Source organism: Homarus americanus, unplaced genomic scaffold, assembly GCF_018991925.1.
Source record: "Homarus americanus isolate GMGI-L3 unplaced genomic scaffold, GMGI_Hamer_2.0 scaffold19117, whole genome shotgun sequence".
Classification (NCBI taxonomy): domain Eukaryota; kingdom Metazoa; phylum Arthropoda; class Malacostraca; order Decapoda; family Nephropidae; genus Homarus; species Homarus americanus.
The window spans coordinates 2,945,259-3,017,347 of record NW_024754704.1 but is presented as its reverse complement, the minus strand read 5'-3'; the positions used below and the strand labels follow the sequence as shown (position 1 = coordinate 3,017,347).

The 72,089-nt window shown below is 37.6% G+C and overlaps 2 protein-coding genes across 3 annotated transcripts in view; both read left to right on the top strand.

Moving 5' to 3' along the window:
- Positions 1-6,541, top strand: part of LOC121856051 (uridine-cytidine kinase 2-like) — a 30,268-nt gene extending 23,727 nt beyond the window's left edge. Inside the window, exon 7 of the mRNA XM_042351328.1 lies at positions 3,798-6,541. Coding sequence (XP_042207262.1) covers positions 3,798-3,928 — 131 coding nt within the window. The 3' untranslated portion in view covers positions 3,929-6,541. The remainder of the gene's footprint in view (positions 1-3,797) is intronic.
- A 10,665-nt stretch (positions 6,542-17,206) lies between these two features.
- On the top strand, positions 17,207-63,254 carry LOC121856049 (S-adenosylmethionine decarboxylase proenzyme-like). 2 transcript variants are annotated; one of them, XM_042351326.1, is made up of 10 exons: positions 17,207-17,404; positions 30,748-30,834; positions 41,651-41,777; positions 52,394-52,496; positions 54,353-54,473; positions 57,511-57,631; positions 59,161-59,259; positions 59,485-59,502; positions 62,191-62,346; positions 62,841-63,254. In XM_042351326.1, the coding sequence occupies exons 1-10, from the start codon at positions 17,271-17,273 to the stop codon at positions 62,979-62,981; spliced, it is 1,107 nt and encodes a 368-aa protein (XP_042207260.1). In that variant the 5' UTR covers positions 17,207-17,270; the 3' UTR covers positions 62,982-63,254. The 2 variants fall into 2 exon arrangements, with proteins under 2 accessions (XP_042207260.1, XP_042207261.1); XM_042351327.1 differs by lacking the exon at positions 59,485-59,502.
- The last annotated feature ends 8,835 nt before the right edge of the window (positions 63,255-72,089 follow it).

The window sequence follows — 72,089 nt, the reverse complement described above, 5'->3', positions numbered from 1 at the left end:
ACAAGTCATCATAATTTAAAGAATTTATGCTTCTTATTTTATGGGATAATTAGATTTGTATGTTGTATTTCACTTACACTGTACAGTCAGGAAAATAATCATTACAATAATAAAGTGATACAGTACAGTATATGAATCATGATATTGTAGTCTGGAAGTTGTATCTTCATTGGACGTTGCTGTTTTTGTCGTACAGTATTTAGTATATGCAGGTACTGTATTGATACCTTACAGTAATGGTATTTTTCCAAATAATTTTTTTTTTCTTGAATTGATACTTTGGGAAATTTATTTCAAAATATTTTTCTCCTGGTTCAATTCTAAAATTACTATTGTGGTAAACATACTGTGCAGTTAATTATACTTCAAGGTAATTCATATGCCTTCCATTGTACAGTACAGGACATGTTGACTTGTATAGTCACAAGATTTTTTGATCTTTCATTCTTGTGCTGTATATCTTTTGATAATATACCTTGGGTTTTATTAATACATTTTCTATATTTCATATTTATTAGATTTGGTTATTCAGAGCAGACTAAAAACTTTTGTGTCATGTTGATTTTGTATTATTATTACTTTGCAGTTTCTGTGAGGGGCAAAGTACAGTACGTTATATTATATTTATGCCATTCTAGAATTTTCTTCACAATAAGTAAAGTGAATGTGTAGGAATTTTTTATTTATTATCTTATGGAGAGTGGATCCACATTCTCTTGGAGCTAAACTGATTTACTTGTGCCATATACTGGAGTTAAGTTCCTTCACTTTTGTTTTTGGTTCAGATACATTCCTTACTCGAAGAGAAAAGTTGTTGGTATAAATGCTGGTGTACAAAGTACAATTTCATAAGATTTAAAAAAAATGGTTTTGAAATATTAAGGCATCTTACAATCACTCACTTTTACTGACATTGTCATCACTATCATCAGCACCATCATTATCAAGTGTTTCTTTACCAACACAGAGAGAGAGAGAGAGTGTGTGACACATGAAATCTTCCAGTTTGGTCACTGTTTATTTTGACGTGTTAAGGGTAGACTTAGACGGCAGCAACACACACAATATTTGCACAAGGATCATACATGTTATATTGACTGTCTCAGTGAAGCTGTTGTCTACTAAGTATTTGATTGTCACATTAGTGCAACAGTTACCTCCAATATGTTTTGAAGTAGTGAGGGCTGCTATACCAAGTTATGCAGAGGGACACATGTAGGAAGGAAAATTTATTGAGAAAATAAAAACAAAAGGATATTAGAAGGATGCTCAAGAATGTATGGGTGAGTGTTGCTGCAGAATGAATGTGGAAGATGACTCCTCAGTAGTAAAGAGAACAATCCTCTATCTATGTCTCCCATGACAATGCTTCCTTCGGTCACCAAGCCTGACTGATCCATCTCCAGAAAAACAATTTACCGTAGATATTTTTTGTATTATTATAGTTATAAGTAATTAAAGTTTTTAATTGATCTGAGTGCATAAACTTATTTACAAGTACAGCCAGATTTTCTAACTACGTGCCTCATAGCTCATGCACAAATTATTTAAAAAAATCTTAAATTGTTGAATAATTTCTGCTTGGTCTTCCCATATACAGGGTATAGACATTTTAATATACACAGTACAGTATATATATATATATATATATATACATATATCCTTAAGAAGCAGTTTTATGGGAATGACTCGATGTGTGTCGGAATCGCTGTTCTGGCTATCCAATTACCACATTTTGTGATTTTGTGCATTATCAATATACTGTACCAATAATGGTATACTACATGGATTACAGTAATTGCTCTACAATTCGGTATTTTTTAAATCAAAACATCTTGATGGTCTTGAAATTTTTAGTAATTCATGGTGGTGTAGTTTATTCCAATTTAGAAGAAATATTCTGAAAAGTGACTGGCTATTTCTGCTCAATTCATAATCTATCCAAGTGTTGATTTTGCAATTCATGACATCAGCCATAAGTAGTTTTTATTATAGTGCAGTTATCACACTATAGAAATGAATCGGGTAACAAAACATTGCATTGTTAAGTATATACACTGTACTATGCACCCTTGTTTCTGGCTGAAGACTGTACATGTGTGTGCCTTCATATGACTCGCTTCCTACAGTTATAGTATTTGAATCTCAACCAGTATGCACTCTTGCTATTCACTGTACAAACACTTCTCTTCAAATACAGTACTCCATCATTTTGTGTTACAGTACTGTACATAAAAGTCATTTATTATTAAATTTTATTAATTAATTCAAACGTATGTACTGTACATGCAATTTAGTAAAATTTATCACAAATTACATATTGGAATCTTTATGAATTGTGTACAATTGCAATTTTTCAGAATGGAGAGTTTAAATAGGAATATTTTAAGATACTACATAATGCTCACAGTTCCAGCTAATAATTCAGTTCTCCTAAAATCCGAATTGTGGAGGTATTGCTTGAGTGAAAAAGTTCAAATTCTTTCCAATGCTTGTATATACTGTATTTGGTATATAATTCAATATAGTATATCTAAATTAATTTACTTTGTTGTATTTTGACTTCAATGCAGTATTTAGAAAATCTCAAGTCAGGGCACATCTCAGTGTAACCTAGATATGCAGTATGTAGTAAGATAATGTATTAACAGTGTAGAAAACCCTGGTGGAAGTAAACAATATTGTAGAATGGTAGTTTCATTGGCCTCTAAGAAGTTAATCTTAGATGGTTACCATTGGTGGACAAAGGTGTTTCATTCAAGTAATTTGTGTAATGCTATTGTTCATGGGTCACAGTTTGAAAAGATGAAAATTTTCTTTAATCTGGCCTTTCTGCTGTTTTAAGGTTTATCAGTAGTTTTTATATTAAAACTTAATGTTACAAATTGTACAGGTATTTTGGATTCCTGTTAAGACTGGCTAATTCAAAGTGCAATGTGAGTACAGACTGAAGACAGAACCAGTTTCCAGGATATGGACTTTTTTATGCTTAAGAAGTGAAAATATTGATTTGATAGTTACTTAAACATTTTGTGGTCTTGCATATTGATCTTAGTCTCCAGTTCTCTAGAAGGATTAGTTACTTAACACCTTTGTCTAAGTCTTGGTAGGTTGGTGGAAAGCAAAGTTATCCCACACATATTTCAAATATAATTGTAAAGGTTGAATAATGAAGTAAAATGTATTATTATATAATCACAAAAAATTCTAAGCTTATAAATAAGAGAGAATTATTGTTCTTAATCATTTATTTTGGCTACAATGCTTATGTAAAAATGGTCAGTAGAAGGAGGTGCACATTGAGTGTGAAGGTTTCTCTAATAGTGACTTGAAAGCACTAGTGTGGGATTTTTGCTTTCTGTCAGCTTGGTACAGTATAATATGTGTGGGTGACAGAAGCCTTCACAATCTGAGGTGAGTGATTTTCCTCTGCAGTGTTCCTTCTTTTAGCTGATTTAATTTTTAGTTCATACATGTCCTTCATTGTTTGCCCCTTTTTATGATAATTCTGAAAACATTCATTTTGTAACTGACATGTGGGACTTAGTTGATGCTTGATATATATATGAAATGTCTGATCTCCTTGGATTATCATACATTAGTACTGGCTTTATACAAAAACAATTACTTGCTGACATCATGGTTGTCATAGTGTGCATGAAATTATAGAAAACATTGACTTCTTTGAGCACGAACATCATGCAAAATACAAATTGGGTCTTAATCACAGGAAAAACAACTTGATACAGTTTTCATATTGTTATAACTTTATTAAATTTTCTCATCCCATTTTTCAGTTGCAATTGATCTCATAGTTCAACACATTCGAGACATACTTCGCCCAGGCCAGGCTGCTGAAGAAGATCAACGTCAACAATTTAAGCGAACCCGACACAACTCTGATAATTTCTTCAAGCGGCCACATTAAGAAACTTGAAAAATTTAGATATGCGGTTTATTATGGATGGTGGTATGTCTTGTGATTTCCTACATCTGTTTATTAGTACGGTATGTTGACCTTGTTTAGTGGATGATAGGTTGCAAGAAAATCACAAAATTTTAAGAATTTTTTCATTAAACTTTAGGGAAGACTGCATCAAATCAAATTTTTAGCAAAAAAAAATAGGTTTACAAGTACAGTACTGTATTTCTACTTCAGTACAGATTTAATAATAACAAAATTTTGAAAGATATGTACTATGTTCTTTTCTTTCTCTCCCCCATGTCTTAGGGTGCAGACCAGATGATTAACAAAACAATATTCACCCTGTACATATAATTTGGTTTAATTTTTCAAATATGTTTATGTATTACTTATATGTAAGGTTTAATGTGTGCGTGTCCTCAAGTACAGTAATCAGTACCATTATTAGTGATACCAATGGCTAAAGTTCTTGATGTCAGTACAGGCTCTGGTCACTATATTTATATCTATATCTATTAACAAAATGCTTTTAGACTAATGGGACAAATTTAATTAGAATCTTACATACAGGAGTGTAACACCCTTGGGCACAATATATAAATTTTAAATGCAGTTTGACCAAGGTGAGTGTCAAGTGCATGATTTATTGGAAGGTTGAGAGAGCTGCCTTGGTGTGGATCTGGTTCCTGGATTATTTTAAAGCTCTAGGGATTCCAGTTGTGGACATTTGGGATAAGATAGATATTTCTTCTGTTATGGAGAAAGAAAATATATATTCTTTTCAGAAGCAGCAATTAAAAGATACTGTATTAGGAAGTTTTAACAAAGCTTGATGTAGATGTGTTAAGATTTCCTGCAGTTATTAAATACTGTAATGATAATCTGCATTTGCTGAGAAAAATAGATTTGCATTTTCAAAGTTGGATTATCTAGAAAAGCTTTTTGTTTTAACGATCCACCTGTTTCCTTGTGTGTGCCTGTGATGGAGTCACATTCTCTCCAAACCATTACAGTATTGTATTACTGTATTTTGCACACTCAAGAAATACTATATCACCTGAAGAATCTCCACCCCAGTTTATTTCACCTAAGATTAGCCACCTTAATGCTAAACCAACCTAACCTCATCCCCCTAATTAGTTTTAGGATAGTTAACCTCTAGGTTAAATATGCTGGGGTGGAGATTCTTCAGGTGATCTGGAATATTTGTTAACTACCTGTTTAGTAGTAAAATAAATTAACATGCCACTGAGGCAAGTCACACATTATGACATTAAGTCATTTACGGAGTAGCAAAATAAATAGGACTTTACTGTATTCAGTGTGGTTAACGTATTTGATGCCTGACGTATGTTTACAGTTAGGAAGTTTTGTTGTAGGTGAAAATTTAAGATATCCCAAACAACATGAAATACAGTATATTATAAGAAGACTTTCATAAAACAGTAGCAAAGGTGCTTTGACCACAAGAAAAGGCAATCCTGCAATTGCATTTGGAAAAAAATTGTTGAGGTACAAATTAGACCCTCTTAAATTATAAAAGATAGAGAATAGAATTGTTGGCTAATTTTAATATTTGCATTATATACTTAATGTTTGTATGAAATTATTTTTCATTAAGATTTAATTAAATTAACAACAATAGGAGTGATGCCAGGCAATGTGAAAAACAGGTAGTCTCTTGATTTTGATAGTACAGTACTGTATGAAGTGTTATTCAAATAGAAAATTCTGATTTTGATATAACTGGGTTATGGAATTATTGACAGTTAATTGTGTGTAAATTCTAATCATATCCATTGAAGACTGTAGGTGAATCAGAGGATACAATGCATATGGTTTAATGGAGAGAGTTTTGGTTAGTACGGTATGGTGTATGGACTTAGTTGTGCATGAGCTACTCTGCTTTATAGTGACAAATGTCATACAGGATAAAAGTAGCCACATAGAAAGACATCTTTCAGCGACGGTAACTATAACAACCAAAATAAGTATAAAAAATTTCAGGGATTTTTTAGAACTTATAGAGGAGATAGCAGTTGCCATTTTTTATAACATGCCTTTTTAAATCTTTTGAGTGTGGTGGATTGTTTGTGGATAGAAACATGTTGACAAGTTCGTGGCTCACTATGAGACAAGTTTACAAGGGAGTCAGCAGAGTGTGAAAGTTATTGAGGAGTCTTCTCCTGATTAAAGAAGGTAGTTTACTCAGTAAACTTGTGGCACTTGTTCCTTGTGTTGGGTCCTGTCCCAAAATTTTGTATTTTCAGAGTAAATGGGAAGACATTGTTAAGAAGTTACCCACTTTGTGTAGTACCTCTATTTAAAAGTCTTGGTTTGATTCCAGAGTGCTGGGCCAAGTTGAAAGTGATCTTAATATATTAAGAACTGATTGTTAATTCACTCAAGTTTCTTACTTGAAACTGTTTCCAACATGGGAATATGTTGTCCCATTGTTGGAAAGTGAGGAAAATTTCATTTTTATCTTAAAAAGTATATTGACTGAATATATATATACATGTATACAGTGGTCCCTCGGTTAACAGCACAATCCGTTCCAGCATGTTGCTCGTTAACCGAAAAACTCGTTAGCCGAAACCATTGTTTCAATGGGTTTTTGGGTAATTGGTTCCAGCGCACAGAAAATTGCCTAAATTCAACAAAAAATGTAGAAAAGCACACTTACTTTGAGGTGTGTATGTAGAAGGCTCCTGGATGATGATGATGATGATGGGAATTAGAATGGGGATGGAGGAGAAGGGAGAAGAGAAGGCATTGGGGTGGAAGAGAAGTCACCCCATGGCGCCATTTCACCCATAAAATTTTAGTTCTCTTGGTATAATTCAAGATTATTTTCTTTATATCAACACTGCACTGCATTATATATTGTCAATATGTAAAATATATTTCAAAATGACCAATAATTTGCTTGGAAACAGAAAAAAAGCATTTAGTTGAAGAGAGTCTCAAGCAAAATGTTACCTCCAGTGAAAACAGAGAGAGACTAACGCCTGTTTGCTGTGTTAAGAGGCTGGATGCCGCGCATTAAACTAGCCACTTTACCTTCAATTATGTTCAGTAATTGTTAAAATGACTAAAAAATTGAATATTAAACTTTTAAAATTATTGAATAGAATAAACTTCTTGATATTTACTAAAATAGTAAGGAATTTAAGCCCTAGAACTGATTAATGTATTGGCGGACTAATACTAAAGCTGGTTGACCGGCCAGTGCAAGTGAAAACATGTTGAGGTCGGTTCGTAAGAAATTCGTTAACCGAATTTAAGAATCTTATGGGAGGCAGTTCGTTAACCGAAATTTCGTTAACCGAGGCGTTCGTTAACCGAGGGACCACTGTGTGTATGTATGTATATATATATATATATATATATATATATATATATATATATATATATATATGTATGTATATATATATATATATATATATATATATATATATATATATATTTTTTTTTTTTATAATGAAAAATATATTAATTTTTAATTCTGAGTTATGAAAATTCTCTGGGAAAATTCTGAACTCTTTAAAATTATTAAAATTCAAATAATTCTGCAAACAATTTATCATATTTTCAGCAATTCATAGATCACCAATTTAGCTTTTTGCAATGGCCACACCCTAGAGTAGATTATCACCTTAATTCTGCTCACACCATAGGTACCAACTGGTCACATACTGTTTTACCTTAACTGTTAAGTCTCAATTAGTTCTATTTCTAACCCTTCCAATAAGCCAAGACTGCCCTGCTACATAACCATTCTCTCTAAATCATCACCATTATGTACTCATACAGCTAAGTCACTATCCCTACATCACCAAGCTTCACTCACTTGTTAAGCCAATGTTGTCAAGTAAGATATTACTTAACTCAGAATGAACCATTTAGCTATGCTTGGACATAAAGAGTGGCCCACTCCAGACAAGAACGTTTTATAATGGTTCCATAGGCCATGTTCGGCAATGGAGGGGCTTGCAGGTTCACCGAGTCGGGTAAGCACCTAGGATGGGTTTGGGTGAGGGCTGAGTGTGGGATTGCTTACATGGCCAGCAGTTATAATAGGTTTTTGAGAATTATTCTACCCCACTCTTTAACTAATGCTTGGTATTGATTCAAGGATTGCACTTATATTTGACCCCCAGAGGGCATCACACAGACAAGGCCCCGAGTCCCCAAGCGTTTTGTCTTGTTGAGGCCGTATTCAAGAAATAAGTGACCCTCGGGCCCCAACCACGGGTTTCAATCTTCTGTGAAGCAGTGATGAGCCCTCATTTGACTTTGTCAGATACAGTACTGTATTCCTATTTCTATCTCAGTTTCTTGGGGTAATTAATGGCTCTTAGGTGAAACTTAATTTTTATTTATTTTTTGTTAGGGACAAGAAAATGTCAGTTTATCATTTAGTTGTAGCTATCTGTGCATGCACTTTTGAGCCTATGACATCATGAATTTATAGGCAGGGCTTCCCAAATCCTAATACCGTACTGTATTCTCATTTGGCTATTACAATATCAGTTTTTAGTACTATAATGAACTTTTATAATATTATTTTCTCATAATTTTGACTCGTCTTACATATTATTTTCACTTTAAAGTTTGATAGTTATAAAACTGTTTGTGACTACAGTATTACTGTATTCTCAAAACATGTTACAGGCAGGCCTATGTGAAGTGTAGGTAGTGTGCGGTCAAGTTACGCTCTCGTAATGGTTCGTTGTGTTATCTACATTTTTCATGTGCTTTTCAATTTTCAGGAATTACCCTGGATAATTGACTAATTTTGTGTTTTAATACTACATGAGTAAATCCTCAAAACAATCATATGCAATCTGTATATTTTTCTCAAACTATAGGTATTTTCAAATACGAGAAGTTCAAAAGGGTGACGGTAATTCTTGCTAAATTTACATTAATCCTACATGATTAAATTCTTGACGTGATTTTGGAGCAATATCTGTATTTTCCTCAATCTATGTATAGATATGTTTGCTACACAGTTATTTATAATGTTAAATAGGACATACAGTACCAGTTTTTGGTCACTTGTTTAACCAAATAGTCATTTAAAAAATAGAGTACAGTAGTTGATGTTGTAAGTTGACCCCAAGACACATTTTTCTGTACAGTATTCCTTCATTAGACGAGGAGGATATTGTAAACTAAACCTCTATGAGAAAACAGGAGAGTATAATATGCTTCAAAAAGCTATAATACAGTACAGTGTAACTAAAATCAAACCATTGATCTCTAAGTTCAGTTTGATACAAGGGTTAGACCATTCTCTTACTCATTTGTTTATTATCCATTTTGATTTTTATATTTTTACCAGAGATAATTTAACAGTACAGTGGTCCCTCGGTTAACAAGCACAATCCGTTCTAGAAGGTTGCTCGTTAACCGAAACCATTGTTTCAATGGGTTTTTGGGTAATTGGTTCCAGCTCACCGAAAATTGCCTAAATTCAACAAAAAAGGTAGAAAAGTACACTTACTTTGAGGTGTGTATGTAGAAGGCTCCTGGATGATGATGATGATGATGGGAATTAGAATGGGGGTGGAGAAGGGAGAAGAGAAGGCATTGGGGTGGAAGAGAAGTCACCCCATGGTGCCATTTCACCCATGAAATTTTAGTTCTCTTGGTGCAATTCAAGATTATTTTCTTTAAATCAACACTGCACTGCATTATATATTGTCAATATGTAAAATAAATTTCAAAATTACCAATAGTTTGCTTGCAAAAACAGAAAAAAGGCATTTACTTGAAGAGAGTCTCAAGCAAGATGTTACCTCCACTGAAAAGATACAAAGACTGACGCCTGTATGGTGTGTTGAGAGGCTGGATGGCACGCATAAAACTAGTTTCATTACCTTCAATATGTTCAATAATTGTTAAAATGAGTAAAAAATTTAATATTAAACTTTAAAATTATTGAATAGTATAAACTTCTTGATATTTGCTAAAATGGTAAGGAATTTAAGCCCTAGAACCGATTACTGTATTGGCGGACTAATACTACAGCTGGTGGACCGCTAAATGCAATGCAAGCGAAATCATGTTCAGGTTGGCTCGTAAGAAACTCATTAATCGAGGGATTGCTCGTTAACCGAAGTTAAGAATCTTATGGAAAGCAACTCGTTAACCGAAATCTCGTTAACCGAGGGACCACTGTATTGCATAAATTTGCTAACTAAATACAGTGGTCCCTCGATTAACGAACACAATTGGTTCCACAGAGTCGTTCGTTAACTGAATCCATTATTTCAATGGGTTATTGGGTAATTGGTTCCAACTCACAGAAAAAGTACATACAAAGTACTGTATACCGGTAATAGAATTAACAAAACATTAAATATAAACTAAATACAATACTGTACTGTACTGTACAGTATACTGCATAATATATAATAAATAAAAAAACAATAGAATATTATATTTTAACTTACTTTGAGGTGTGTATGTCGTATTCCCGGCAGCTTTGTTCACATATCCAACAGCTGATTGTAGAGGCAGTCAATGATGACATGCCATATTCTTTACAGAGTGCATTGGTTCTAATGCCTTCTTCATGTTTCATAATAATTTCTGCACTGTATATTATCAATATGTTAACTAAATTTCAGAATGACCAATAATTTTAATGTAAAAATGCAAAAATATTCAAGAGACCAACAAACTGGATGTTCACTCCACTGTAAACAAAGCTAAACTGAGAAGCGTTGGTGGGTGATTCGATCAGCTGATTGGCACACAAAAACTGTTCCCTGTACTGTATATACAGTATTATCAATATGTTAACTAAATTAGAATGACCAATAATTTTAATAAAAAATGCACAAATATTCAAGAGCACAACTTTCTTGATATTTACTCCACTGGAAACGAATGTAAACAAAGAACCAATTACTGTATTGGCAGACTAGCCGATCAGCTGATGCCCACAACAAAGAGTGTTTCCCGTAAGGTTTTCATTATTCGAAGTTTTGTACGTTAATGGAATTGAAAATCCATATGGGAGCTAATTTGTTAACCGAAATTTCGTTAGTTGGACCGTTCGTTAATCGAGGGACCACTGTATAGTACTGTATGTTGTGGCAGCTGAGAAGACTTCCATGAGATTTAGCCAGAGGTACATACAGTATATCTTTTTGCATTTTAATAATGTGCTCCAGTTGACTTGGGGGAAGAAGCAGTGAAGCATATGTACAATAATAAATAGCTGTGGCAGTTTTCCTACACAGTTGTTACAAAAATAATTTTAGTCAACGGCTGACATTGGGAACACAGAGCGATTGTGAAGTCAGCGGTGGACTCTTCTTGTGCACCCTAGTGTTTGTAGAATTCCAGGTAGTATAATACTAATGATTACCAAGTACTGTGTATTGTGATTGTACATGTGTTTTAGCTTACATGTTATTTAGATGGTCTAGTTAGTCACACACATTGTAAATTAAGAATGTCAGTTAATTGTCTCCTGTTTTTATGTTTAAAGGTGCTTATGTCAATTGAAATTACTGTAGTACTCAAACATTTTCAAGTTTGCCAGTGACATAATATTCCAACAAAACAAACTGCTATTGAAGAATCAAACTTACTATGCATTACTCAACTTGCTTGTATATGTGATCAAATTTTGTGACCAGATGTCTATATTTTGTAAGAGCAAGTTGTAATACATAACATGATACAAACAACCTTTGTCACTTACACTTACAGTAAAACAAGGGAGCTTTCTTTTGTGTTTTATCTCAATATTACTGTCAAGATTTGTCTTGTGATGCTCGGTGATTATTGAATGGTAATTGTATGGGAGCAATATCTTTGTAAAGGATATTAAGAATTACTTTACAGTACATACAATACTTCATTACTGAAATTTGAAAAAGAAATTCAGAGAGTATACAATGATGTGCTGAAATGGTGTGAGAGGTTGAGAAATGAAAGGTTGATAAGGAATGTATAAATCAGAAATGCATGGAAGGAGGGATATGAAAGGCTGCTGCAGAAGTACAGTGATGGGGGGAGGGATGGAGATCAAGGAAGCAGTAATGCGTATGAATAAAAAGTTAGTGCATGAATGAACAACAGTAAACTAAGGGAAAGTGTATGTGTGTGTGTTAGAGAGAGTGGGGCTGGAACTCCCATTCTGTTCTTTTGTATGTTATGCTGAGTAACTTTAGTTTTTGTGTCTGATTCCAGAACTCTTCCTCTTCATCAGTCCGAGTTACAGAGAAATACTCAACTTTCACATCAGTTTCAAACTTAGGTCACAGCTACCTCATTTCCATCATGTTCTTTGGCAGCAAGGCCATAGGGGTTGGGTGTAAACGGGGCTGCCTAGTCAGGACCAATAAGCCCGCTGCAGTTTCCTCCATTCTCAAGTTCTTAAATGTGCATCTAGGCCCACATCCAAAGTAAGATTGCAGCATTTTGTTTCTGCAAAACATTGCATGCACTCTTCCATATATAATGCTGATTTTGGGATGGCATCCTGTAGTGCTAAAGCATTTACTCTTTTATTGATGTGTATTTTGACCTCCAAATTAGGGCAGAGTGTTTACAAAAGTTTATGTGGTCTACTTTTTCCACATTGTTGGACGAGAAAGTATGTGGTGTTGTGTATGAATGAGAGGTTGGTAGTTTCAGTGAATGTAAGGATGTATGCATTGGCTACAATCTTTGGAGAAAGATCTTGTCATCCACCTAGTCTTAAGCAAACTGGAAGTGAGTTGGACTTACACATTTTGGTAAAAAACGAATTGTTACTCATTATTTTATTGGCATAATTATTTGATATGCATGAAGTTTCTTAAGCTCACATTTGTACAATTATTTTTCATTGCTTCTTTATGTAAAATTAATAAGCGTAGTCTTCACCTATTACTTATCTCTCTTGTTCTTCTCATATACTTTTTTGCTGCTACTTTGAACTTTTGTAATTAACAGTCAACTTGATTGTTCAAAGATACAGAAGTGATCACACACTATCTATGCATGGGCCCAAAATAGGGTAGTGATTTTATATGTCAGGGTGGGGATTCTGTGTTGGTGTCATATCCTGACTGTTGCATGCTTCCCTATGATTTGCAAGGGGCCACATTGTGATAATTATTATGGAAACAGAAACACTTGGTATCTTAAAATGTATCAGCAAGAAGTGCACCAGTGTATCTCTACTATTTAGAATTATTGGAACTGTCAGACGTAAGCCAAAACCTAGATATGTAGCCTTTTTGTGCAGTTGAAAAAACATATTTTAGGGGTTTTATTTAGTTGGTGTAGTGACATGAAAAGGAAATATCTTGTGGGTGTAGAAAATATCGCTTCAAATCCAAAATAAGATTATGATCTTATATTCCCAGACAGTTGTACTCAATAAACATTTTACTAGTCAAGGTAAGTGAGTAATTCAGTGAAAATGGTCAGTACTGTCAAGATTACTTATACAATTATTTCTAAAGATTTGTACAGGTAGTTTATTGTAAGTCAAGTAATGTAATGTATAATTTTTTTAATTCAAGTTTAATAACGTGTCTACAGAATTTAGGATTATTGAATAAATTTATGAAGACAGTTTTGAAAAAATGTGCCCACAGAACTGAGCATATCTTTTGTTGTGATAAATAGGTGACCTTTGTGTTGTTTACAAATTTGTGATAGATGAATGATGAATAATACTGTAATTGCTTTTTGTACTGATGAAGGGTTTTATTACATCCTTAATAATTTTTTACTTTATTTTTTACTCTCTTTCCAACAAGTGACCTACAAGATCTACCTTCACTAAACACCTTGGCAGAATGTCATTGTCAGTGGTCATGTACACTCACTACAGAAAGTATCTGCAAGGTAGGGTCCGGTGGATGTCAAAATGAACACTGCGACTCCTGTTGTATCGGTAGGGTTGTCAAATTCCTTCGTCCGTTGTGTCATTGTCTAGCAAAATATTTTGTAGATACTTTTTATAGCGAGTGTACCTCATTATTTTGCACCATAATACGTTACCCATTTGGATAATGTTTTGATGCAAGCAGCTCATAACCTTATTGAATCAGGGTTTTGAAAATGATCCAGTGGTTGTCTCAAACACCCTGTGAGGCTTCAGATGGAGATGCCAATTTCACACTTGTACGGATTACTGTGCAAGTAATAATTTAAGATTTAAGCTCCAATTCTTAATTGTAATTGAAAGGCCAAGATTATGAGTAAACATTAAACATATTAACATTCAGTGCACTATTTCAATACCTTTTATAAAATTGTATTTTTCTGTAATAACAGTACTGTAGTGATAAAACATATTACTGTACTGTACTGAATAGTACCAATAACGGTACTGTACCACTACAGGTACTAGTAATGCAGTAGTGACAACAGTAGCTACTAGCTACTGTACTACTAGTAGTAATAACATTACTACATACTAGTAATAGCAACAATACAGTAGTGTATCTGTACTACTGTAGCAATATAGTAGAAGTGTAAACAGTAGTACAGGACCGGTGATAATAAGTCAGTACACTAGTAGCAATGATCAATGTTTAAAACCTGTAAAGTTCAAGAATTGTATGGTTTCCGATCTAAAGAGCAAGATTAGCGCATGATTTTGGAGATTACTCTATATTTTGTGCATTCTCACAACCCACATATTCTTTATCTTTAAACTTATTGTATCATGTTATCTGCCAAACAACACAATGAAACTTTTTTCCATGATAGTGTGGCAAAATTATAAAATTTGTGCAGAAAGTTAAATAAAGGCAGGGCAAAGCATATCAATACAGGTACATGAGCAAGGATAGTGGTGTGTGAGTGGCTTAAGCAACAGAAATAAGTACCATTTGACTGTACAGTACAATCAGCCAGGGAGGGGAGAAAAATCCTTTGTGTTCATTGACTCATGGCAAGGGAAGGTTACCTTATGTACCCTGGATAGGAGAGGACCCATAGCCACTGTAAGGAACTTAGGTTTCTGACATTTTTTGTTTCTTAGAATTATCTGCCTGATGGATGAAAATCGTCAGAACAGTGTTCTGTTACCTCCATCTCCAACGAACTGGATAAAGTAAAGGATATTTGTTGCTGTTGAGAATTGGAACTAACTGAGCAGGGGCAGTACAGTATGGTTAGGGATGGTAGATAGCCAGGGCCAATGCTATAAGTTTTACTGGAAAAAATGGTTAGTGCCACCATCACCTAACACCGCCTCACACCTACCAGTCCAGTATGACTTTATAGATGGCTGCAACAACTGATTAAAAAGTGAAATTGGTTATCTAATTGTTGATGTCTGTTTTCTATACCCTCTACTTCTACGTTTCATACTGATAATATGAAGCTCATTTTTTATAAATCGCACTCAATGTCATTGAGTCTCTTTTTAAAAATCGCTGTTGTGCCCAGATTCACCGGAGACAAACACAGAGGACACAAGAGAAATAAAATGTCCAGTGGCCACATACAGTATTCAAGAAATACAGTATGTACTAAAGTTTATTTTTTGCTAAGCTTTCACTTTGAGAAGTCAAAGTGGATCCCATAGAAATCATACCGGGTGTAATGTGTCCCAAAGAACACTTACAGGGTGTAATGTATCCCAAAGAACACTTACAGGGTGTAATGTGTCCCAAAGAATACTTACAGGATGTAATGTGTCCTAAAGAACACTTACAGGGTGTAATGTGTCCCAAAGAACACTTACAGGGTGTAATGTATCCCAAAGAACACTTACAGGGTGTAATGTGTCCTAAAGAACACTTACAGGGTGTAATGTGTCCCAAAGAATACTTACAGGATGTAATGTCTCCTAAAGAACACTTATTGGGTGTAATGTGTCCCAAAGAACACTTACAGGGTGTAATGTATCCCAAAGAACACTTACAGGGTGTAATGTGTCCTAAAGAACACTTACAGGGTGTAATGTGTCCCAAAGAATACTTACAGGATGTAATGTCTCCTAAAGAACACTTATTGGGTGTAATGTGTCCCAAAGAACACTTACAGGGTGTAATGTATCCCAAAGAACACTTACAGGGTGTAATGTGTCCTAAAGAACACTTATTGGGTGTAATGTGTCCCAAAGAACACTTACAGGGTGTAATGTGTCCCAAAGAATACTTACAGGATGTAATGTGTCCTAAAGAACACTTACAGGGTGTAATGTGTCCTAAAGAACACTTATTGGGTGTAATGTGTCCCAAAGAACACTTACAGGGTGTAATGTGTCCCAAAGAACACTTACAGGATGTAATGTGTCCTAAAGAACACTTACAGGGTGTAATGTGTCCCAAAGAATACTTACAGGATGTAATGTGTCCTAAAGAACACTTACAGGGTGTAATGTGTCCCAAAGAATACTTACAGGATGTAATGTCTCCTAAAGAACACTTATTGGGTGTAATGTGTCCCAAAGAACACTTACAGGGTGTAATGTGTCCTAAAGAACACTTATTGGGTGTAATGTGTCCCAAAGAATACTTAGAGTGTAATGTGTTCCAAAGAACTCCTTAGATGCAGAGTGCTGATTGTGTCCTGGGTTCAATTCCTGGCCCAGGATAGATGTGAGAAGTGTGTTATCCAGTGTGACACTACCAAACATCACACGGTGTTATAGTTTCTTGTACTATCACTGTACAATAAAGCCCGGCCATATAAAGGTAATAATAAAAACCAGCCCAACCTTCCGAGCGGCTAGTAATCTGAGAAGTGATATAATTAATAAAAAATAAATCAAGCTTTTTTACTTTATTAACTAGGCTTATTGTGGCCTTCTTAGACTATCTTCGGTTATGCAGACTTATTGTTTATAACTTTGTATACCTGAATATAGATACAGGTATTTCTATCATAATTATTAACTCTAGATGGGTTAGTTTAATTGCTAATCTTGTTACTCGCTTAAAAACCTTTGTCGTTGAAACTCGGTAATTAATATAACATCAACGTAAATATCTGTATGCGTACATTGTGCAATACATAAATACCTGCGCTGTCTGTGTACATTGTTCACCTGCACCGCCTGATTACATAATAAACCAATAAACCTTCCAAAGAATCATATCATCTGTTTTACTCGCTTAATCATCAAATATTACACCGATTCTTTATTTCCTTATTGTATACAGGTATGTTTTAAAATTGAGACTGCACTAAAATTGTGTTATGTTTACTGTGTTGTCAATTCATTCACAAAACACCATCCAATATATAGGAAAATTTCTAACTGGCATCCCGTTCCCCAGCTGCTGAGGCTCGGGGTGGCAGGAGAATCGTCAGAACGCTCTCAGCCAGTGAACAGTGAGGAGAAACTTTAATACAAGTGTGCGCTATGTCTCAATCCCTTGCTAATATGATTGCCGAGAATAATACTCATTTCTTTGAAGGAGTGGAGAAACTCATGGAAGTGTGGTTTACTAGGAAGGATGGAATGACTTCAAATTGTGATCTGAGGAAAATCCCAAGGTAGGAAGAACCGGATAAATGTTTGCTGCTCAAGTCACAGGCTGGTCCTGCTTGTATTGAGCTGCGGTGTTGCCACTTACCATGTTAACGGGAGTGATAAGTGGTTGTTTAGAGGTTTTCTGTGGTGTTTGTATGGAATTTACTATAGTTGGTGCCCTTTTTTTTTATCTTCAGTGATTTCTTGGTGGCAGTAAATGTGTATATTGGTGAAACATTTGTAAAAGATAAATGGTGCGTTGTTTGGTATTTGGTGAACCTGCTGGACGATGAACTGAACACGTATGGCTACCCGGCAAATACTGTAATCTTTGTGAATGCTGAAGTATGTGAAAAACAGTGAATTATGCCCCTTAGTTAACTTGACATTGTGTATATACATTAATAGTGCGTTGTAAAGGTTTTTATCGCACGGAAATGAACCTTCAGGTCACTTTGTATTGTTTATCTTGTATTGGTTAGTGAAAATATTAAGCGTATTAATTCTGAATTCTTATAATACTTGTGAGAGCAGATGTAGTCTTCCCATAGATGTTCCTGCTCTCTTGTTTGGTAGCTTCAATGACCTAGAACATAATTTGGTGTATTGATGTGATTTGTTTTCCACGATGAGGTGTACAGTATATTGTCACTTTTTTACCACAAATGTAGCCCAACAATTAAATTTACTTGTAACAAAGCGCCTGTGTGAATTTAACTGAATTATTTCTTGTAGGTGGAGACTATTTAGTATACAATATGCACCTTTAGATGTGACACAGTACAGCAGCTGAAATTAACTATTCGCTAGGTATATATGTGTATAAATAACTCAAGGTAGACACAACTTAACAGTTTGTTCATGCAACATCAGAACGCAAGAGTGGACGAAACAATAGCGGGCCTATTACACCATACTGGCAATCCTGTTTACACAACCCCTGTCACTCATATATTCGTCCAACTTATATTTGAAGCCACCCAGCGTGTTTGATAACTTGTTCCACTCTTCCACTATATTCCCAAACCAGTGTTTACCTATCTCGCGCCTAAATCTAAATTTGTCTAATTTAAAACCATTGTTCCGAATTCGCTACTGGTTGGATATTTAAAGTACCTTTGTTATATCACTTTTGTTTAGCCCTGACTTCCATTTATACACCTCTATCATATTGCCCTTCACTCTACGTCTCTCGAGGGAGTGCAAGTTAAGATGCTTTAATCTGTCGACTCAAGGTTCCTAATGTCAGGGAGTAGTTTTGTTATCCCCCTCTGCATGCTTTCTAGGGATTCTATATCCATTCTGTAGTACGGTGACCAGAAGTCCAGAACTGAATTGCGTAATCGAAATGAGTTCTCACAAGCGCAAGATATAGTTTTAGGATGACTTCACTGGTCGTGTAACTAACACTCATTTATATGAACCCAAGTACTTTATTTGCCTTGTTTCGAGCAAATACACAGTGCTTTCTTGATTTAAATTATTATCTGTTGGACGAAAGAGCATTGGTATACTATGTATTGCACAATGTACACAAAAACAGATATTTACGTTGAGGTTATATTAATTTCTGAGTTTCAACGACAAAGGTTTTTAATCGAGTAACAAGATTAGCAATTAAACTAACCCATCTACAGTTAAAAATTATGAGAGAAATACCTGTATCTATATTCAGGAATACAAAGTTATAAACAATAAGTCTGCATAACCGAAGATAGTCTAAGAAGGCCACAATAAGCCTAGTTAATAAGGTCAAAAAGTTTGATTTATTTTTATTAATTATATCACTTCTCAGATTGTGGACCATCTACAGCAGTGGTTCCCAAACTTTTCCTGATCATTACCCACTTTTCATATATGATCCTTATCCATGGCCCCCCTCTCCCAATCCATATCTCTAGCTGGCTCAGCTGCTGACTGGCTGTTCTAGTGTGGTGGGGCTTGGGATTTTTATGTGTACATAGCCTCAGCTTATGGCCCCCTAAATTTTGCTGGGGGGGCCATGGCCCCCAGTTTGGGAAGGTTAAGGTAGGTGGTCTTAGGTGGTAAAGAGGCGAGGTTGGTGATGGTCTTGGGGGTAAGGAGGAAGCGTGACTTGTGAAGTGATGATGATATGTTGGAAGACTTGAAGGAAAAGTGTGATGGTGCCAATGCACAAGTGGGGGGGGGGATGGACAGTGGAAATAATGGGGGTATTAAGTTAATGGGTGCATGTTGTGAAGGTTTGAATCAAATATCGGACAGGAGGGTTAAAAGAGATAATGTTATAAATGCAGTACGTATGTATGTGTGCTTAAGTAAGGAAACGAGGGGAAGCTGTCTTATAAGTGTTGGAATGGCAGGAGAATCTTAACAGTTGGTGGTTAAAACTGGGAAGACAGAGGGTGTAGTTTATAGAAAGACGGAAGACACTGGGTTCAGGATTATAGATAGGAAAAATGGTGAGTTGATGCAGGAATTGGTGGACAAATTTAATTACAGGACTTTGTATAAGAGGGACAGAGGGAGGAAGTGGTTAATATGGTAAGGGCGAGAAAGGTATCGCTACACTGGCTGCGTCTGTTTACAAGAAGCAGATATGGTGCATCTGTTTTAACCATGCACGCCACCAGACTACAACAGTGGGCATATTAGACAGGCTGAAGGAGTTACCGACACTTACTGCGTCGGTGTTGCTGTATGACGCAGTGATTTGGACTTGAGGAAAGAGGAGGAATTGTTTGAAGCAAGTGACATGAGGATGTTGCTGCGTGTATTGGGAACGTCACTCAGGAACAGGTTGGGAAATGAAGCTATTAGAGCGAGAGGAGGAGTGTGACATGTATGATTAATGGGATGGTAGAGGTAAGTTTGTGGTGGTTTGGCCATATACAAAGAGGAGTTGGGATCACGAAGGGAGGACATCATTAGGGATAAGACTAGTTAAGGTGGAGGAAGATTTGTAAGGCGTCAGGCCGAGATTGGAATGTGGTTGAGACGGGTTCGAGAAGGTGACCCCTGATATTTTGGGATTTTTAAGAGAAAAATAACATGTTGCCATGCTTTTAGGACACTTTATTTGACATAACTTATGGCAGTACGTCTCCATGTCTTTAGAGTTTAGACAATATTCCCCTAGTTCCAAGCCTCTTGGTTGAGGTTTGGGAGCTGCCAATGGAAGTGCGGCGACAGTTTGTGTTAGCTTACAGTTGATATTGTATCCAACGGTTTCTAGACCTGTTAATAAGCGCTTTTGTGTTGGGGATAATTACTTTCATGTTTATGCTGACTATGGTTGCTTCGGCTCTGGTTACCCGATACGCGTGGTGTTGGGTATCTCCCACGCTGTCCAGTGATGCTCTTATTTCCCACGCTGTCCAGTGATGTTCTTATTTCCCACGCTGTCCAGTGATGTTCTTATTTCCCACGCTGTCCAGTGATGTTCTTATTTCCCACGCTGTCCAGTGATGTTCTTATTTCCCACGCTGTCCAGTGATGTTCTTATTTCCCACGCTGTCCAGTGAAGTGTCTCGTGGTATCCTCAGAGTGCTCTCGTCTATACTTCATATTGTTGTCTGAAGTGTTTAGTGAGCATCCTGGCATAGGGACCCACTTTATCATTTATAGATGACTTCGTCAGATATAAGCCAGCCTTTGCAGCCTCTATCTTGTTGCGGTTCTCCTAACCTTGAAGGTGACTCTTCGTACTTGAGAACAGGGGTTTTGCAGCTTTAGTCCCTTGAGGAGTGCCCTTCAGACCATCAAGTCTTTAGTCCCACTCCACAGTTTGGTTCTCAAGATTTTAGTGATGCTCGTGCTCGTAGGGCGACTTGGCCTTCGATTAGACGTGTGTTGGGTACCAGCATGCGTGGTTGTGTCTGGCAGTGAGAAGGCGGACAAGATGGCCAGGGCTGCAGCATCCAGTTTGTTTCACCCACTGTCTTATTGGAATATATCTATACAGTACGTCCTGGGATTAGGAATTTCGTTTGTAATACCATTGTGGACCCTAACAAGCTCTGTGATCTTATGGCGTTGGTTCTATATGGATGTATCTTTGAAGTCGTTGGAAATGGGAGTCAGCCTTGGCCAAGCTCAGGACCTGGGCCCAATTAGAATACGATGGCTACCAGGTCTGTGTATTACGTCAGAAAGCAGACAGCCGCACACCCATCCCCAACATCGTGAGATGTACCCACAACACTTTCGTAGCTCGTCCTCCTGATGGAGGCACAATGCTCATCACCTGCATGTTGGCCAAATATTTAATAAATAATATTGAAGCAATATCCTTCCTTCCTTGGGCTTTATAAGTATATATATATTATTTTATATGTACTAGAGACTCCTGTCGGATGCTGCTAGTAACACTACAGGGGTACCTCGTGACACTACAAGGACCCCGTTACCTATAATATGGAATAAACTGTTGAAATTGAATTGCCTGGTCTACGTTACGTTGCAATAGGGGCTGGGTGTAAATGGGACTGCCCAGTATGGGCCAATAGGCTCGCTGCAGTTTCTTCCATTCTATGTACTCCACTAGTGACGTTACTCCTATCTGATTTAGTGCCGTTATTGCCTACTCGCTGTTTCCTGTCCTGTCACCACGCCCTAATCCATTTTAGAATATCTCCTCCAATGCCATAAGCCTCCACTTTTCGTATTAATCTTTCGTGGGGGACTGTTGAAGGCATTGCTCAAGTCGAGATATACCACATCATAATCGTGCCCGTCGTCCACTGTTTCGAAAAAAGCTGAAAAGAGATGTTACTGCCGCTTTCTCCCGGTTCTCAGAATGACTGTGACAGATAGATAAATAGATACAGTATTTATTCAATAAAATAGCCATGCAAGTTAACATTACTCAGTTTATGTATAGACAAGGGTTTGTTTATTTGGGAGGCTGGCTTCCTCCCACAAATTTAAGTTCCAGTACATAATTTAAGTCATTACGTCTTTTCATGAGCAGTACCGTACTAGTCTTAATCTGTCATGCTTGCTTCATTTTTAGATAACTTTTTTGATATTCGGTATCATTGAAGAAACCAATGTTTCCCTGGATTTAGTTTTCGTAAATTAACACCACATTATTATTTGATGCAAAATATGTTGTTACAGTGCTTTATGATATATCGCTTCCCGTTGGCGCCTCATTATCAGTTGTCAGGAGTGGGGGGGAGGGGAAGCTCGGCCAATAGGGTTAAAATGCCCTTACATACACATTATGGGGTGCGGTTGCCAAGCTTGAATACAGCACTCGACTCGCCCTGAGGGGTCACTACATCCTCACTTGCTCTATGACCTCATCCTACAGGTCCCCAACCGTTCCCAACACCTCGCCCCGACCAGATATCCCTCCTCCTAGAGACGGGCCTGGCACTTGACATTATTAGGGACCTGCCACACTTTGACATAAACAGATGAATTGTACCGGGAATTTTCCCCCCCACACTCTCATCATTCTGTCACTTTATGTAACTTTCTGACAAAACCCATGACCCTTCAGGCTTTTACGCCCTTAATGCACGAGTCATGAAGGCAAGCACGAACCTACTCATGCTTCGCAGATGGGCGCTGTAAACGCTTTTGCGCTTCAACTTGCACAGGATGTAAGGGGGTGCCCAATAAACTAACCCCCTCGCGGGGCAACTTCTAAAATAAAATATATATATATATAAATTCTGGTCGATCCCGAAGCACCCCAAGTCGAACAGATGTAACATAACTTGTTAACCTGAACGAAAATTTCATAATTTAGGGAAATAATTAAAAATTTTCACTGTAATCATTCAGTGCAGTAGATGCAATAACAAATTATGGTGATATAATTCCTGTGTTGTCTGAGGGAGGGAACATTTGGGTGGACTGTAGAGTGACTTGGTTAACGTCTTACCCACGAGTTCTATAGTAAACCTGTTAAGAGTGAGTTAATTGTTCACTCTGTATTTCGGTGCATGAATCACTTCAGGTCACCCGAATATTATCCCCCAGCTTAACACCTTACTCCCTCACTGACACGCCCAAATAATAATATTCACCTTGCCAGTTTCCGCCACGGGCTTCTCACCTGGGTCACATGCGCCAAGTACTCACCTGGCGGGCTTGTTTCTTGGTTATAAGAACATAAGAATGAAGAAATTGGAGCGGGCCTATTGGCCCATACTAGGCAGCCCCGTTTAGGCCCAACCCCTATCGCTCATATATCCATCCAACCAAGATTTGTTGACAATAATAATAATTAACGGTTTATTGAGAAAACATGGCAGCCAAACGGCTGAAAATATACAGTTACATAGTTGCGGAATGTGTAACCTGAAGCTTCCCAGCGTGTTGGAGTGATCCCTGCGCGATTTATTTTTACAATCCGGGTCTTCGCTCGATTAAATCCCAGGTTGTTTCTGTCTACATATTTATAATTAATAACTGAACAAATATATATCTGTTTATCTATCTGGCTGGAGAAGTGGGCAGCTGGCGGCATGAGAGTGAGCAGGCTGCGAGCGTGGCTTAGAGTCTGGCCCACTGCCCTCTCCTTCCAAGAGTCCACCCACCATTTTTTTTTATATATTGGGCACCCCCCTACATCCTTGTGTAAGGTGAAGCGCAGAAGCGTTTACAGCGCCCAACAGGGAAGCATGCTAAGTTCATGCTTGCCTTTATGTCTCACGAGTTAAGGGCGTAGAAGCCTGAAGAGACAAGGGCGTAGAAGCCTGAAGAGTCAGTGGTTTATGTCATCAAGTTATTGGAAGCTCCAACAACTTTCCCTGAATACCAATTCGCAACTTTCGACTTACACCAGGTACCTACTTTACTGCTAGGTGAGCAGGGACTAATGGGGGCTAGGAAGTATGTCCAAACAACTTCCACCGACCCGGGAATCAAACCCGTGACATCTTGCTTGCGAGGCAAGAGCGATACCGCTTCTACCACCTCTACCCCCCCCCCCCACCTATTGTGGCGCTTAGTAACGCGAGGGAAAGGTGTACCACACTCCGTTTCATGACCATAGGACTTTTTTTTAAGGTGGGGAAGGAGGCGGGGATATATACTCCTTTGTTCTTGTGGATCCTATTTTATCTCGCCACAAGATCAACCACTGCCTGGGGTTTATGGCAGCATTAGGGTGGTGAATCTTTAGGTTGGGTAAGCTGGGAGGGCGATTCTTCAGGTGATCCTCTTCGTATTTTGTTACAGCCTTTTGTCTACTAAAATATATGTTTCAGACAATTGCTATTTTTGAGGTTTGATTTGTTATAGATTCACAAGTTAACTCGTACAGTAAGTAATGACCCCCCCCCCCCCAGTCTTAGCCTTTCCTTATGTTTTTCTTTATTTACTGTAGCTATGTATTTGTGACGTATTTACGAATGGAAATATATTAGTCTGTGTATTAAGCTCACTTACAATAGATACCGGTATAAACTCGCCCAACGAGAAGTAACTAACAATGATTTTCTTTTACGAAAGTATTGTACACGTATTGATTAGTTTCATGAAGTAAAGGCGTCAAAGCAGTTTATTAGTGTTTCCTGGTGTGGAATAAAGACTTCGCAGTGTCCAGGCTCTGGGTCGAGCAGTAGGTGTGTCGGAGGGGACCGCGGCTGTTGCACCATGATAGTTTAAACTGGTTTACATCTGATATGTTGTGGTTTGTTGTGTCGCCTTGGAAGTCCCCGTGTTTACTCCCCCCCCCACACCCATGTACGTTGTCTATTGGTCACTCAGTGGTTACTAACATTATGCGTTCCTATTTCATTTATGATTAACTACCCTAATCACACTTAACTATCCCAGATAGTGTTTAATCACCTGGTGAAATAAGCTGGGATGCCTAATCATCACGCGACACGTAAGTAAGTACTGTATCGGATACAGTGGGTGACGACTGAACACCATGACAGTGAACCAACGTCCTATTAAGGGGGTGAAGTAACCCAATGAGGGACCTCCGCCTGGCGACCTGCTGACTCCTCCTCCTACGTTAGCTTCACACAGTTGTCATCTTGGGGAAAAGTGAACAGATAATATATTGAGTAAAGTCACCCTACAAATTCATGTTTTTTCAGCGTGTAAATAGATTGTCAATCCAAAGAAGAGTAACCCAAGAAAGCCTTCATTTAATTTACTTATTTTATAGACAGGGAGAAGCAAAGTGCCTCACCCCGTACACCAGACACTAGGAGGTTATGTCCTCTGTCCCAGGGTCTGCTTTGCCCCTACGTCTACAGCCTTCATGACTCGGATCCCTATTACAAAATTTGAGGCGAGATGATTGTCGTTTTTAAAAGAACATGATTTATCTACTTCACTTTATCTGCCACATGTAATTTACACATCGGGTGTTTGCAGGACTTGTTTATCAACATGATCTCTTGCCATTATTATCCCAGACATACTTCACCATCTTCATTATGAGGAATTTTGAAATTGTTTGAAAACACACTGTTCATTAAGAAGAAGCAGAGTGACATTGTGTGAGAGTTAGAGGTAAGGCCTTGAGAGCCTTGGCGGAGACACTAGTCCTTCCTAGCACAGTACAGGGGTTGAGTGAATACAGGAACTCGGTCCTCAAATACGAATATGTTTTATGAAAACTAATGTGACCAGCACCTGACACACCATGGCGGCTGTAGGAGGTCCTCTATCATTGTAATTCGCCGTGTTGTCGTGCGCGTGACTCAACAACAGAGTGTGTGTGTGTTAAAGAAACTAACTTCTATAAAGGGATTTGTACCTTAATCGTAAGAGACTCGAAGTGGTATTTTCGTATTACCTGATAATTAAACCCACTCAGCTTATTTCACCTGATAATTAAACCCACTCAGCTTATTTCACCTGATAATTAAACCCACTCAGCTTATTTCACCTGATAATTAAACCCACTCAGCTTATTTCACCTGAAAATTAAACCCACTTGATCATTAAACCCATAGCTTATTTCATCTGATAATTAAACCTACTCAACTTATTTCACCTGATGATTAAATACCTTAATTTTCCCTTGGGAGGGGATTAGATTAAGCTGGATTGGGTTAAGTTTAATCATCGGGTGATATAGACCGACCTAACACCACCCGTTATGCTGTATGTTATAACAAATTATTTAAGATAAGCTCTGAAACTCTTAATGGGAGGAGGTCTGGGAGTCTTCTCCAGATAAGAGTCTGAGCAACACTTGGAGGCTGCCCTTAGTTTAGTTGGCCACTTACCTGTTCAGTGGTTATAATCTCTCTCTCACCTAGGTGATGTGACCTCCTGTTGTCTGTCTTCCCCGGAAGCGTTACTTCCTCCTCAGCTTCTCTCACCCAGTAAGTGTCACCTCGAGAGGAGAGCTGTTAGCCAACCGTCAGTCAGTGTTTAGATACGCTCGAGTGTTGTGCTGACATGGCCACTTCTGAGAAGGAACTGGTTAAGTAAACAGTTCATGACAAATGTTGCGTGTACCAATATTATATTGGGGTGAATTACATACAATACTAGGGTGCTGATATCCCCCCACCCCTCCACCAGGTAGGGTTAGTATTTAATCATCGGTGAGCATGACGCGAGACCGTAGGTAACAACAGGCGGGAACAGCTTCATAGTGTTCAGTGTGCACGTTTAGTTTTCTTAATCTTTAAACGTATTTTGTCCGTCTTCTCGAGTCTTTGGTAGAAATTACCTCACGGTCTGACAGCTAGGGGGTAGCTTACGTGAAAAGTTGGATTATAATTCGTCTTATCTCGCTTCAAATTCAATGGATCATATTGATATTGGCTTTGATATACAGTATGTTAGATGTTACTTATACATTTAATCACCAGTAATTTCGTGAAGGATGGACAAGTGTACAGGTTCATCTGTTTATGAGAAAGCGTACTGCTGGGCCTCTAATACTGCCAAGTGTCACTGTGTGTAGGAGGGAGATCATTGGTCAAGATGACGATGGCGTGATGGGGACAGCTGGTGTGGGACATGCCAGGGTGTCGGGTAGGGGAGTCGACAGAGTTTACGTGTAGTGCGGCCAGAGGCTCCGGGTTGTCGATGTACTCCCAGTTGTACCTGCAGTATATCCAAGGTAATGGCGGGGAAGCGTTGGGGTTCGCCAGTGCGGGTGGACTGTAGCTCTATGCAGGCGTAGGCAGTGCCCTCTTGGACCTCTTGAGGATGACTATGTTCTCAACGTTTGTATCCAAAAGGTTGATAGGTTGACCCAGTAACAGCATGACCCTTGACCTCGCCCCTCCTTCACCTCTGCTGTCTCACGTCCGTATTATTAAACATCTTCCCCTGAAGAGGGTCGTCGTGTTTCAACCCGAGTTTTAAATTAAATGGGTCCTGAGGGACACAGCAGTACTATACTTAACGGGGTGGTGTGGCGGTAAAATTAACTATTTCCAATAAAATATAATTTAAGTACTGCGGTGTCCCTCAGGACTCATTTGATTTAAAACTCGGGTTGAAACACGACGACCCTCTTCAGGGGAAGATGTTTAATAATACGGGCGTGTCAGTCTCCTCATACGAGACAGGAGTGAAGGTCAGCCATGCCAGGGTTAAGTGATGTGTCCACCCTGAGCAGCTCTTGTTTAGTTTCATTAATTTGTAGAGTTGACTCCCCCTTCCTCCTACACGTGGCCAGGCTTGTCCACCGGACCCATTAACCAGACCCAGGAGGTTTAGGGCTTATTGCCACCTGAAGATAAAGCCCTCCAGCTTATTTCACCTGAAGATTAACTCCTATACGCGATATGGGCGGGGGGTTAGGGTAGCATTACCTGAGTATTAGGTTGTGGTGATCAACTGACGACTCCGCCCCGAGCGCACCCACCTGAAGAATTTCTCCCCTGGCGTGAGCTGGGGGATCCTGCAGTAGGATATGTGGATTCCTTATGAAATTCTGACCACTTATGGTTACCGTGTTCTCCCCCAGACGGCCAATATAAGATATCAATTGTTAATTCTGTTATCTTAAGATTGAGACTAAGCTGCGGTGAACCTTTATGTCTGTAACTCTGGGACTAATGTACTGTACAGTGACCGTCTGGGCCTTGGGTCAAGTAATATAAATAACCTGGCCTGAAGGCTCCTGACTAGAAGGTTCTCAGGGGTATTAATGGGATTATAATTTACATTTAGGAAATTTGTAGCCCATGGCCCAAACGTCCACCCTACATACAGCTCATGGCCCACAAACGTCCACCCTACATACAGCTCATGGCTCACAAACGTCCACCCTACATACAGCTCATGGCCCAAACGTCCACCCTACATACAGCTCATGGCCCAAACGTCCACCCTACATACAGCTCATGGCCCAAACGTCCACCCTACATACAGCTTATACTGTACCAGGAATACAATATTTTATTGTGTAATAGTTGTGTAGAATTTTTTTTTCATATCGGTTATTGTTGTGTAGAAATATCTTGTGCTTAAATATTACTGTACTAGGCTATGGAATATTAAAGGTTCATAAAATTTGTACTGTAGTCGGTTTACTGTTGTATTTATATAAGGTGGAGTACATTATTTTTCCATCAATATTTTGCATATCTATGTAAATTAATAAGCATGAAAGAACATACCCCCCTTCGATTTTACATGTTTAATAATAATAATAATAATAAAGTATTTATAAGTACATAAGAATGGAGGAAACTGCAGCGGGCCTATTGGCCCATACTGGGCAGTCCCGTTTACACCCAACCCCTATTGCTCATATGAGCATCCAACCTGTGTTTGAAGCAATTCAGCGTATTCGAGTTAATGATGATATTTGGTAACTTGTTCCATTCATCCACTACTCTGTTTCCAAACCAGTGTTTACCTATTTCACGCCTAAATCTAAATTTGTCTAATTTAAAACCATTGTTGCGAGTTCGCTCCTGGTTGGATAGTTTGAGTACCTTTGTAATGTCCCCTTTGTTTAGCCCTGCCTTCCACTTATACACCTCTATTACGGTCGCCCCTCGCTCTACGTCTCTCAAGGGAGTGCAAATTAAGATGCTTTAACCTGTCTCTATACTCAAGGTTCCTAATGCCCGGGATTAGTCTTGTCATTCTCCTCTGAATTCTTTCCAAGGATTCTATATCCATTCTGTAATACGGTGACCAGAACTGAACTGCGTAATCCAGGTGTGGTCTCACAAGAGCAAGATACAGTTTTAGGATGACCTCGCTAGTCTTGTAACTAACACTCCTTTGTATGAACCCAAGTACTTTATTAGCCTTGTTACGAGCAAAAACACATTGTTTACTTGGCTTAAGGTTCCTACTTATCATTACTCCTAAATCTCTCTCGCAGTCGGATTTCTCTATGGCATCGTTGTTCATCTGGTATCTGGTTTCCCTGTTTACATCTCCTATACTGAGTACTTTACATTTGTCGACGTTGAATTTCATCTGCCATTTTTCAGACCATTCGAAAAATTTGTTTAGATCTTCCTGTAGTTTTGCCGAGTCCTCGTCAGATTTAATAACACGTCCTATTTTAGTGTCATCAGCAAATTTACTTATGTTGCTGTCTATGCCGATATCTATGTCGTTTATGTATATAATAAATAATAATGGTCCAAGTACTGAGCCTTGGGGAACTCCACTTGTGACGTTGCTCCAATGGGACTTAGTGCCGTTAATGCTCACTCGCTGTTTCCTGTCCTATAACCACGCCCTAATCCATTTAAGGGATGTCACCTTGATGCCATGAGCTTCTACCTTTCTAATTAGTCTTTCGTGGGGGACTCTGTCGAAGGCTTTGCTAAAGTCGAGATATACCACATCATAATTGTGCCCCTCGTCCACCGATTCGAAAACTGATGAAAAGAATGTTAATAGATTAGTTAGGCAAGAACGTCCGCTTGTGAAGCCATGCTGGGAATCATTGATCAATCGGTGCTTCTCCAGGTGATTATAGTGTAGGATATGCATATATACATTTATTATATATTGTGAAGTATAATATTTATTACTGAAAGTGGTATTGCCGCGTAAGCAGTGCAGGAGCGAACTGTAAGAAGGCAGGAAGTGAGTCAGAACGTTGTTTTGATCCATTACTGACTGCACTTCAGGAACTAAAGTTTTTCAGTGCGTATTTTAGATTAATATATACAGTATATTAGCCGTCAACAATTATCAATTAATACATACTTTTAATGTTGTAATCCATTCTTAAACATCTAACCAGAATTGTGAAACGTTAAAGTTGCCTTATTTTCAAGTGGCAATATTTTATATATGTTTTAAAGAAAGCCAAAGGGCTGTTTGTGACATGATTACATGCTCCAAGTACTTAAATGTTAAAGCATTGTGCAATATTCTTTAAAATTCTTTGTATGTGCTGCTTCTGTTTACTTGGTGTCTAAGTGAAGAAGACTCACTCATCACTTGACCTAATTCATTACAGATCACAGCTGGAGGCGGTGATGCAGATAGTGAAGTGCGAGATTATCTCCACCACCTCCACTGAAGAAATTGATGCTTATCTGCTCAGGTATGTGTTGAGTCATCTGTTGTTGTGTGTGTGTGTGTGTGTGTGTGGGTGTGTGGGTGGGGTGTGTTGGGGTGTTGTGCTTCACCCGTTGCAGTGTGAGAAGACGACTATGCCTGTACCCGTGTGTCTGGCAACCTCCCTTCTTCCGTCTCCCTCTCCCCTCCCTTCTGTCTTCCCACGTGCAGCCAAGATGATGTCACTCATTACTCGGGGCTCCAGCTGATGACAATTATCATATCACATAGTCCAGTATTTAGAACTTTGATAGTGTGGGTTTTGGTGTAATTATAAGCGTGTACTGGTTGAGGCATTGCCGATAATACACTTGATATAGTACTGGTAACTACACTTGAGACGTTATTGGTAAAACGAGTTGCAGGAGTATTATCGCACCTAATCTGTACTAGTGCGCTTTTGATTATTTTTTAGTGTTACGGAACTAAACTTTGAACTCCCTACACTCGGGGTTCCTAAGTTATTTGTTTTCACTTCCAGTGCCGTCCTAAATCGTTAAGAAGCACTTGAGTAGCTTACAGATAACGTAGGATAAGTCTTCTGGGACCCGTTTACTATGTACAGACTCAACACCATTCACTTTACGAGAGCATATAATTTACCTGTCTGGAGAGGACCACTCCACTGCAGTGTCAGTTATCGACGTATAAAATATCATTGTCGCCATGGGAACAATACCCAAAATGACTCGGCAAGACCTTGGTAATGAAAAGACGCTGTCGCCATCATTACCTGAGGTGGTGTCAGGAGGCAGGCGTCTTGGTCAGTTAGGGACACTGACGGGTGGCGGGACGGGGCACGGGACCCGGCACCACTGTTATCTTGTAAACAGAAAGGTTTCTAAGGACGTCTGTTAGTTATCGCAGTTTTTACCACACCTGGAGGACCCACCACCACCCCCCCTGGAGGAGGACCCACCACCACCACCCCTGGAGGACTCACCCACCTTCACCCCTGGACAGGACCCACCACCTCCCACTGGAGGAGGACCCACCACCTCCACCCCTGAGGAGGACCCACTCACCACCACTCCTGGAGGAGGTTCCACCACCACCACCCCCCCTGGAGGAGGACCCACCACCACCACCCCTGGAGGAGGACTCACCACCTCCACCCCTGGAGGAGGACCCACCACCTCCACCCCTGGAGGAGGACCCACCACCTCCACCCCTGGAGGAGGACCCACCACCACCACCCCTGGAGGAGGACCCACCACCACCACCCCTGGAGGAGGACCCACCACCACCACCCCTGGAGGAGAACCCACCACCACCATCCCTGGAGGAGGACCCACCATCACCATCCCTGGAGGAGGACCCACCATCACCATCCCTGGAGGAGGACCCACCATCACCACCCCTAGAGGAGGACCCACCATCACCACCCCTGGAGGAGGACTCGCCAACTTTGATGACTCGATATCTTATAGGGACGTAAACGTGTGTGTGTGTGTGTGTGTGTGTGTAGCTGAGGGAGTGAGGGAGGATGGGGTCACGTCCTCTGACCCAGGTGTATGTAGAGGAATTGTCGTGTGCTCCTGGTATGAGGGAATTAGTTTGTTAAACTTTAAATAACTTCACAGGTGATTATGAGAGAATGTGCCAGTATTTCATTAGCTTGTGGGTGTGGTATGTTGGCTGAGGAGGTGTGTGTGTGTGCGCGTGCGTGTGTGTGTGTGTGTTGGAGCGCTAAATCTTCACAGAAACATATGGTTGGTAACTCGATGTTGAGGATGAAGTGAAAGGCAGGTAGATGGTCGCCTTCCTCTCCCAGCGTTATTTATATATCTATCTCTTCCCCCCTACCTCCCTCTTCCTCCTTGTTCTCTCCTACTCCACCAGTTCATCCTAATGGGAGAGAGGGATGCCTTAAAAGAGGTTATGTGGGGGGGGGGGCCTTGAACACCCGAGACTATAGGAGGGAGGCGGTGAGGATGGGGACCTACGCAGGTTAAGGAGGGAGGGATGGGGGAAGGAAGGGAGGTAGGAAAGGAAGGTCAGAGTAGTGGTTGCTAACAGGTAGATCGCCATAAAGTCTTGTCTCTACCCTGGGGATCTGTCAGTTTTGTAAAGCCCATCTGTCCTCCTTCCCTTCCCTGTCGCCCTCGATATGCTGGCAAATTTTCTTCCTCATATTAATGACTATGTGATTAATGATGTCTGTAGTACTAGTGAGGGAATGCAGTCCAAATCCAATATCAATGCCATTTTTGTTTTGAAGTTTCAGTAAGCCAAAGTGATCAGAGTATGGTCTGTCATTCCTAGCTAAATAATATGCAGAACGAAAAATTGAACAAGTTGCCTTTAGATGCGAAGTGTTCATGGGTCACATAATTTTCCAAGAGCATCATCACTAGCTTTATTTTCAACACGAGCAGGAATGTGAGCTTTTGATAGTTTGTGTCCAGCAATGGCTTTTCTGAGAGACTTCAAGTGTGTACTTCGATCGGCTCCATAATAGGATACTTGGCACATTTGCCGTTCATTTGACAGCCTCGAACCCTTAGAAGTGAAGAGTGTCAGTTGCTTATGTTTGCACATACTTTACACCCAAGTTTATCATCCTTGAAGTCTAACCAGGGATAAATTTTCTTCTTTTTCTTCCACATTTCTTCAATCTAAACCCCTGCACAGGGATACAAGCCTGACTTGTATGAAAAAAAAGAACGTCTAATGAACTATTGCTAAAGCCACGAATATTGCTGAATATTAGCATCAAAAGCGGTTGGTTGGCAACTCTGCCTCGTTCCGTTTCTCTAGCAGAAGCGTTTGGACAGGAAATGTACCTGTGAGTGTCGATACTCACACGTCGGGTATTTAGTTTTTAATTATGTATGAAGTTAAAGAAGCTTGAATCTCTACATGAATTATTATTGTATCTATACGAATAATAAAAAAATATCGTATTTTGGAAGTGACAAATGTTATTTCCTCTTTAGCAATAATCAAACAGAGGTGCCGGAGCGGCTCTCCGGTGAGCTCCGGCAGCACTGCACCCCTGGTCACAATGGATAAACAGCCTTCTCACGTGTGTCGGGGCCAAGAAAGACTTGATCCCTTGACATGTATTAATAATAATAATTATAATAATAATAATAAACGGTTTATTGAAAGTTTGCAGCCCGAAGGCTGAAAATATACATTGGACACAAATGACTTATTACATACATTGGTGATTTAACAAAAGCCTTCATTAGAGAAAGGTGAAGGAACATACAGTGAACATACAGATTAATGTTTACACTTAGATCATGTAAGCTGAGGTGTTGAACAGCAGACACGTAGTGTAGTAACTCCCTCACAGATGGCGTTATGAGGGGCATCACGTGGAGTACTAGTTCCCTCACAGGTGGTATTATGAGGGGCATCACGTGGAGTACTAGTTCCCTCACAGGTGGTGTTATGAGGGGCATCACGTGGAGTACTAGTTCCCTCACAGGTGGTGTTATGAGGGGCATCACGTGGAGTACTAGTTCCCTCACAGGTGGTGTTATGAGGGGCATCACGTGGAGTACTAGTTCCCTCACAGATGGTGTTACGAGGGGCATCACGTGGAGTACTAGTTCCCTCACAGATGATGTATGAGGGGCCTGATGATGTAGTAATTCCCTAACAGATGGTGTTATGAGGGGCATCACGTGGAGTACTAGTTCCCTCACAGATGGTGTTATGAGGGGCATCACGTGGAGTACTAGTTCCCTCACAGATGGTGTTACGAGGGGCATCACGTGGTGTAGTAGTTACCTCCGTACCACCAACACATTTTATTGGCCTAAGTTAGTTAACTGACTTGATATTAGCATTAAATTTCAGTATATATATATATATCTTGATAAAATCACACGGGAAAATGGAAACAACGGAGTACCTTAGCTTTCGTCTTTATTCAAGACATCTTCAGAGGCAACTGGATTACATGGACGAAGGCTTAAATATGCAGGGTGACCTAAAACATGAGGTCAGGTCACCAATGATGACATCCACCTAATCCCACACCAACACACGTAAGGGAGCTTAAGAGAGAAAATTGGTGACGTGACTGAATCCAGGTCGAGTGTAAAAATAAGGAACCACAAAACAACTTCATATACATAGATCAAAAGGTTTCAAAAGCATTTTTAACCTTGGGCCGCATGACAAATAAATTTATGTAACATAATATCAGTTTTGAACTGACCATCACTAAAGTTTTATTGATTTTAATTCCTTAATCAAACTAGCTAATAGAATCTTTCTGTGACACAAGATGATTTAAATACTTCTATGCTTTTTTCCCCAAGCAATGGGATGATTATTATTCCTAACATGAACGAACAAGGCACTGCTTTCAGATGCTGTTCTGATATTATACTTATGTTGTTTGATTCTGAGCTGCAGTGTTTTTCCTGTCTGACCTACATAATTACAATTACATTTGCTACATGGAATACAATAAACACTTCCATTTACATTCAAACTTGGGCTATTCCTTATTAACATATTGGTAATGGTTGAGTCATACTTGAAAACAAGCATTAATATTTGAAGCGGGGACCGAACTAAATATTAATGTTGTTTTCAAGTATGACTCAACCATTACCAATATGTTAATAAGGAATAGCCCAAGTTTGAATGTAAATGGAAGTGTTTATTGTATTCCATGTAGCAAATGTAATTGTAATTATGTAGGTCAGACAGGAAAAACACTGCAGCTCAGAATCAAACAACATAAGTATAATATCAGAACTGCATCTGAAAGCAGTGCCTTGTTCGTTCATGTTAGGAATAATAATCACCCCATTGCTTAGAAGTATTCAAATCATCTTGTGTCACAGAAAGACTTCTGGTTGAAGCTAGTTTGATTAAGGAATTAAAATCAATAAACCTTAGTGATGGTCAGTTCAAAACTGATAATATGTTACATAAATTTATTTGTCAGTGGCCCAAGGTTAAAAATGCTTTGAAAACCTTTGATCTAGATGTATAATAGTTATTTTGTGGGTCCCTTATTTTTTACCTGACCTGACTAGTCACGTCACCACCCTTCTCTTAAGCTCCTCTACGTGTGTGTTGGTGTGGGGATTAGTGGATGTCATCATTATGACCTGACCTCATGTTTTTAGGTCACCCTGTATATTTAAGCCTCTCTCTGTCCATGTAATCCAGTTGCCTCTGAAGATGTCTTGAATAAAGACGAAAGCTAAGGTACTCCGTTGTTTCCATTTTCCCGTGTGATTTTATCAAGATTTATCTTATCCACGTTTTCATTGTGATTTACATGAAATATATATATATATATATATATATATATATATATATATATAAGATATATATATATATATATATATATATATATATATATATATATATATATATATATATATACACACTCTTAAGTATTGATAAAATCGGCAATTGACCGAAAAATCTTAATATTTCCAAATTAGAAGAGGAAAACCTTATTTTTATAATTAAATTAGTTTTGAAATTTACGCGTTCAAGGGAGAGGGCGTAATAATACTTGTGGAGCGTGCAAGACTTAACTTTCAAAAACATTCGTGTTAAAAGGTGTTGTGTAGTGTATAACAATACCTGTATATACATCCTGTATGGATATACTACATCAAACCTTACGTTGCTGGAAGCAGAATTCAGAGCGGCTTTAGTGCTGTTAATATTCCTGTAGTGTTTGCACACCACCCATTAAAGAAAAAAAACATTTATCAGTGGTATTCTGAAGTTATGCCTAATCTGAGTTAAAAAAGTGAGCAGATATTTGTATTTTTTAACAAATTTTTTTTTTGCAATACTGACGTTAGGAAATTGTTGTTATCAGGGGATTTTTTATATATAAAAGGAGCCTTTCCATTATGAGAAAATTAGAAATATTTCATGGTTATCAATCATTTTTATGGTTTTAGTTACATTTTGTCAGTGAATTATACAAACAGACGTAACCAAACACTAACTGCAGCATGCGTGAAGAGGTAAGGTCAGGCTTAATAAAGTATATTTTGAATAATTGACAATTCGCACCTGGCCATGTCAGTTGGACGGCCCAGGATAAAATATTCCGCTGCAGTCTCATAGGTCAAGAGGTACCAAGCTGCAGTGACCCTTATGCCTCATCCTCACTTTATCTCCAGCCTTCTCTTCTTTAAGCTCTCACACACATTCTGTCATGTACTGGGTATTTTTTCTTTCTTTTTTTAATCTTGACTTTTTTTTTTAGGGTGAGTATGTTACTTTTCCCGACTAATGGTAATACAATTGCTTTTGTCGTGGTTTTAGATATACGTGTATGATTATATACCAAACTTGGGTATTATTAGTAACTCGGGCACCTTTTACAAATTTTGGGTGACCCACAAAAAAAAAATCACGCCGTAAACGCATTGTAAATGTTTTACTTCATCAGGTGTGAGAGTTATTATCGGGAGCGTCAAGATCTATTTCCAAATCATCAGCCATTTTCACATTACACTATTCGGTACTAGTAAGAATAAATGAGCTTGTGGTTTTCAATCATTTTGTGAAGACAAATGACGGTTAGTACTTGTAAATTACATAAGACGGTAGTGATGATATACATAAAATTAAGATATAGCCTTCAGAAGAATCATTAGCTGACTGGAGGAAGCAAAAATTAATTTTGATGAAAAAATATATTCAGTACAAGACAATTACTTTTTCCGCCCCACTGTAAATTGTCCGTTTCCTGATTAACTTGATAGTTTATACAGACTCAATGCAGTATACGGGATTTTAGATTTTGCATTTGTTGCAAAGGGAACATGACATTATCTGCCATTTTCCAGACTATTCATATATGTATTTTAGACTCTCCTAACTTTTAGCATTTTTCACCCAAAGTATTTGAATTTCATAAATCTTTAAGAAGTACATAGCTAAGTGAGTCATAATTATGCGGGTATGTATTGGTAGGCATGAAGTGTAAGCTTATCACACAAATGTCTTCGACCTCAAGGATGATGTTAGGCCTAGACTGGTGGTGCGCCACTGTGTCACCTTTAAAATGTTCTTCGTTGACAGAGTTTCAGATTGCTTCGTTGTCAAGAAGGAATGCCTCTTGGTAACATCGGTGACAAAAGGAATGCCGAGTAGGGCGGAAGTGAATGGGTGGATCGAAGATTATGTAGTGCCGTTTATAGAGACAAGTTGTCAAGGGTCCTCTGGAATGGTAAGAGGTGGTAGACAGGTGTGGGGTTGTAGAGGTGGTAGACAGGTGTGGGGTTGTAGAGGTGGTAGAGAGGTGTGGGGTTGTAGAGGTGGTAGACAGGTGTGGGGTTGTAGAGGTGGTAGACAGGTGTGGGGTTGTAGAGGTGGTAGACAGGTGTGGGGTTGTAGAGGTGGTAGACAGGTGTGGGGTTGTAGAGGTGGTAGACAGGTGTGGGGTTGTTGAGGTGGTAGATAAATCATGTACATATTGACTGTTGGAAAGTATGCAAATTTCTATATAGTTACTGTATTTTGATCAAACTCTTGTCCAGCTCATCATCATTCTGGTTTGTTACATCCACCTCCAGATAACTCGAACACTTCATATTTCTGTGTCTATTCAAGTTAATATTTACCTGTATGTCTATGGTCCGCTGTCTCTTTGGTTTCATTGCTTTATCTCTCTTTCATTCACTATAAACTGTCTGCCAGTATACAGTACACTCATCCACACTAAAGTCATATGCAGGTAGCAGCTGACTTCTCTCTCATCTACCTCCTATATCATTCATCAGTGTTCCATATATCTCCATCATTTGCCTTCATTTATATGCCCTGCACCCACTTTGTACCAGTAATTGATTAATTTGGGAAGAAGCAATTCTCCCTTCCCAACTGAGAGAGCACTTGCAAGTCCTATATACTTGTACTGTACAGTATAATGCTCAGTTCCCACTCTGTACGTGGGTTAGTGATAGGAAGGTCATCCAATTGTAAAACTTGATTAAAATTTACCTGATGGCAACTAGGACACCGTTCCCTCAGGTACAGTAATCACTGTTAAGCCATGCAGGGTGTGGAAAATCTCAGTAAAATAGTGATGGATAACTTCCCTTTTCACTTATTTTAACCTCTTTTAACCTTCCCTTCACAGATGATCTCACTTCTAAGTATTTTTAGACACATAAAATGCCTCTTAATGACTTAGTACATTCACATAACTCAACATTCACAAATTTTTTTTTTCCTATCCACTAACATGTGTCAGTCCTCTATCTTCACTGTTATCTTACCTGATAGTGTACAGTACTGTACAGTACAGTACAGTACAGTGACCCCTCCGTTAACGAACTCAATCCGTTCCAGAAGGTCGTTCGTTAACCGAAACCATTGTTTCAATGGGTTTTTGGGTAATTGGTTCCAGCTCACCGAAAATTGCCTAAATTCAACAAAAATGGTAGAAAAGTTCACTTACTTTGAGGTGTGTATGTAGAAGGCTCCTGGATGATGATGATGATGGGATTTAGAATGGGGGTGGAGGAGAAGGAAGAAGAGAAGGCATTGGGGTGGAAGAGAAGTCACCCCATGGCACCATTTCACCCATAAAATTTTAGCTCTCTGGTGTAATTCAAGATTATTTTCTTTAAATCAACACTGCACTGCATTATATATTGTCAATATATAAAATATATTTCAAAATGACAAATAATTTGCTTGGAAACACAGAAAAAAAGCATTTAGTTGAAGAGAGTCTCAAGCAAGATGTTACCTCCAGTGAAAACAGAGACTAACGCCTGTTTGCTGTGTTAAGAGGCTGGATGCCGGGCATTAAACTAGTCACTTTACCTTCAATTATGTTCAATAATTGTTAAAATGACTAAAAAATTGAATATTAAACTTTTAAAATTATTGAACAGTATAAACTTCTTGATATTTACTAAAATAGTAAGGAATTTAAGCCCTAGAACCGATTAATGTATTGGCGGACTGATACTAAAGCTGGTTGCCCGGCCAGTGCAAGCGAAAACATGTTGAGGTCTGTTCGTAAGAAATTCATTAACTGAATTTTTGTTCGTTAACCGAATTGAAGATTCTTATGGAAGGCAGTTCGTTAACCGAAATTTCGTTAACCGAGGCGTTCGTTAACCGAGGGATCACTGTACCCCTAAATGTATTCCCGAATGCCTTAGAGATGGGGGACAGCCTTGGCTTGGTTTTGCAATGGCCACTCTAGGCTGACACACAACCGTCTGAATGCTTGAAAGCCCCAGCCTATATGTAACGACTGCATGGTCCCCCTAATTATTAAACACAAGTGTCCCAGTCTTCGGGACCTTCAGAGGTGGCATATCTCCAAGACTCGGGGAGGGGATGGTAACTATAGTACCACCACCTATCCTTGGTTTTTGGAACAAATGTCTCTTACAGAGGATGAAATTTTTAAGCTCTGTACAGTACTGTACAGTATACCTATACTGTATCAAGGAGGCTGGCTTACAACAGATTATTTAACAAGATTTTTATAATCTTGAAAGTATAGTTATTCTGAATGTCATCTGTACAGTACGTACTGTAGTTTACTCTATTAATTGTAAATAGAAAATTCTGTTCAGGTGAATATGGCACCCATGACATGACTGTTACTATGCCCAGATGTGATACATTTAATCAGTAAATTAATTTTGGATGTAAATCTCCCATCACCACTGTTCTCTCTTACTGAAGCGTTCAATACAATTATTCCTGTATTTCCTCCTCACTCTTCTTGTTCTCTGGCTTATGTGTACAGTACTTTCTATAGTCCACCTTTCTCTCCCTGCATTTAAGGGAATTTATAATGGTCTTCAATTCACCCTTTATATTCTAATACACATCTTTACATTTCATCCCCATCAACAATGACATTTTTACTTTTGCACTTACTTTATCAAACACTTGTGACTGTACTGTGCTCTCATCTCTTTGCCACTTAGCTTTCTTTTGCACAAAACAAGAACTTTTAAGTACCTTTGACTCATCATAATTTCAGTCCATCTCTTCTTATTACTCTGATTAAAGCTGTGCACTTTCAAACAACCAATTTTTATTCTCTTCTGGTTCTTTTTAGCAGTAGATTAAAAGGTCAGGATAGTTTATTTGCCCCACATCCCTCTACAGTAATCTCTCCATTAGCCAGAACAATTGTTGCGGAATGTTTCCCAGTTTGAGAGACTTCTGGGTATTGGAATGAATTTTCTTATCCTCAGAAAAAATCGCACATCTACGGACTTTTTCCAGGCAATAGTGAATGTTTCCGCATTGGACTACAGTCGGACAGACCCAGAGCTGTATTTATTTATGCAAACTTTACTGTACATGTATAATATACTGTACTGGTATAGGAAATAAACAAAATATACTGTACAACTGCTTACACTATACCAGGGGTGGGCAATTATTTTTGATGGAGGGGTCACTTCATGAATGGTGGCACACTTCGTGGGCCACACACTTAATGTAGATGGAAATGTATTATATTAACACAAAGTAAAGCCTTGTATTTGTAAATACAAATGCAGTGGCGAGCCACAGAAATAATTTGGCGGGCCAAATGTGGCCCGCGGGCCATACTTTGCCCACCCCTGCACTATACTGTACTCACCAGCAGATAGCCACTTCTTGTGTTCTTTATACAAATTGTTCTTGGTAATTTAGCATTGGCTATTATTTATTGACAAGTTTGTTTTAACTGATTATATATACTGTATTATTAAATTAAACAATATGTAACTCATTCAAATGTGGAAAAGCATCATAAAATGATATGAGGAATACAGTTGAGTATACTGTATTGATACAGTACTGCATTATTGTATTCATTGCAGTGAGTCAAGCATGTTCATCTCAGCTCGTCGGTTCATCCTGAAGACGTGTGGCACAACCACCCCATTATGTTGCTTGCCTGTGCTGATATCCCTGGTGCAGGAGTATGCTGGATATGACCATGTTCAGGTGTGCTAAAAAATATAATCACTTGAGCAACTAATGCTTTGATTATTGCATCTTTCATTGAAGACTATATTGAACTGTTCATAATTCTTGATGGCTCCTCATATATTTTTTCATAAGTAATGTCTTTTTTTCAGCTCATGTGGGTAACAAAATAATTAAGTCATTTTACATATTGCATTAACCCATTTGCACTTCTACTTTTTCTAATTTGTTGACTTTATAATACCGTACTGTACACAGAAGTATGACATTAGTTCATACATTAAACAAATTGATATCTAGAATATGTTCAATGTACTGTGTAAGGTACCTGACAAAATCATGCCTGAAATGATATGTACAGAGGTAGGATTATGGGATTAATATTTGTAAATACTGTACCCAGTTATCTTCATTTTTGGTACAGTAAATGTATAAAATGAATTGTGTAAATTATGAATCACATCTCAAGTTACATCATTTCTTCTGTCTTGCTAACTAAGGCAGAAACTAGCCAGTGTGTTACTGAAGCATTGGAGTTATATTTTGTTGTTTCTTAAATGAATTGAGCTTCCAAGGCATGATGCATAACAGTCTCTCTCTCTGTCTCTCTCTCCATCTCTGTGTGTATGTATAAAACCATATTGAGTCTCTTATAGAATCAGTATGACACTATAATTAAACTAATGGAGCATGGCCATCTGCATACTTACTCAATAGATCGCCTTAAATGCAGATCGACAAAATTTGGTCATTTGTCTTAACAGGTTATTCTCTTGACTAGGTTTGGAAAGCTTGCTAGCTCACTCTTCTTTTCAGATCTTACTCTTTTTTCAAGTCTCCCATCACTTTCTGTAAGTCACAGGTGTGTTGCTGTGTCCCGTATCAGTAGATACAAGCCTAATCTCAGGTCTGTCTCCTGGAAAATTTTACTGTCTTTGTGTCTTCTTTATTTATCGTATTTGTATCTTCCAGTTTGTCTTCTTAAGCTTTATATCTCATCCTGCACCTATATTGATACTCTTATAAACATTTCAGTTACCGTACTTCTCACTCTCTTTTCTAGAAATCAACAACTATACTGTACTACTATATCTCTCTTTAATGTACGTACTGTACTGTACAAGACACAGATGCATTGTTTCTGTGCTAATATCTTGAGTATTTCACCTAAGCAAGTTCCAGTGCAGTGATAATATTAAGTTACAGCAATTTGTTTGGTTGATGCAGTTTTATGCCTGTATTATTAAACAACATCTTCCCTTGAAGAGGGTCCTCGTGTCGAGAACCGTATTTTTAAATGCGAAGGACCTTTTACTGCAGCACGCGAAGAGTGTGGTGGCGGAAAACAAACTAATACAGTTTTGCTGAAATTTGATGAGGTAATTAATAGCTGCTTTTCGTCACACTCTTCGTAATTGTTTTGTTAGTTTTATTGAATATTTATAGTCAATACGATTAATGTACTGTACGAAGAAACCCATATTGGTAATTTTATAAATCTACATTATTTACATTTTTGGTTTTACGGCCCATATTACGACATTTGCAAAAGCTGTGCTTCCTGTCATTGCCAAATGCAAGCTGCTGGAGTCATCTCATCTTACTAATGTTGGTGCTAATCAGGTAAGCACATTTATGGTAATTTTTTATACTTTTTAGCAGTTTTATAAATGAGTTTCTGTCTCGAAAAAATAAATTGGCAAGACTCCTGCCTAGAAATATTAAAATGAATAGAGGCAAATTTCACTGGGAGAAAATCGTCTCCAGACTTTATGCGGCATATATTAATAAAGTATAAGTACAATTAAGTTACTTGCTGCAACTTTTTACAGTAGCCGTTTTTTAAGCGAGTTTCTGTCTGGGAACCAAATGAGAAGTCTCTACTTCCCATATAACTGAATTAAGCATATTGTCTTAGAGATTGTAGTCATCTGCACCCTCTTTAATGTAACCTACTTCACAACAAAATAAAAAATTTTAACATCCTTCTTTTTTTGCATTCCAAAATCTTCTTTAATTGTTCTTCTGATCGCTGAGGCCCATACTCCTCAGCATTGAAACTGTTGCTATTTGCAACCATGTTTGCTTCTTTAAAGCAACAAGCTTTCCACAAGTATTTTTATTTTGTAAAATCTTTTCCTCCCCAATCAAATGGACTAATAAATCACGTTCTCTCTGCGATATAGGACTTGCCCTTGATGATTGAGGGGAAAAATTTCCATGATGAGAGCGCAGTACTCTTAATTTTAGCGCCAACGAAGGTAAACAAACACACGAGTAAGACGACCCATAATGCATCAGCGAAGTGGACCGTATTACCAGACCTACCCTATTTGGTCCCACACGAAGGGGAAGAGGTTCGAGCAATTAAAAATACCGCTCGAAAGAACAATTCCTTCAAGAAGACTCTTTGTCGGAGAGGGAAGATGTTTAATAATACGGCGTTAATGTTTTCTTTTATCTGTTGTAGGAGCTGCTAATGTACTGTAATAGATATAAAAGCTTTTCAAAGTACTGTACTATTCTGTATTTAGAACTGTATAATAATTTTTCCTTTCACGCTGGCATTTTTATTTGTGATATTTTAGGTAAGCTGAGCTAGTGTGTGTTGTAGGTGTTGTGTTTGAATGTTTTTGTGTAGGATACATTTTACTTCAAAAGGATCACATGAAGGTTAGACACCCTAGATGTGATGATTAAACACCATAACACTAACCTAACATAACCAAACCTAATCTATTCTAACCTAATCTATTCTAACCTAACCCCTCCTGGTAGATCTACAGTGTTTAATAAATACGGTCTAATCTTCATGTAATACCTTCAGATGTCTACTGAAGTACTGTACGTCATCAAAGACATTTAGAATAGTAATTTCAAAATGCTTAGTTTTTGGTTAAAAGCAACTTCAACAATAAGAATTTAAAATATAATTTGTCAGTACAGTACTTGCTTATATTACACATTGTTTTGTTTTCTTGTAAATAGATTATCTGAAAGTACCCGGTGATTGGAAATGTAATGTCACATCTCTATTCTCTGTATAAGGCAAATTCAACCATGTGCAGGTATTTGTTGATAAGTAAACAGTGAGCTATGTGCTGAACTGGTTTATCTGAAGGTAAAGACAAGAAAAAACCAGACCCTATTTATAAAGGTAATTAATCTGTTCAGTACATTTATCAGCAAGGCATCAAGGAAATTAAAGAAAACTGTACTGTATTTCTAACCAGATTCCCTCCTCTCACATAATGTAACCGTGAAGCCTATTGGTTATCCCTTGGCATTGGTGGCTAAGAACTAATCTAAAGATTTCCTATAGTCTATCTTAATGTTGTACCCACTGTCCTTGGAAAGGGAGATGAGAAGCAACAATTACCATTTGAAATAGGAAAATAAAGTCATGACGTTCACACAAGAATGAACCCACCACTATACCTGTCAGGTGTTAGGTTGGCCATGTTGGATTTCAGGTTCTTCACATCCTAGTTGCCCACAAGGTTCAGTATAGATGGCCAGCCAACAGTATCTTCCTCTTTCCTGTAAGCACTTCGGGAGTTCAACGGCTGTCATGCTAGTTTTAGTGTTATATTAATGGTAGACAACACTTACCCCTGAACACATTTGCATGGGCAGGTTTTAGAAACGGTAAGTAAATACATTTTTAATGTTATTTTTTCTTAATAACTTCGTGTGTAAGTGTTTACTTTACACCTTGGCTGACCACCGATCATTTGCCTTTGTTGTGTATTTTGAGAAGTGGGGGAGGGATGGTCCAAACAAAGTTGCTGGTTAGGAATTTTGAGGCCGCCCGTTTGTTTGGCTTATAAGTGGCGGGGACTGTACATAAACAGCGCAGGCATACACGTAGCATTGAATAGTAAGCTGATTTGCCTAAGGATAGCCCAAGGAAGATATTAGAAGCTTGTATCTTTTGGGGTCCTTTTGTGGTATATTGGAGAGTAGTCAGAAAAGGTAAATCTTTCATTATACGTAGATTATAAATGACCCGTTAAAGGCATGTGTTGACCATTTTGGACAGGGTGCAGTTGGTTAAGTGAAGGTCCTAGTTTGGCTCACGTTATCATGTATCAGATCAATGTTAATGTTTGTTAGAGGGTGTAAAGGAGGATGCCACAGTATCAGGAAATTTTTATCATGATGCATGTTAATGAGTGACGCGTATGCCACTGCTCTTAGTTTATATAATAATAAAGGTTTTTTATTTAATTTGTGAAATTAGGTACTTTATACAGAACTGAAACATGTAGGTTCAATAGCGAACAATTTTTTAAACATTTCAGAGCTTTGGATTGCTCTGCACTTCAGTTTAGCATAGGAATTTTCTTTTGGGTGTGGAGCTAAACTGTTCATCAAAAATAAGAACATGTGCTCCATGTGCTCAGTATACTGTATTGTATTATACTTGACAGTGTGGGTGTTGCAGTGACCTGTAAGATATGGGTTGTGGGTCAGACAGTGGGCACAGTGGTATCTAACTCGAGCACTACAGAGGTGTGTGGTGGGAGGTGCAGATCACATTATCAGTTTGAGCATATTTAGTAGCATTGTACTCCGTCATCCATTTTTCTATTTCGCCTCAGTGGCTCAAATGCCATCGCTCCTCTCAATGGTTAAAGAGTTACAGAAAGTTACTTGGGATGCTAGGATTTGCACCCGAAATATAATATGGCTGAACTAAAATCTGATAGCCATGGTGCATATTTGCTGGTGTGACATTTTGACCCTTTACAGTACTGTAACGTATTCTAATAATCTGAATGCTAACTGTTGCTCCAGGTGTCCCTCATTAAGGACAAAAGGTTGTAAAAGGGAGGTAACTTTTTATCAGAGGAGATGCCAAGCAAATAATGGTGAGGGTTACCTGGGTGAGCACAATGCGAGTCCTCGAGCAACAAGTTCATTTATAGACAGTATGTCAAGATTCCGTTATGTGTAAGTTCTCAAAAGTTACAACATCTTAGTGTTCTTGATCCTCCTACTCATTCATGGTAATTTGTTTGTTCATTTAGCATTGTATTATTTGTATATTTTTATTCTATTACAGTCAGTTAGATGCTACGTATATAGGTTTTACTTAAATGAAATAAAGGGCAAATATGTACTACAGTTACTTGTGTTGCATATTTTAGCTTAGTTAAAAAACCCTGATGCAGTACAGTACTCATAATCCAGTTTAGACATATAAGTAGCAGTTCTGAAATAATATATACTGTATAGGGATTATATATTAAATTACTGTACTGGTAATACTATACTGTAATAGTTCAGAATGTTAGATTTGTGTGGTATACAACAGTGTTAAAATTATTCTGGGTCACTAATTAATAGTGTACAGACAGCTGTAGCTGACAATTTGTAATCACAGATTATATACTGTATATATATATATATATATATATATATATATATATATATATATATATATATATATATATATATATATATATATATATATATATATATATATATATATATATATATATATATATATATACACTTTATGTATACTGTATAAAATTAATTATTTTTGTTCTACCAAATAATATCTTTAGACTAGTTTTATAGTATTATTGTGTATTACTTTTCAGTGAGATAGGAAAACACATCTCTAGTAAATTAATTAATATTAGTACTGTACTGTATAAGAATTACTTTGTAAAGGTAAGTTTTAATGGTTGATGAGGAAGACCCAAATTAACTTCCTCTTGAGAAAGGGACAGCTTTAGGGTGAGCTCAACTGTTCCATTTTGTTGAAATATAAAAGTTTGAAATATTACTTGTCTTACTTCAGTGCATTTTGTATAGTTTATGTAAATTGAATTAAATATATTACCAGCTTTATGCACTTGGTTATTAGTATAAATTAGTAAAGAGTGAGCAGACTTGCTTATGCCACCTGGGTATTTCCCCCTGTGCCCAGTACCCAGCACAGGTGATGACGGTCACATACACACCACCAACTTTTCATGTCAAGCTTCATCAGTTGGCTCGTGTACTGCAGTGTCAAGTGCACAGGTTGATCCCCACAGTGCTCAGGAACCCTTCACATATTCAGCTAGGCTATACAGTACTTCAATATTCTATTAAAGCTAGAAAACTAGAGGTAGGATCTCTTCTAGCTCAATTTTAACCTCGGTAAATTAGCTGTAGCATAGAAGATCCAGTTGGCAATGATGAGACCTTTTAATGTACACCGCCACACTACCGACAGTCCACTTTATAACCAAGCCAATGAGGAATAACTCGGATCCTATCCACCTCCTTGGAGGTTGGTTGGATGAAATGTTGGTACTGTACTGTACTGTACTTGGTTTCTCATTTTGGGGAGTTTTCAACGCCCCGGGATTCCAGACAAAAAGAGTCCTTTTCCCAGGATTTTCCGGTTTACGTAAATAAGGGTACTACTTCTGTGCAAAAATTAATACAACAACATAGTTTTATTGAGAACAAAAACCCTGTAACATAGCACACAATATTAATACATTCAGCGTTATAATTGTATTATTAGAACAACAAAAATTCCATATAATTTAACCCATAACATTATTTTACTTTTTGGACTCACTGAAGCATTGCATTGAAATACCTTGATGCACTTGATATTATTGTCTTGTTTATATATACACGGCAGTGTTGCCATTCCACACCTTTTTCGTCTGTTGTGCAGCTAATTTGTGGCAGGAAACGCACAGTGGAGAGCTGCAGTCTGTGATCTGAAGTATGTGGAGTAAATACTATGCGTGTTTTGACATCTAGTATTGTACTGTATTTGGCTTTCATTAGCCATTATTTTATTATGAAATGATACAGGTATTGAGATTAACACTGCACTAAATCGCTCTACACTGTTCCCTTTGGACACAATGTGAGCATGTCTTGTTTCTTTATTACTATGTGGTATGAAAGAGAAAATATTTGACCGGAAATATTAAATTTCTATTACAGTATAATTATATATATCTATTATTATATTCAATGATTTGTAAAAAATGTGGAATTCTGGTATGTTTGGCATTTGTCTTAGGAAATAATGTAACGGTTCACCCTCTGAGATCTTGGTTGAGAAACCCTAGTAGGTACTCATTACCTCTTAGCCATCACTGGGAACTGTGACCTCTTGTTCACCCTTTTTTATAGGTGATGGTTGTTTTAGAAGAGATGGTTGATCTTAAGATACATCCCAGCTGTCTTAGTTCAGGGTTTCCTGGGTTCCAAACCAATAACCTGTAGCAGGTATATACAGTACACAAGTCACTCCACACTAACTGCTATAAAATAGGCTCTTGGATCAAGACTTCATGTATTAAGTAAAATTAGTGTTTGGTCGTACTTGGCCGTAACTGAATTCAATTAAATAATGTACTGTATATTCATGTAATGATTGGTGGTGTGTGTTTATGGAGGGCGCCACACGGGTCAGCTTCCCGGGTACTATAGTACCGTAGCCCTTAATGACCGTTGGTCTTCCTGTTTTTCTGCAGCAACCAGGCCAGTCACTGGCATCAACGGAGCAGGCCACTAGTGACCCCGTGAGCCACTTCACATAATAGGGCGGATCAACCCAGGTCTCGGTATTATGCGGTCATCTAGTACTTGTTCTTCTGCCCCCATATGAGTTCTCACTCATTTGAGTGCTCAGTCAGCGCGGGGGACTGCCACGACCCATATTGCTTCTTGTCAGAGTTGCCAACAGCTCTATAAATGTTCATTTGGATAATGAATTGGCACATTAATGATATTGCCAGTGCATATCTGAGTGAGAATTCTGTATAATTCTTTAACTTGACAAGTCTTTCAAGTGTACTTCCTGCTAGTATTTGTGTTGTCATAAAAGTTGAAATATTTGTTAGATAACATTTAGATTCTGTCAGTAATATAAGACAAAATATATCATGGGCTGCAGATAAAGCCTCTTATACCAGGTTACAGATTTTTAAGATACTGCAATTGTTATTTAAACATACTGTATATGGGTCACATGAAAATTGTCAGAAATGGTAATTGAATATGGAAATACTGTCTTCCTTTAGTATTGAAATTGATGTTGTTTGTTTAAAGATTTAAAAATTTACTTATAATTTTATATCGGGTGTACCGATTTTCTCATACGTATTGGATTTATTTCCGGATATATTAACCCCTTGTGCGTGGGGTCCCCTCTGTGCTGAATAATATTGTGATGTCCTTTCAGTTAATAATTTTATATTGTGTGGTACAGTTTAATCATAAAACTAAAAAAAAATTTAAATCATAAAGAAAGTGGATGTGAATTTCTGCAATTAGCAAGAAATGGTGTCCTAATTTAAAATATAGTCCCAAACAAAAACAACTAATGAGCATTATGCAGAACCTTTCTAATATTGTGGAGGCTTGAAGGAAGCTCTGTAACGCATCAAATTCATAGTCATTATCGAAGTACACTTGTACAGTTTACCCCAGGGGTTCTCAACCAGGGGGGAATTTCCCCCCTCAGGTTTTCAGGGGGGGGGGGAAACTGATACTAATATGGAAAAAATAAAGGATTTTCAGTATTATATGCATATTATTTGGAATGCACTTTTTGAGGCAGACAATCTTGGAAAGGAGGGGGGAATGACATTCTGACATATGGTGAAAGGGGTGCATGGGGCAAACAAGGTTGAGAACCACTGGTTTACCCAGTATGTATATGCAAGAAAGGAATGCTAATACTGTACTGTAAATATGAAGGTTTTTAAACTAAGACAGTAGAAAATTAATACCAGTTCTTTTTAGTATTGTAAACGTAAAGATAATTTCAGTGAATATTTCCCAGTTTATGGATATAATTTTATTCAGAATTCTAATATTTCATAATAGTGGAATGAGTAGCGAGTTACGAGTGCCCTTCGTATAAATGAGAAACGGCAGTGTTTTAAAACACGTTTTATGAAACTAGTATTCCAAAAGTACAGTATGTATTGTAGTGTCACTAATATACACAAGAACTGGAAGCCATTTGACCAGGTACCCTGCTTTTGTATTACGGTTATCCACTGAATGCCGGTAATGTAACTGAATGACAATATGTACTTAGTATAATAAATACAGTACTGTATCAACTTTTACAGTACATATATTTAAGATTATGTATCTGGTTGTCAGACTTTCAGTGCAGTAACTTTTTATCCCAGTAAGGCAATGGCAGAAATTATTTAGTAATGGTGACCTTAGGAATTCAAGTACAGTAATCTCTTACAAGGGTTAGCATCAAACTGTAAATGCCTCTTAGAATTTATGACTTTGAATTCTTTGAACAAGCACAGAAATAATCAATAAATGATATACAGGTACAAAGATAAAAAGACTATCAGAATTATACTGGATTATGTAATCCAAACTTTAATTACGTGAAATTTGTTGTTTTGCTATTGATGAATTGGTTGGGAAAGTCTTAATATGATTGTACTGTACAGTATTTACAAGAACAAATAGTAACCACAATAAAAGAACAGGAATTTAGTACTATAATAGTCTTCATTATTAACATGAAAATATATCCGATATTGTGATGTCTTAATAACTACTAATGTTAAACTTTGTACATAAAGGTTAAATAGCACTATTTAAAATTGTTATCTGTTTTGCTAATGGCCTGGTTTTGCATTTTTTTTTTATCACTAGAAGATACTGAGACGTCAAAATGAATAAGTCACCTTCTGTGTAATTAGGTTCCTTGGCAGTATTGTTTACTGTATGCGTATAATGCAACTGTAGAGATACCAAGTATCCTTTTTTAATTTTTCCATACTCATAACAACAGCACCAAAGTACTTTATGACCCAATTTTATGAATTTATCATTGAAAACCAAAATCGTTGAAGACCAAAATATATGATTAAATTAGCAATGCATTTAACTTATTATCATGATTTAAAGGTTTTACCATACCTCAGTACAGTACTGTATGTAGTATTTTATAATCTGTTGGTAGAAAAGAGGCCTTACAGGCAGCCATAAAATTCTTTGTTTAGGTTGAACTGGGTAAGTGGCAGTCCTACTGCAGCCTGACCCCCAGGGGTGACAGTTGTGGCTGGCCATATTGAGCCATAAAGTACAGCACAGCGTGTGGCATGATCCCACGCTCCCCTGGGGGGGGCACCAGGCTCCCGGGGCTGAAATCTGGCAGAAGTGCAGGCAATGCTCGGCGCACCGTGCATCATGCTGGATGTAAAGCTTTCTGGCGGGCTGCACATGCTTGGAGAAACAATTTTATTTAAAAACCCTCACATTTAAAACCATTGCAGAATTCACGAACTCTTTTTGATTAGTAAAGTATAACTGGAATTTATAATAAAAAATACAATTAGGATACCTTTCCAGGGTGATTTTAAACTCCCTTTGTAAGTCAAGGTATTCTAATCCATCTCCAGGCGTGTGTCATAGCGCTAGTTCCCTGATGTCACAACTTTGGGTGGGAGCCAGTACAGGACGGTCAATGTACCCTGTTTTGTGCCCCAAAGTATCGCATGAAGATCCTTTTATTCACGTAACAGAGTTCATGGCCTATCCTGGGTTGGAAGTCGACACCCCCATTGCTGTTGACATCACTGTCTTTTTCAGAGCTTAATTGTAGTTGTTGCCCCTAACAGGACCTGTACTACTCGAGGAAGAATTTCAAGCGACCTGAGCTGCAAGTGTCTCCTCACCGGACATTTGAAGAAGAAGCCTCGATCTTGGACCAATTTTTCCCAGGTAAGAAAATGCAGAAGTAAAATTTTTTCTCTCATAAGTCACTCAAATATCTGGCCTTAACCCCATTAGTATGAAGGTTCTCTTTGTGCTGAATAAAATCGTCTGCTGTTAGCCAAATAAAGTACAGTGGGGTATGCTATAACGAATCTAATTGGTTCTAGAACCTTGTTCGTTATAGGATTAATCCATTCCAGGCCCCCAAATTTAACCACTTAACACTGAAAAATATAATATAAAATTGTAAAAATTTTAAAAAAGTGCATAAATATGCATCTAAACCCCTGAAATAAAGAATATCATTAATACTTGTAATAAAAAAACAATAAATTAGTAAAAAAAAAAAAAAATTAAATAATGTTCGTTGTAGGAGTTTCGTTCGTTATAGCATTCTCAATTTTATAGGTAAAACCGTTCGTTATAGGAATATTCGTAGTAGGATCCGTTCGTTATAGCATACCCCACTGTACAGTGATCCCTCAGTTAACGAGCGCCTAGGTTAACGGGATTTCGGTTAACGATTTACCTTCCATAAGATTCTTAACTTCGGTTAACGAGCAATCCCACGATTAACGAGTTTTTTACGAGCCGACCTAAACATGTTTTCGCTTGCATTTGGAGGTCCACCAGCTGTAGTATTAGTCCGCCAATACAGTAATCGGTTTTAGGGCTTAAATTCCTTACTATTTTAGTAAATATCAAGAAGTTTATACTATTATATATATAATTTTAAAAGTTTAATATTAAATTTTTTACTCATTTTAACAATTATTGAACATAATTGAAGGTAAGGAAACTAGTTTCATGCGCGCCATCCAGCCTGGCAACACGCCAAACAGGCGCCAGTCTCTCTGTCTTTTCAGTGGAGGTAACATCTTGCTTGAGACTTTCTTCAACTAAGGCTTTTTTTCTATGTTTGCAAGCAAATTATTGGTCATTTTGAAATTTATTTTACATATTGACAATATATAATGTAGTGCAGTGTTGATTTAAAGAAAATAATCTTGAATTACACCAAAAGAACTAAAATTTTATGGGTGAAATGGCGCCATGGGGTGACTTCTCTTCCACCCCAAAGCCTTCTCTTCTCCCTTCTCCTCCACCCCCATTCTAATTCCCATCATCATCATCATCCAGGAGCCTTCTACATACACACCTCAAAGTAAGTGTACTTTTCTACCTTTTTTGTTGAATTTAGGCAATTTTCAGTGCGCTGGAACCAATTACCCCAAAACCCATTGAAACAATGGTATCGGTTAACGAGTTTTTCGGTTAATGAGCAACCTGCTGTAACGGATTGTGCTCGTTAACCGAGGGACCACTGTAATAAAAGTGCTGGAGTGTCCCAAATCAGGTGGCTAGGGTGTAATACATTTAGCCCCTGGTGGTTGGCATCACATTATAGATACAGGTATACCTCTTAGAATGTTTTTTTTTTAATCTCATTGGTCAGGAGGAAACTTTTATTTTTATATATAAACAATATTAGTGAAGTCTATGCAATGATTCAAAAGTCATCAATTCATGTTGATAATGGTGTAGGACAGTACCACAGCTACACTCTTAATGTATCTTATTTTCATGATACTACACCCTGTGGAATTTTTATTTTTATCTGTTCAACCTGTATTTCATATGTGTATATAATCCCAGACTTTCAGAGCAAAAAAACAAACAAAAACAAACAAACACATGCACACAAAAATTGATGTCTTTCAAATGTTTACTCAATCACAGGTCAAGTGTTTCACATTGATGTCACTGATTTTATGATGTGAAATTCTTTTAGTGTTATTTTATTGGAAATGTTGTTGGTTTAATGAAAATATCTTAAATTTTTCTTTTGGTGTTTTTGGCAGGTGGTCGAGCATATTGCATGGGTAGTGTGAACCGTGCTGATTGTTGGTACTTGTACACGGTGTCACCTGGTCGTCCACGGTACCGTCCCAATGCAGCTCGCCATAACCTCCCTCATAATCGGTAAGTTTATATCGGTGATTAATTTGTAAAATTAGAAGTGGTGAAACTCTAGTGAGTGAGAAATAGATGTTGCAAAGTAGATGACTGAGCCTGCAGAACTGGCAAGGCACTAAGTATTGCCAAGGCCTGTACAGTATACTGAAGGCAGTATTTATTGACATGTGATTATATTTACAATTTACTCATGCAATATAAAAGTACTGGAACACTGTTCTGGTGTATTCCAGCTCCTACAGTATTAAGCTCTGGTTTATATAATTTTCAAAGGTCTATGATGGTGGCCCATGATATAGCTCACAGTCTCACATGACTGCTATTTTGCTTTTCTTGTGAACACAGCAACAGTACTACACACAACGCTATCTTTTCAACCATTTCTGGATATGTCAGTTATAAGAGAAAGGATTTCTAAGCGACATGGATATTGCCATTCAAGGCAGATTGACCACCAGGGCAAGTTAGTTACCCATGTAAACAAGTCTCTGCTTCACATGATCATAGAGAACAAAACCTCTTGACTATACTGGCCACGTCCACCTTATCGGAGGTCTGCCATGCTTTTAAAGCTCCATTTTCTGTTCTGCCTTCATTCCTGCTGTTGGTTACAGAACTACACTACTGTATTATAAGTTGAATCACCAATTATATTAATGGGTAGTACTGAACACATATTAACAGTAGCCATGCAGTCACTTATACTGCCTTGGTAATGTAGTGAATATCATGTCGGTGTACTAGTCTGGCACACTGAATGGGTTTCTGTGACAGTTTGGGTCAAACTATGGAATAGAAAATTTTGACCTATGTGAATCTCCACCAAACTAACACGCTACTTAGTGTATCAGGAGGGCCCCTTCATGTAGTCATATTTTCTACTTCTATACAAGATTCCTTAAACAATCAACTGAATTGTTTTTGTGATAAAGACCTGTATTTTGGAATGGAAATATTTTTTTCTTCAGGATCAGGAGACAAAGTTTAAAGAACACTGGCCAATAAAGCCTTCAGGATAGTAACCATAAAGAGAGAAGTGTTAGCAAGGGAAGTGAACCGTGAAAGATATTAGTTCCATTTTCTCCTGTGAAGAATGGAATTCTTTCACCTTGTGGGTTGTCAGTTATAGAAGAAACTAGTTCTCTGCCAGATGGGACACGGATGTATTTGGGAAGGGGATATACATTGCCAAGTTATATGCCACCTGGTGGGTATTCTTTAAAGTTCAATAATTGGTAATATGAATCTGTTTGGAGGCACTTCAATGTTATACAGTATCCCACTTCAGTTTTGTAGTTGTAGGTGAATTTTTTAAATGTAGTACAGTGCTTTCCAAGAAAGGATCTTGCTGGAAGTTACTAAGTATATTGTAAAGGTAACATTGACCATTCATTTTTTAGACACCATTGTGAGGGATCTGTCATAAAAGGAATTTATTAGCTTATCTCTTTTTATTTATTTTTTATTATCCCTATTGTTTGGGGAGATTCTTCGTTCCCTAAAGATGGTTTTGATTCTTGGAATCTGTAGGAACCTCTGTTGAAGAGTTTGTAGATCATATTTTTCTTGGGTGCAATGCTGTTAACTCGTTGCAATGTCTTGGGTATTTATTAGTGAGAACTCGGAGCATCATGCTCGGATGAAACAAAACGTGTTTTTGTTTCTTGTTTGCCAACTCTCTCTTTTACAGGTACTGTAATGGGTAATATTCTGTGGATTTGGCATCCTGTGTACTGTCGACTTGTAACACTCGTCTTGCCTGCGGCTTGTGACACTCGTCTTGCCTGCGGTGCCCACCGTTTCTGTGCGGATATCGGTCACACTAGAATAACCCGTTATAGTACATCCTTCTTTCCTCACACAGCCAAACTGTGGAATGGTCTGCCTTCTTCTGTGTTTCCATACTCCTACAATCTGTCTCGCTTTTTAAGCTTGTTTTCTGGCATCCTCGCGGTGTAGATTAATACAGTCTTTTTCTCTTCTATTTTTAATTTCTTATCCCCCCCCCCACCCCCTAGGCACCGTTGTGGGTCCTGTACCCGGGTGGGCTATTCCCCGTGAAAAAAAAAATTGGGATTGTAGACAGGTTAAAGTTTGTTAAATAAATCAGACAGCTAATGTTAGGTCAGCTCACTCCTTTTCTGTCTGTCTTTTATGTTTTGAATCTGTATACCGTAGTGGTTTCATCACTCCCTGTATCCAGTTCAGCATTGACATGTATATGTGTTTAGCTGAAATCCTTCATATATGTGATCCAAGGTGATTGTTTATTCATTGGCCTTACTTTTGTTTTTTCATTTGTTTATTCATTGGCCTTACTTTTGTTTTTTCATTGATGTTGGTTCACCAAACATAATTGGGGACTTTAATGAGGGTGTTTAAATGTTGTTACCGGAACAGACCTTTTGTGAAATTGGACTGCATGGCACTCGGAGGCCTTTAGTGTTAGTTTTTTTACCCTCCGTTCTGGGATCAAGGATGCAAGTTTTACTAATAATAAGAATTTATAAATCCATCCTCCCATCTCTGTACTAACTGACTTTAACATACACAAATCACCTGATAAACTGCATGGATTGGGTGGTTCATACTCCACCCTCCTTTTGGGCTCTGATAAAAACTGGAAATTGGGAATTAATTTGGCTTCTCATTTTCCAACTTGCTTGGCAGGTTCTTTAATTTCACTCAGAGATACGGTGTTACTTGGCCTAGTTGTTTACTGGATCTCTGTTTTGTTCTTTTACACAAGTGGAGGGTTCTGGTAACACCCAGGTTAAATCTGTAAACTTGTTGATGCAGTATATGAGTTGCCAACCCATGCTTGCTTGTAAAATAGGACTTCAAGATCCATGCCCTCAGTTCTTGTCATTAAAATACTCTAGTCTTGTTTTCTGCTCATCATTTTTTGGTAACTGAATGCAAGGTGAGGTAACTAGTTGTATTACCCCCCCCCCCCCTTAAATTTATGAGTACTCTTGCAGTACTGTATTCTAAAGAGAATCTTGAAGCAGTACACCTAAGTGATATATTATGACTTTGACAGGATTGGCAAGATACACCGTGAACCTGATCAGACACTGGAGGTATTGATGATGGATCTGGACCCTGAGAAAATGAAATGGTTCTACAAGAATATTTGTCCAACTGCTGCTGAGGCCACCAAGGTGAGTCCTGTACGAGTTGTGTTTTATAATTAGATCTGTAAAGAAGTTCAGGATTTAACAGAACATGTGAAAATTTATGAGATTTAATAGTTTTGGGCATGAATATTTCTCTGAATTCTCATACTGTACTGTATTAATTAATGAAATATGTGGAATATTTGGGAATCTCTATAACCAGTGCTTCAAGTAATCAGCAGTGTCAAAGCAGAGAAGTTATTTTACCTGGTTATGCTGTATATATTTTTTATGTACACACGCTTCAAAAAGTATCTTTACAAAGGGTTTAGTGAATTTGCTTAATTAATGAAGAGATTATATTAATGAATTAGTAGCTCAACTACATTGAGGGCTACCCAAGATTCCATTGAGGGCTATCACAAGATTCCATTGAGGGCTATCACAAGATTCCATTGAGGGCTATCACAAGATTCCATTGAAGGCTATTGCAAGATTCTCACATAAAATTTTCTTCATTATTTAAGCAAATACACAGACATTTGTAAACTTCTCATGATCTTAAATAACGATAAATAGTTTATTGTTATAAAAATGTAACCTTTGGATAGTTGAATATTTTTCCTGGCAGCGATACAGCCAAAAATAGATCCACCAATCACCATCCCCATTACTTACAGCCTTACTTAACCAAGTATTGCCAGGTAAAATTGCAAGTACAAGAGCCAGGGTGTGGTTGGTGCTTCGTTGGTTGACTGTACATGATGCAGTACACCTCCTGGTGTACTGAGGGATCAACAAGGTAACTTGTGAGCAATTAGTCCAATGGAACCCAGTTTCAGTTACCTTGCTTCTCCTCCCTAGTTGTAGATTGGACTTGAAAGAAGATTGCAGTCATGGGTGAGGTTTCCATTCCTCAAAGACAGTCGGATTCATCATCATTTCTTATATCATAAGTATGTCAGAGGCATTGGAGAACTTTCTAGACCTACCTAGGTGATTTTTCAGGTGGAACAGAATTGGTGGGAAGGTTGCATGCTGCACATTTGTCTTAATTGTTGCTGTCCCTCTTCCTGAATTACCTGTAGAGGAACTCGCCCAATGGGGCAAGGATGTGAATCTTTTCCTCAACTAAAATATTCTTGGGACCCATGGGGACTGTTCTTTGAGAGAAAAATTCAGATTAATATGGCAATGTGTGAGTGTGTGTGGTTTTTTTTTTTTTTTTCTTTTCTTTTTTTTTATATATCAAAATGCAGCAGGAACTGATGCAACAACTCCAGGAGACAGCTGAACACACAATTCATGCAGGGATCTTGTGCACAGAAGTCTGAGGAACCACTGAGTTGGTAGAAAAAAAAATTGCTTCATTCAATTTGATGGGCAGTAACCAGGCTCTAATTTGCTTAAAAGTGCCTTTAATTATATAACTGGGATCAATATTACTTTTGAACACTGTACGTATATGATTTAGGTAATAAGATAAAGATTGCATTTCTCAAGAGATGGTTATCTCTTTCAGGTATATGTTATAATTATGTGGTGTCATGTTAAAACTACCTAACATCTTCCAGAAATCTGGCATTGATCGACTGATCCCTGAAATGATGATTGATGACTACCAGTTTGAGCCCTGTGGGTATTCCATGAATGGCTTGATGCGCAGTGTGCCTGTAAGTACTAATTTTCTAGATGAAAATTCTTTTTATTATCCAAAGCACTGTACATAAAAAATAATGTTTCCTGCATATCCATATGGAAGGCATGGATCTTTCACTTTGACTGACTGCTTCAATCACTCAGAAAGTGTGCACCTGTATACCCAACAATAATCTTTCATGATGTGAAATCATTTTGAAGGCATTGTAAACTAATTCAGGTTATTCTTTGTTTCTCAGAGTTCCAGGAAAGGTTATGTAAGTACTTCTTGCAAAATCTTTTCTTAATACTAATTTATTTAATTTTTTTTTTCTTTTATAGCTTTATGTTCTCTGCATTATATTGAGCCACAGTTAGCCAGAGGTTGAACACAATTTCCTCGAAACACAGCAAATAATATTGTATTATGTAAGTCACTGATAGAAAATGATTCAAATCGCCTTTTTCTCTTGAGTTTTTCTGAAATTTTACTTTATTAATAAATGATTCCAAATAAAAAGATATCAGAACGAGAATTCATCATAGTATTACTGTATTGTGTAATTTTACTGCTGATGAACAGTCGCAGCATTATAAAAGAAATGTGTTTCAGACTGAGAAGCTTAGCTTTACCTTTTGCAAGTTTAAGGAAGACTGACTGACCTGTAGTGAGAGAGTTTTAAAAGAAACTAAATATTAATCATTATGATTAATTGCTTTATGGCATAACATGAAAAAATATGGTAAACTCTCAGTTTTTATTTACTCATTTAATATATACTGTATATATTTTTCTAAAATCTTGAAATTTAGCATACTGTATTTTGGACTGATGCAATGGCAGGTAACTGAATATACAGTGTACAGACTAACTAAACCGTGAACATTAGGAGAAAACATTGGCATGGTCTTCCAATATAATGGCTACTGGATGGGTAGACACATCCCAAACCTGTATATACTGTAGCTAAAACAACTATCTGTGCAGGTGTGGGTCGATATGCTCTGAAATCTTACGTGCAACAAGTGACAGCCCTCATATACCAAAATTTATTGTCCATGGTCTCATATTATTTCCCACAAAGTATGCACAGATAATTGTTTTAGCTACTGTACAGTAGACTTACTTGTAAATTATATCAGGTTATTGTGTTATAAAGGCAGAACAGCTTTAAAGTTATTGGCATCCTTTGTTAAAACCTATACAGTATATTTGAGTTACTAATATGTGACAAAGCTACAATGCTTGTGAAAGATCTTTATACAGTTCTCTATGACATGACTGGATTTAAAAAAGATTTGGAACTATGAGCCAAGCTTTGAGTCGTAGTTTATTAACACATGATACGAAGCGACAAATGTTTGGGAGAGAAACTCTATCATTCTCATTAAACCTACAATTCTGGGTGCACTGAAGGTACATACAGCAGCAGTACAGAATACTGCAAATGGTTATGAGAAAAAATTTTTTCCTTCATTCTGCATATAAAATGGAGCAACAGTTTTTAATAGTTCCAAGTCATATTCTGAGATGCAGCAGGAATAAGTTTACCAGATACTGTATAAAACTAAAGTCCAATAATTATCATAAAAAAAAATTACCACTATCAGAAGAATGAGAAAATTTTTACTGAGAACTAGTGTCTACTTCCTGCAGTACTACGGTGCACCAGTTAATGACAGACTTGAGTACAGTAGCCTATCCAGTTATATTTAGTATTCGGGTAATTGTATTGTATGTGTAGGCACTGTAAAAATATTGTATGAAGTTAAATAACGTTCACTTATCGTTTGAGGCGTACACAAATGGTAATTTACTGTACTTGTATTTTTGCCTCCATTTTCCTGCATATGTTTAATTCATTATTCCATTTATACAAACATATCCACTCTGGGCTATCTGAAATGCACCACTTTCTCCATTCTCTATTCACTCAAGCTAATATTCACTACTTTCTTAGGTTTCTCGAAGTACTGTACACTTTTCCAAACTCGATCAGTAACTTGTCTCCTGAAACACTACCCCCGGTAATTAAAACAGTGTCCTCTACAAACAGTATTTGACTCGCCGCCCATTTAATGATTTAGGATACACCATAAAAATATCAACACTATATCCTGTACCAAAAATCTGAACTCCAAGTGAATTTATAAAGAATTTTATTTGTTGATTAAGTACAGGTGTAGTTATATTTTGTTTATTTTTATTTTTAGCCTTGAACATGTTGCTAATCATTTGTTGATATAATTATGTACAGTAATACCTCGCTTTATGCGGTCATTTGAACCCACGGAGGCCCGGGTAAGGCGGGAAACGCGTAACGTGAACAACAGAACATATGGGATTAATTGAAATAGAGACTGGGCCGACCCCCAAATTCCACTTTTTCAGACACAATACCTACGTTGTAGTAAAAATAACTTCTTAATTTTATGATGGTACGCACACACAATTAATAATTAAGAGAAATATCAATAATATTAGGTTTTTTAACACTTACATTAGTAGAAAAGATGGCTGGGCACACTACATTAGTAGAAAAGATGGCGGGTTGGTTCCGAGGCAGAGGGCAGATTATTGGCCCTCACCTGTATCACTTGTATCAATTGTATCACTATCCACCACAGAGGCTTGCAGGGCCTCTTTGTCAAACCCCTCAAAGTCCATATAAGTCCATATCCTCACTATCACTGACTTGGGCTGGCTGTGGTGGGTGAAGAACTCGGTAATGTTTTGATGACTGGGCGACCTTGTGCGTATCCTGCCCGCGCCGCTTCCCGCGTATATGAGTAGATGCACCGCGTAAAGTGAACATTCCGGTTCTGGCGGGGTATCGCATAAATGTAGAAACGCGTAAATAAAAACCGCGTAAAGCGGGGTATTACTGTATATTATTTTTGTGATTGGTTCCTGAATTCACAACCATAAACACTGGATTTTTTATTTTATTTATTTTTTGTTGCAGGGAGGCTACATGACGATCCACATCACCCCGGAACCAGAGTTCTCTTATGTGTCCTTCGAAACCAACGTTCCCCAGAAATCATACAAAGATCTCATTGCTCGTGTTGTTGCTACCTTTGGGCCGAAGCAGTTTGTGTTGACCTTCTTCACCAGTGTGGTATGTACAGTATTTTTTTGTGCTTGTGTGTTTTGTATGAAAGATATATATTACTTTGCACATGGATGCATATCTCTCGTGGGCGTGCATCTACATTAATGAATGTATACATGTTTTTTCTGTATGTTTGCACCTTAGGCTTGGGTTTGCTTCCCATATCAAATCCCAATGACCGACAGTAAGTAAATTGTACCTGAAGGGGCGCATTATGTGAAAAGGTTTGGGAACCACTGCATCAGAGTATTGAAATGGTATTGCCACAAATTTTATGGTTTCTTGTGTAAATAAGCACTGCACCAACCACTGCTCGGCCGTGAATTATGAGTATTTGATCGCGAAATTTAAAAAAGTAGTAATAGAGACACCCACAAATTTAAGAACTTGAATTAGTATTTTGTGTATTATCACGACTCCACCACACTTCCATGATTGCTTATGTAACATAGATCTACTTTTACTATTTTTTCATTGATGTTAATTTTTTCTTTGAACAGGAGAGTGGTGCAAGTATTGGCATAGAAGATGACAGTTGCAGCGTGCCTCAGTACTCCGATTATGATGTTGATGATATTCAGATCTGCCGCCTCCAGGGGTATGACTTGACTTATGCCCTCTACAATAGGTTCCCAAGTTAGGGAATCGTCCCCCAAGGTGGGCAGTTTGAGACTCTCTTGACAACAAGCACAAAATCAGGAAAGGAATCCCCAACTGAACACCTCACTCAGGTTGTTGACTATATCATTGTAAAGTCAAAGCAGAATAAGGAAGAGCTGAGGTGTTCAAAAGGGAGAAAAAATTCACAATTGAAGTGCTATATGTATGTATTGTCAAGGGGATGCCAACTGCTCCAATATTTCCTCCATTTTATCTTTCTTGGGATAGTTATCCCTACTATAGGTAGACTAGCAGTAGTGCAGAAATCAGCTGAATATTCCAAGAAAAATATTACTTACAACATTGCCACATATAGGCATTTACCTGTTAACAATTCTGGGAAAGTTTATAACATAAGCTGGAGTCATTTCCATGCTTTTGTGAAGTTGGACTCTCTGCCATGTATGGCTTTTGAGTCAAAGACATCCTGCCACCTGCTTAGAATTTTCCTCTGGTGGCGGGATGCGTACTCCTGAGTTGGCCTTGAGAAGCAGTCTTCTTGATCAGCATATAACCACTCTTGTGGCAGAAACAGCCACCCCATCCACTCAGGATGGTTCTCCCTTCACACTCGGCAATAGCCCGATGTTTCCACATCTGATACAATGCAAAGATCCTAACATAGGATGAAGTTCCAGAGGTATGTGGATATGACCAGGTACTTTATGCAAGACCTGGCTCAGATGACACTCTTGCGGTTATTGGTCGGTGTTCTTACAGCTGAATGAAAGCAGTCAAGAGTCCAGTGAAGGTAATATGATGGGGTAGCAAGGTGGCATTATAGTAGGGAATTTATTTGTTAGTGCGAACTCTTGGTCCCAGATACAGTATAGTATCATTTTGATTGTTGGTCAACACTGTCAGTTCCATTTTTGGCATCACTGATGAACATCATTAATTCCAATTTTGGCACTAAAATCATTATCATCAGTCAATGTTGCTCCTACTTCTGGTATCATTGTGGTTGCTGATAAATATTTTTATACTAGTTTCTTTCAGAACTGTGAAATTTAGTTATGCATTTTCATAGAAGGGTGTAACAAATGAATAAACATCTCATTTGTCACTATTTTTATGGTATGGTATCTTATTGTATATTTCTTAATTACAATTATATTATATACCATAACACATGATGAGTATTTGTGTACTTAATTTATTACAATGAAGATCAAATATGAAATTTAAATGAAGGAAACACATCTTTTAGTGACTTTTTTTTTTCATGGTTATTCACATGGTAATTGCACTAAGATTTTTCTTATCTATCTCTCTCTCTCTCTCTCATTTATATATATATATATATATATATATATATATATATATATATATATATATATATATATATATATACATGCATGCATATACATACATACATACATACATACATATATATATATATATATATATATATATATATATATATATATATATATATATATATATATATATATATATATATATATATATATATATATATATATATATATATATATATATATATGAAGTCACATTTTCACAGTGATTCTCCCCTCATGGTTTGTTGATCATTTATTACTCGACTTAGTAACACTCTTGTCTTTAAGTCTTATTTTGCACATCTACTGTTATGGTAACCGCATGAGACTTATTGAGGATTTGGTCCATTAAATGAAAAAGTAATTTGTTGTAAAAGTGGATTTTGACAAGTTTCCTGGGTGACATTTGAGCTTCAACTAAGAGAAATTGTTGGGGTGATATTCACCCAGTAAAACTATTAAAGATTCACATAGTAGTACTATTGCATAGTACTATTGCATTTTAAAACTCACACACACACACATACATACATATGCACGCTTTGGATACAGGACAAATGTACAGATTCTATTGATTGTTAGCAATGTTTTTCTTTTCCACACCCCTGCACTTCAATGAAGAGTGATGTTACAGGATTACACAAAATTTTTTTTGATGACCTTAAAGTTTGTTTATTGTAGAATTTTATGAATAAGAAAAGAACCAAGTGAATTATAGCAAAAGTGACATTGTCTACTGCAGAGTAAAAAAAAATTAAATGAAAAGGAAGCTAACCACCAGCTGCTTCCTCACCATGAGGTCTGCATTAATTCACCATCACATGCAGCTAAATATAATCAGCACATGGGACATGCCACACACACTACACACAGTCATCTCTCCATTTACACTTCTCTTCACCTCAACATAACAAGGTTAAGATGTTTAGGTACCCAAAGTATAAGCTTTTACAAGTGAAACCACACTGAGCATGAAACCACATATCTGATTTTCAGGGTTCTAGTCTTCCAGAATATTTAAAGACACATTACCTACCTTAATCATGATGCTACTGTGGCTTGTAGTTGCTGGCTTGCACAGGTGCTGCCCCTTCCTCCTGTGCTAATGATGTGGAGGTTAGTCACACATTAACCACACATAATACATCTGGATATTTCTAAGGTGATTGAAATTGGGGTTAACAAGATTTTCAGGGTTGGTTTGTTGTTCTTTTTAAAAAGTTTTCCAGCCACTTTTAATTATTTTTTAGTAGGGAGATTTATTTTAGCTTTTCTGTTGTTACTACAGCAAGGTTACTCTTCCTCGTTATATGTTGAAGCACACCATTGTAAAACTGCATACTGGCTTCAGTAAAATTAGGAGTATGTTATTACTGTGAGCACTGGATAATGTCATAAAAGCAGTGAAATCGTCCAATATGATTAGAAGAAGGAAAAACAAGTGAAATGATCTGATTGACTGACATACCGTCAGCATACATGTGCAGAATGCATATACAGTAAAATTCTTGAGTACCACACAAATTAAGCCACAGCAACGTCATTACTCGGGCCAAAACCGTTATTCAGAAGTATATATCAGCAGAGAGAAACTGTTGAAAATAACAGCCAGGAAATTACACTGACACAGATTGGCTTATTTATTCTCATAATAAAATAGTCCAAGTAAAGTAAGCATACTTGTCATACTTAAAGTAAATTAATTTTTTCATTATTATTTGAAGTGTTAATAGATGTAGGTAAGGTTCTAGGTTTTAGAAGCTTTCAGAGCTGCATAAGAGTTTTTAATATATCCAAAGTCCCAACATATGTGTATGTGGCATGGATGGCTTTGTGCAGTGTAAGATAAAGTGAACAATGTGGATGTTTACATTATATTGTAAATACTCAAGTACAGTTAGAGTTTTTATGATCAAATCTTAATGCAAACAGTACCATATTTTACGGCATATAAGATGCACGGGCACATAAGAGACCCCCCCATCCCTCCCATTTCAGAAGTGAATATTTGTATTTTCCTTCTGTAGCCATAGTTAGTTTTTACTACACTGGTAATAGCTCAGAGCAGCTGAGATCTCTCACTTCTCCCTCTCTTAACACACGAGAAAAGTTTATTCTCTTATATTTTTACTTTATGATAATTATTATTATTATTTAATTTTTTTGCACATTCTGAATGTAAAATTGTGTGCTTGTAACATAGTATAAAAAAAACCTATTACTGTACATGTATTTACCCCAAATTATAGAGTTGAAACATTACTATAACAAAACTTGGCCTGGAGTGGTAGGAAAAGGGCTGGGGGACGTCGCAATAGTGATGAGTTTGGTGTTACTATTACAAATACAAAATTATTAGAAAATAATAAAAAACGAGAAAAAGAAACGTAAGGAATATTGTTCACCGTAAATGATCCATGGAAGTGCTCGAATTTTAACCCCTCAAAAAATATTATGCATACAGGTATGTAGTTTGATCATTTACAGTGTTTTACAGCATATAAGACTCACTTTTTTGCCTGAAAAATGGATGAAAACAATCAGCCTTCGTCCTATGAGTGAAGTTGTGGTCTCATGAAGGCTAATAAATCCCTAAGTTGCTCTCTCCAGTAGGCTAAATTCTACCTAGCCTGACTCCAGAATTAAAAATATGTTATTACCTATTTAAACACATTCCTGTATTTTTACATTGAATTAATTAAAAAAATAATAATTGTAAATATGAAAGCTGGGTTTCTAACTACTGATTATAGCCCAAGACAATTAGCTTCTGTATGGCAGGCACCCAACTCTTCGGAGCTAAGCAGTAACAGTTTCTGAACTCTTGTTACAACTGTTACTGTCTATTAATGTCATACCTGCAACATTTATCTTTAAATATACAAATACCTGATACAAATGAAGATTTAGAGATAATTTTCTTTTCACATATGCATATGTAAACATTATTGGCAGCATTGTTGCCAAGTTAGACTCGTCACTGTAGCTACCAGGCCAAGCTGTAAGTGTTATGGTTATTTTTCAACTCTCAATTTCCGGTAGTTATCAGTAACTTTCATCAGTTTTTTTTTTACTCGGTTACATGCACACAGTCTTACATACATACTGTGTTTTTTACTATGTTACATACACACACAATATTGCAGAATATCCCCCCAAAATTATCATAAGGTCAAAACGTAAAGGTAATAAACTTTCTTTGCATGTTAAGAATTCAAGCTGAGCGGGGGAGTGCGAGATTTTAGCTCTTTTGAACTGTCTCCCGTGTAGTGCAACAATTGACAAATTACATCACCCAGCAGCCAAATGGCAATACAGTTTATTTTATTTATTACTTTTACTTTTATCATCTTTGCCACTGATCGGCTCATTAACCGCTTGTGGTTGGCCACATCTCTGTTACGCATGCACTGGCTCCTGAATGTACTGTATCTCAACCTGCTCCAGTGTTGGTCAAGTCTGGTCTTGAAATTGTTTTTATTTGTTCCTCACATTTATTGGTACATATATACTGTATGTATAGTATTTTATCTTATTTCTCATAGGAGTTGGTAACCAGTCAGGAATTCAGTTTCAGATTCGGTAACACTGTTCATAGCATCAGCTGTTGTGGTGGTGGTCATGGCCAATATGTGTTGGTGTTGTCTTGCTACAAATTATGTCGAGGATTATATTTATTATTTCTCAAGAGCTAGGGTTAATTTATAGGTTGATTTAACAATGAGTAAAAGGGAATAGGTTCTAGTCCTTCGTTATTCTGTACAGCATTGTTGTGATGTGGGCTGGGCTGGCGGGATCAAGTGGTCCCTTCTGCATTGCTCCACAACAGTAACAATGACCTGCAAGATACGCAAAACGTTTTTTTTTTTAAATTTAAAAAAAGATAAAATTCCAAGATTCGTGTCGTTATTCAGGTGGCCGGTACTCTGGTTTTTTACTGTAGTCCTTTGACCAACCAATCAAAGCATTCCTTTGGTAAGCTTTTGATCAGCAAATGGCACTGCCAGCACAGTCACCATATACTGGGGTGGGAGGAATACTGAGCAAAATATTCTCCAAGCCTAACTGGACCACTGTCTTTTATTTAGAATACCTGTACTGGGATTTGGTAGTGATTGCCCCGTTAGTCAGAATAATTGGTGCAGAGCTCTTCCAGGGATGAAATATTTCCGGGTAAGGAGATAATTCACTCAAACCCAGAAAAATCTCACATCTCTGGAATTTTAGTGTGTACTGTACGGGAAAATGTTTCTTGAAATTTTCCGGAAATTGCGTATTATAACATCCTCAGAATTTGCTCCCAGACCTGGAAAAAATGAGGGCGGGATTTTTCAGGAATTTTCTCGGATGCTAGCTGCTGTCAGTCAGAGTAAGTATTCACCTCATTAAGCGGTTCAGTTCTTTATATACCAATATAATATTTTACCTTTAAAATCTTAATTAAACATGAAAGTTTGTTTTTTATGTTTTTGTAACTACGGTAATATATTATAATTTAAGAAAGATTAACCAGAATTAAGTAGGCAGGCAAACAAAGTTTATTACAGTGATGGCTGTAAACAAAGTTTTTTTATCCGCTTCCACCACTTAATCACCCACCCTCCCTCACAACCCTTGAACAACTCCCACCCTCCCTCACAATCATTGAACAACTCCCACCCTCCCTCACAACCCTTGAACAACACCCACCCTCCCTCACAATCCTTGAACAACACCCACCCTCCCTCACAACCCTTGAACAACACCCACCTCCCTCACAACTTAACAACACCCACCCCTCCCTCACACCCTTGAACAACACCCACCCTCCCTCACAATCCTTTTGGAACCTCCTCACAACCCTTGAACAACCTCACCTCCCTCACAATCCTTGAACAACTCCCACCTCCTCACAGCCTTGAACAACACCCACCCTCCCTCACAACCCTTGAACAACACCCACCCTCCCTCACAACCCTTGAACAACACCCACCCTCCCTCACAATCCTTGAACAACACCCACCCTCCCTCACAACCCTTGAACAACTCCCACCCTCCCTCACAATCATTGAACGACTCCCACCCTCCCTCACAACCCTTGAATGACTTCCACACTCTCTCACAACCCTTGAGGAACTCCCTCACACAGGCATCAACTCATTCCCACAACCCAAGTAACCAAGTAACATAACGTTTTTGTAAGTTACTTCTTAAATGAAATACAGTACAAGTATGTACGAGTCTATAGGCTCCTATATTTAATGTATATAAAGGAGGGGATAGAGGGAGTGAGCAGATGACAGGAAAAGTTGCTGAATGGATGGCTACATTCACAATTCATTTATCACCTCAGAGGTTATTATGTCCTTTTTATCACTTAAGAGCTTTCCTGACTTCCTATACACTTAAGGGCATGATTGGCACTAGCATAACGGTCAATTAAATAAATAAACCTTCTTATCAACAGAGCACCGAGAAGGATTATTTTCTCCTTTCATATGCTTTCATGCTATATACTAGTAAAGCACACCATTGGTTAGCTGCATTACCCAGTGTGTTATTATGCATTAGGAGATCTGGCAAGTCAGTGGTGTTAATTCAAAGATGTGCTCACAAATAGAGAAAATAGGTGCAGTAGTAATACAGAAAGTTAATCGTGTTCAGTATAATAAATGCAAAAGCATGTAAGGCGAAGGACTATTGTACTCTGTGTGCAATTAAGAATGTAGTAAAATTGTGACTAAGCAGTTTCACACACATTTGTGTTCAGTATGATGAAATGCTTTGGTATGGTGTGGCTTATTTTTGTGGCTTCAGGTAATTAGAAGAGGTCCCTTGGTCCTTCCCTACACCTGAAAAGACCAAAAGAGTAGCAAAATGTGACTTGTAAAGGATGAATCCTCCAACAAGTTGAACTCCGAGTATAACTTCAGTGAATCAAAGATCTGGACTATCAAAAGTATCCATGTCAGAAATATGTTTACATATCCTTCTGTAGCCTAGATAGTTACAAGAATAACTTTTGTAACTAACTGTAACATTAAAGAAGGAGACTAGCACTTTGCTACTTTTATGGAGCCAACCAGTGTGTGTGTTGAATGAACGAAAAACCTTGACCAAAGTTCAGTGTTCAACTTGACCAACTTTAAAAATTTTCTGGTCTCACCACAAAGAGTCGTATCTCTGCATTCACGGATATTAGTATAATTTCTAATTATTCTCTATACAGTATAGTAATACTGTATTAGAGTATTATTTATGACTTAAAAGTACTGTATGAAACTACAACTGTTAACTATTAAGGAGTAGATGTGTCATAATGCTGATGTTACATTGTCAGCCCTTAGTAGTTAGTTGCATATTCTTTTCATACATTATTTTTTATATGTAATACAGCTAAATGCTAGTACAGTATAGAGTACAAGTTATTTATATTGTTGGATGTGCCTTTGACATAAAAAGATCTCAAATGCTCTAAGCGTCATACAATATGAAAAACGAACGAGAAATCTTTGAAGTTGTATAGCAAATTACTTTTACTTCTTTTCACCTGTAAATACTATAAACATGAGCAATATATATTCCAAAATTTTGAGTCGCTTCTCAGCCTGACATACCAACCATTCTGAAATGACACGAGCCATAGTGCCCATTGCGAAATCTGTCGTGCCCAGTTCGAAAACTTTTTGCGGCGAGTGCACACGGTGGTATATTCATGGAGTGGTGGCTGGTAAGGCACTGGTCAGTGGGTGGGTAACCAAACAAGTGAAGGGAGTTGATGGCTATAGTCTTGCCTTTAATACAATGATACATTTTATTATCATATTAGATACCCTTGTAATTTTCTTGGTTCTTGTATTATTTATGTAATGATACAATCAATACAGCTTCACTCATATATACTGTACTTTCCAGTTTGTTAGGAAGATTATTTGGTATTCCTGGGTCCAGACTATATATTATGTATGTTAATTTTGTCCCCTAACTTTTAAGAAAACATCTAGTTAAATTAGAACATACTGTACAGTAGTATACTCTCGATTTAACGAAATCCAATATAACGAACTCGATTTAGCGGAAGGAATTTTTTCCACTCGATTTAGTGAATTAGTTCACTAAATCAAGGTCAATTCTGTTAATATGCTCACACCTACGGAGATATCTCAGACACATGATATGTACTGTGCATAGAAATATTATTCATGGCTTACCTTAAACTAGGGGGTTCGGTGTTTGTTTTAATATATTTTTTTTTTTCATATAATTTTCAAACTTTTTTTTTCCAAAGGATAGCTGCACTTATGACTTTTCCCCACCACACCACTTCTTTTCTGAGAAACTTTCGGCATGTCTAAGCACAGTAGTTAGTTGCTCGAGTAGACCAAGAGGTAGCAGTGAACAACCATCAGTGACGGCAGGACACAGGCTAAGCGGATGTAAACAAACCCTACTTGCCAAGCAGCGCATTTGGCAGTGAATTTAACGGAATCATGCTCGATATATTGATTGAGTTAGGTAAATTGAGCTAAAATAACGGAAAGTTTGATTTCGCGGAAATTTGGATTTAATGAAAGGGGTGGCTCGAATTAGTTCGTTAAATCGAGAAAATACTGTTGGTGTAATTTTATCCCTTCAACAGCATCCATCATTAGTGGACATTTAATATTCTTTGTGTTCCATTTTTGCACCTATGGGGCAGAGTAGGGAATCCTGAGCCCCTGATTAAGGGTTAAGACACTTGACATTATTTTTGCACTTATCCTCTGCCAGCAAGGTATGTAAATTTTTTTATCTTCACAATTATGTAAAGTT

Coding starts and splice junctions, on each gene's coding strand:
- LOC121856049 (XM_042351326.1), top strand. CDS start 17,271: ATGTCTCAATCCCTTGCTAATATGATTGCCGAGAATAATACTCATTTC. Junction 52,497..54,352: donor CTTGGACCAATTTTTCCCAG/GTAAGAAAATGC, acceptor TGTTTTTGGCAG/GTGGTCGAGCATATTGCATG. Junction 54,474..57,510: donor CATAACCTCCCTCATAATCG/GTAAGTTTATAT, acceptor TGACTTTGACAG/GATTGGCAAGATACACCGTG.